The sequence below is a fragment of the Pleurodeles waltl genome, chromosome 3_2 (genome assembly GCF_031143425.1).
Source record: "Pleurodeles waltl isolate 20211129_DDA chromosome 3_2, aPleWal1.hap1.20221129, whole genome shotgun sequence".
In the NCBI taxonomy this organism is placed as follows: Eukaryota; Metazoa; Chordata; class Amphibia; order Caudata; family Salamandridae; genus Pleurodeles; species Pleurodeles waltl.
This window is the reverse complement of record NC_090441.1, coordinates 52,920,373-52,992,461: the sequence shown is the minus strand read 5'-3', so window position 1 is coordinate 52,992,461 and position 72,089 is coordinate 52,920,373.

Genomic DNA, 72,089 nt, shown 5'->3' with positions numbered 1-72,089 from the left:
ACTTCCACGCACCTCACACAACACACCACTACATATCACCCCACTTATCACTACACACACCACCCCACACATCACCCACACCACCCCATGGGACGGCAAAGACACCCCAGGTTCTCGGAGGAGGATCTCATGGTCATGGTGGAGGAAATCGTCCAGGTAGAGCCACAGCTATTGGGATCACAGGTACAGCACACCTCTTTATCTAGGAAGATGGAGCTATGGCGAAGAATAGTGGACAGGGTCAATGCAATGGGACAGCACCCAAGAAATAGGGATGACATCAGGAAGAGGTGGAACGACCTACGGGGGAAGGTGCCTTCCGTGGTCTCAAGACACCACCTTGCGGTTCAGCGGACTGGCGGCGGACCCCCACCTCCTCCCCCACAACTTACAACATGGGAGGAGCAGGTCTTGGCGATTCTGCATCCGGAGGGCCTCGCAGGAGTAGATGGAGGAATGGACTCTGGTAAGTCAAATCTTAACTATTACATCCCCCAATCTACCTGCATGTTATCACATAGCCCCACCCTCACCCCCAACCCCATCACTCCAACTCCTCACAAATGTCCCACTATCACAACCCACCCATCCCAACACCAAGCCCTGCATGCAACTTCAAAGCATGGACACCCACCACCAATGCATGGCCACTGCACATACCCACACACACCCCTAAACAATTATCACACAAGGTCCCACACAAGAATGCAGGCACTGGGGTGCACGGTCACCCACCCATTGCACACCATGCCACACACAGATATAATAAACATCCTTTTATACCCCTGCAGGACCCCTACCCAACGTCACTGGACAGGAGGGTCCACACATGTCCGCACCACCAACAGAAGAGACCCACAGTAAAGACAGCAGCTCTGTCCAACTGGATCTAGATGACTAGCCCGGCCCATCGGGGACCTCTGGACAGTCGGTTCCCCTGACACAGTCACAGGCCACCACAGAGCTTCCCTCCTCTGGAAACACCAGCACAGCACCCTCCCAGCGGGCCCATACCTCTGTCCCCAGGACACGTCAATCAGCAGTGTGTCCACCACTACAAGGAACCCAGGCTAACCCACAACCCGAACAACAACAGGGACCTGGGGCAGTGGCAGTGGGCACACGGTCCAGGGGACGGAGGCCCAGGAACACAGGGGAACTGGGAGGGCTGCTGTGCGACAGGGGGAGGACAGGCCAAGGGAACCCACTCTCCACAAAGCCCTCTCCAACATCATGGGAGCCTACCACCATTCCCAGGAGACGATGGCAGCGGTACTGGCCAAATTTCAGGAGACCCAGCGCCTGCAGGAGGAACAGTATTTGGGCTTCAGGGAGGAACTCAGATCCATCAATTCCACCCTGGGCACCATCGTAGGGGTGCTGAAGGAAGTACTCAACACCAGAAGGGACACTGTGGCACAACAAGGGGCCCCTGACACTAGCTTGGACGATGAACTGCCCACCACCTCCGCCGGCGCTAGTGGACAGGAGGCACCGCCACAGGACCACCACACCAGCACCCCACCCCCTGCAGAGGGTGAATCACCCCACAAACAGTCCCTGAGATAAAAGGACAAAGACAGAGAACGATGCCAAGACCCCCGCCAAGAAATGAGACCAACCTGGATGTCATCCTTCTGTCCCACTTTGTCACCCTGTCCATCCTCAAACTGCCCCAGCTCCACTTCCTATGGCCATTTGGGCAATACACCTGTGAGACTAATAGACTGGAGTCTGCCAGGGACATTCCTCCACCATCACCCCTCACCATTTTACAACCCCCTCCAATATTGAGCACTTAAATAAACACCCTTGAAGCACAAAACAATCTGGAGTCAGTCTGTGATTTCGAAATAGTGTATTAGCAATTACAGTGTCAAAATGCTCTTTCAAATGTAATGTCAACATACCTATGTCACACAGCTCTACTCCATGAGGAAACACAGCAGATGTCACACAGTGGGACCCACATCTGTGAAATCGTAAGAGAAAGTGACAACTCAGTGACCATATACTGGGTGAAAACGACAGACAGTGGAGAGGTAGTAGTGTTAAAGTACATGTAGTAAGCATGTTTGTATTCTTACCTGTGTCTCACTGGAAATATTGCAGGATCACTGAGTTCCTGTTGTCCATGTCCTCTTCTTCTGCTTCCTCGTCTTCACTGTCCACAGGCTCTTCAGCTGCAACAACACCGCCATCTGGACCATCCTCCTGCAGAAAAGGCACCTGTGGTCGCAAAGCTAGGTTGTAAAGCATACAGCAGGCCACGATGATCTGGCACACCTTCTTTGGTGAGTAGAATAGGGATCCACCTGTCATATGGAGGCACCTGAACCTGGCCTTCAGGAGGCCAAAGGTCCGCTCTATAATCCTCAGAGTACGCCCATGGGCCTCATGGTAGCGTTCCTCTGCTCTTGTCCTGGGATTCCTCACTGGGGTCAGTAGCCATGACAGGTTGGGGTAACTAGAGCCACCTGCAAATGGCGAGGGACAACTGTTAGACACACACTAACCTGTAGGGATATCCCCAGACCCAGACAACCATTCCCACTGACTTGCTTACAGGTGCTCACCTAATAGCCACACACGGTGCCTCTGGAGTTGACCCAGCACATAAGGGATGCTGTTATTCCGCAGTATGTAAGCGTCATGCACTGAGCCAGGGAATTTGGCATTCACATGGGAGATGTACTGGTCGGCCAAACACACCATCTGCACATTCATGGAATGATAACTTCCAGTTTTTGTACACCTGTTCACTCCTGCAAGGGAGGGGGGGCAAGGCCACTTGTGTCCCATCAGTGGCACCTATGATGTTGGGGATATGTCCCAGGGCATAGAAGTCACCTTTCACTGTAGGCAACTCCTCCACCTGAGGGGAAACGATGTAGCTCTGCATGTCTTTCAGCAGGGCAGACAACACTCTGGACAACACGTTCGAAAACATAGGCTGGGACATCCCTGATGCTATGGCCACTGTTGTTTGAAATGACCCACTTTCAAGGAAATGGAGTATTGACAGCTCCTGCACTTGAGGGGGATTCCTGTGGGATGGTGGATAGCTGACATCAGGTCTGGTTCCAGCTGGGCACATAGTTCCTGGATTGTGGCACGATCAAGCCTGTAGGTGATGATCACATGTCTTTCCTCCATTGTCGACAGGTCCACCAGCGGTCTGTACACCGGAGGATGCCGTCATCTCCTCACATGTCCCAGCGGACGGTGCCTATGAAGGACAACAGCGAGCACAGAGTCAACCAACTCAGAGGTACGTACCCACAGCTTACACAGAACACAAATCCTAATCAGAAATGTGCCCTGTATGAGTGTTGAGGCAAGGCCTAGGTATGTGTGACGCAGTCAGAAATTAGGCCATGTGGGCCCCTGAAATGGTGGCTGCCTGACCTGTAAAGTGGGACAATGGGATGTGAAGGAACTGCGCTGGCGTTGTACACCGTTGCGGTAGGCGTTCGCAGACCGCGGCGCAATTCTGCATTGGTTAACATTGGACCCTATGGGTCCCAGGGGCCAATGAGAATGTACGCCGGCGGTGACGGTACGCACCGCCGCGGACGTGACCGCCATTTTCTATCTGTTTAATCACTCGATACCTGATCTTCGACAGGAGAGGACCTACACTGCAAGTGCTGCTGTGACCTCAGTCTGGAAGAGACAATGGCTCGTGCGTCTGGGGAAAGGGCCCCTGCCTTCACATCAGAGGAGTTGGAGAAACTCGTGGATGGTGTCCTCCCCCAGTACACGCTACTCTACGGTCCTCCAGACAAACAGGTAAGTACACTGGGAGCATGCTATATGGGCTATGCCTGTGTGGGGTGGGGTGGATGAAAGTTGGGGGGGGAGATTGAGGCGTGCATGAAACGACGGTGAGTGCATGTGCCACATGGCAAGGGTAGGGATGGGGGCCAATGACTGTGACAGTGCAGTTGGTAATAACTTTTCTTTTCTCTCTGTACAATTCATGTAGGTCAGCGCCCACAAGAAAAAGGATATTTGGCGTGCCATCGCCAAGGACATCCAGACCCTGGGGGTCTACCACAGACGGAGCACCCACTGCCATAAGAGATGGGAGGACATTCGCCGCTGGAGCAAGAAGACGGCGGAGGCCCAGCTGTGGATGGCCTCCCAACGTGGCAGGGGTGCCTGTCACACCATGACCCCCCTGATGTTCTGGATCCTGGAGGTGGCGTACCCGGAATTGGATGGGCACTTGATGGCATCACAGCAGCCACAAGGGGGTGAGTACACTCTCATTCTGCTGATTTTGCGTGCAGTGGAGGTGTCTGGGTGGGGGAAGTGGGCTGTGGGTTTCCCCAGGCCAGGGCGAGTGTGCTAGTTATGTCCCCTTCTTCTGCAGACCCTGTGGCACCCCACCCCACCTGTGTACAGTGCCAAGTACACCTAGTCAGGCTCCTGTGTCATCCAGGTGTGCAGATGTTGGCCAAAGCCTTGTAGGCCATGTCCCAGGGATTGAACACTGGACTCCAAGTGCGCAGCGTAGTGCAGGGGGCTTCTGTGTCTGTCGTGTCCACCAACGGTAGCGGTAATGCATGCACTCAACGTGTCTTTCTTCTGTCGTCCCCCCATTTTTGTGGTCTCCCTGTTCTTGTGTGCATTAGCATCATCAGGTGGAGGAGCAGTGGCACCAGAGCAGGAGTGAGCTGCATCCCACATGGCCCTGGAGGGTGAGACAACGGACTCGGAATTCACCAGTGGGACGGAGGGCGAGGGGGAGCTCCACGGCGGGGACAGGAGCTAAGACCAGTGCTACGGACTCATCCTCTGATGGGAGCTCCCTTGTGGTGGCGGCAACATCTGTGCCCACCGAATCTACAGGTACAGCCACAACCCCCCCCTACCAGCACCACCCTCCCAGCAGCCCCTCAGCCTTTGCCCCGTGCCCGCTTACCCAGGAGGGTGGGCATCACCTTCGCCCCAGGCACCTCAGCCCCTGCCCCAGTCACCCCAGCTGCCCTCAGTAAGGAGGCCATTGACTTCCTCAGGTCCCTCACTGTTGGGCAGTCTACCATTTTGAGTGCCATCCAGGGTGTAGAGAGGCAGTTACAACAAACAAATGCATTCCTGGAGGGCATTCATTCTGGTCAGGTGGCCCTTCAGCAAGCTTTTCAGACTCTGGCCTCAGCACTGATGGCAGCCATTGTCCCTGTGTCTAGCCTCCCCACTCCAACTTCTTTCACCCAGACCCAATCCCCTCTACCTCAGCCTATCCCAAGCACATCATCAGACCAGCATGCACACACCTCAACACACAAGGGAAGCTCTGGCAAACATAAGCACCACACTTCCCACAGGCACTCACGCAAGCATCACACACATGCAGACACACCAACATCCACTGCCTCCACTGTGTCCCCCTCCTCCTCGTCTCCCTCCTCCCTCCCAGTCTCATCTACACTCACACCTGCATGCACTACATCTACAGCCCCTACTTCCATCACCAGCACACACACCACCACACCCTGCTCTCGTGCAGTCACCACCCCAACTGCCATTCACACGTCCGCTGTGTCCTCTCCCAGTGTGTCTGTGACGCCACCTCCCAAGATACACAAACGCAGGCACACTCACACCCAACAGCCATCCACCTCACAACAGCCTCCAGCGCATGCACCTCCACCCAAAGTCACCAAACGAACACCTCCTACAACCACAACCTCTTCCTCCACTCCCAAACCCCCTCCAGCTACCGGTCCCAGTGTCCCGAAGAAACTTTTCCTGTCCAGCCTTGACCTCTTTCCCTCACCTCCCACACCCCGTCAGTCTCCTAGGGCCCGACTCTCCAGGTCCCAACCTAGCACCTCAGCCACAACATCTCTGGGACCAGTGGTGCCTGTAGTCACTGGAATCTGGAGTGCACTGGCCACCAGGGCAGCCAGTGTGGCACGGAGCTACAGCACGGACAGTCCCCCACCTGTCAAACATCAAAAGTTGGCCAGTGCCTGGCGGCATGGGGGAAGACTCCAGCCACCAAAGCCGCTGCCAGGGGTACAGGTGGGAGTGTGGAGTCAGCTGCGACACCTTCTAAGGCGGGGAAGGGCCACAAGAAAGTCTGCAAGTCTGGGAAGAGCAGCACGGTGGAGAAGACCGCCATCATCCCCGCTGCCCAGGAGGCCACCGCCATCATCCCCGCTGCCCAGGAGGCCACCGCCATCAGCCCCGCTGCCCAGGAGGCCAGCACCAGCCCAGCTGCCTAGGAGGCCACCGCCAGCACCAGACCTGCTGCACAGGAGGCCAGCACCAGCCCAGCTGCCCAGGAGGCCACCGCCAGCACCAGCACTGCTGCCCAGGAGGCCACGAGCCAGCACCAGCCCTGCTGCCCAAGAGGCCACCGCCAGCCCCAGCCCTGCTGCCCAGGAGGCCACCGTCAGCCCCGCTGGGACAGACAGGACCGCCAGCACCAGCCCCGCTGGGACAGACAGGACTGCCAGCACCAGCCCCACTGGGAAAGACAGGACCGCCAGCACCAGACCCGCTGGGCCATGAAGGACCGCCAGAAGCTGAGTCACTGGCAAGGACACCGCCGCCACAAGCACCGCTGAACAGGACACCACCGCTACAAGCACCGCTGAACAGGACACCGCCGCAACAAGCACCTCTGCCAAGGACACTGCCGCAACAGGCACTGCTGGCCCATGAGCGCCAAGGGCACTGACGCAACTGAGTCCGTCACGAGCAGGATGAAGCACTCTGGGCACAAAACCCCCTCCAGAACCAGTGGAGAGATCCATCCACTACCTCAGTCCTTGGCAGGATGAAGCACTCTGGGCACAAGGCCCCCTCCAGAACCAGTGGAGAAAGGCATCCACTACCTCTGTCCTTGGCAGGATGAAGCACTCTGGGCACAAAGCCCCCTCCAGAACCAGTGGAGTAAGGCATCCACCTGAGATACTATGGCTTTGCACTCCCCAGGATACGGCAGTGGGCAACCCACCCACTGTAGAGACTTGAGAGACTGTGGCTTTGCACTCCCCAGGATTGAACAGTGGGCAACCCACCCACTGTAGAGACTTGAGAGACTGTGGCTTTGCACTCCCCAGGATATGGCAGTGGGCAACCCACCCAATGTAGAGACTTGAGAGACTGTGGCTTTGCACTCCCCAGGATTGAACAGTGGGCATGTGGCCCCCTCGTGGATTTGGCATTGTGCACTCAACCGGCTGAGGTGCCTCCCTTCACCCTGAGGTGCCTGTTTTATTGCTATCTGATGCCCCTGCAGTGTTCTCTCCGTCATGTTCGGGGATTGAGTGTGGGCCTCGCCCATGCCGTGTGGGCCCAGTGTTCCACAGACTTCAATGGAGCACTACCTGGACTACTATTCTTGGTGTAAATATTTGTTAATGGTATATATATCTATTTTTGCGTATTGGATTTTAATAGATTACATTGGTTACACTCATTTGCTTTTGTCTTTGCATTCTTCCAGGGGGTTTGGGGGGTGTAACTGTATTGTATGATGCTGTATTAGTGTGTGTGTTGTAGTGGGTGGGGGTGTTGCGTGTTGCGTGTGTGTGTCCCTGTTTTTTCCCTCCCCCTCCCCTGTGTCGTAGGTGCAGTACTCACCGTTGTCTTCGCCTCCGGCATTCGTGCTCCTGGTAGAGGAGCAAGAAGATGAGGGCTGGCAGGATGTGGAGCTCGGGTTCCATGGCGTCCGGATTCCTCGTGGGGTGTGTAGAGGTGAGCGTTTTCCCTTCGGAGTCCAGTTTCCGTCGCGTTCTTGTCAGCGGTCAATCCTCCCCGGAAAAGGTGGCGGATTGGTAGGTTGTGATAGTGTGGGCGGTACATTGTCCTCCGCCTGTCTGTTGGCGGTGACCGCCAAGCTGTTTGTTTGTACCGCCGTGGCAGTCGGAGTGTTAAAGGGGCTGTCTTTGTTGGCGGTTTCCGACACGGTCGTAATTCCATTTTTTTTACCGCCGGCCTGTTGGCGGTCTTACCGCCGCTTTAACACCGTCCGCCAGGGTTGTAATGACCACCAATGTCTTTATTGCGGAAAAAGGGTCACTTTGTCAAGGAGTTCCCACCACGACCCAAAAACTTTGGTCCCAAACCATCTTATCCCTCAACCACGGCCAAGAAGTCAGAAAACCAAATTGCTTGGAAAATGTGCAGGACGATTTACCGAGCCTCGCATTATTCACTCCTGACCGAGCTATAGCTAATACGTTACAAGTTTCAGCTCCAAGCTTGACCCTAAACTCCCAATTACATATCAATAATGAGAGAAGAACCATAGTTCTTATGATAGATTCTGGAGCTACCTGGAATTTTATTGATTCAGCATATTGTGCTCAACTACAGATACCAACAGTCAGAAAGACTAGATTAGTGACTGTAAGGGCAGTGGATGGTTCTTTATTGACACCTAGGCTTATTACTCATCAAACAATTGAAGTAGAACTATGGTGCGAACAGGATACAGATTTCCATAGAGAATACATCCATTTTGATGTCCTAGCAGCTCCCCAGTTTGGCATCAAAGTTGGAATGCCTTGGCTAACAGAACACAATCCGTTAATTGACTGGGCCAAAAGGAGCTTTACATTTACTTCAGACTGGTGTCAAAAAAATTGTTTAGTCAATCCAGTACCTACAACCAACACAACACAATATCAGATAAACTTCGTCACTTAATTGCCACAGCAGCTGAACAAGCGATTGAACTACCTCCAGAATATGCAACCTTCTAGGATGTGTTCAACACATCAAGCGCTGATACCTTGCCCCAGCATATTTCTTGCGACTACCACCTTATCTGGTTCCTGGTGCAAAATTCCTATGTAGTCGTATTATGCGCTGCCATCTTCGAGAATATATTGATACATTTCTGAAAAACAGGTTCATAAGACAATCAAAATCACCCGCCGCTTCCCTACTATTCTTTGTGCCAAATAAAACGGCAAATTGAGGCTATGTATCGATTATAGGGCCTTTTATGACATTATGATTAAGAACCGTTATCCTCTTCCACTTATACCGCTACTATTAGACCAGGTACGGAATTCCAAGATCTACACCAAACTGGATCACAGAGGTGCATACCATTTGGTACGTATCCAGCAAGGTGATGAATCGAAGATGGCTTTTCGGACTAGGTATGGCCTTTTTGAATACTGTTTGATACTACTTGGGCTTTGCAACACACCAGTGGTGTTCAAATTATTTGTAAGTGATGTCTTCCATGAATATCTTGGCTGATTTGTCATTGTATACACTGATGATATTTTAATTTATTCAGACTCAATAAAAACCCATGTTGAACATTTGACAACCATCCTCACTACCCCACGGACTAATTGTCTTTATTTTAAACTAGTTAAGTGTGAATTCCACACCACAAAAGTAAAATATTTAGGATTCATTATAACACTTGATGGTATTTTAATGGCTGAGAGAAACGTACACGCTATTACCAATTGGCCTATTCCCACCTCTATGAAAGACATCCAGTGATTTCTTGGCTTTGCCAATTTTCATAAATGATTTATTGAACAACTTTCTGCTAGAGCTGCTCCTCTAACTAAATTATTAATGAAAGGGAACAAGATCCTGTGGACCTTTGAATTTAAACAGACCTTCAATACTTTAAAACAAGCTTTCATTTCAGCTCCAATCTTAAAGCATCCAGACACTACTCCGCCATTCATCGAAGAGGTGGATGCTCCTGAGACAGCTATTGAGGCCATCTTATCTCAGAGAAATTTTCACTTTGGTCAACTACATCTAGTAGCTTACCTGTCAAATAAAATGCTACAGCGGAGCAACATTCTAATATCACAGAAAAAGAACTTCTAGCCATAAGCTCTGCCTTCAAGGAATGACGGCAGTTCTTGTTAGGGGCAGTCCATTCAGTTACAGTCTATACAGACCATCGTAACCTTCAGTTTTTGTGATGTGCTAGAGCACCTCAACAACTGTGTTGGAACGCATTTGCAGAATTTAATTTCATCATAACCCATCGTCCTGGTAAAGTTAATAACAAAGCAGACAAACTAACTAGACTAGAGCCTCCATCTATGAAACAGATTTCTAACATACCACTAATGATTCCACAAGACCAAATAACTGGAATAATCCACTCTGAAGATTTCTTAAACACAATCTCTAAGCTGTGCCATTGGCACAGTTGAACTCCTGGAAAAGAAATGATTAGAATCATTCAATCAATGACAAGCTACCCTTTCGGGGAACTAAATTATGTACTCTCAAAATACCACTGCAGAAAAAGGTCTGTCAATTGTGTCATGATGATCCTCTGGCTCATCATGCAGGCCAAACCCAAACTCTGAATCTAGTCAATAAAAGGTTCTGGTGGACACACTGAAGACAAGACATTATACGTTATCTTCAGCTTTGTGATACATGCAATAGAGCCAAAACAGAACACACACCAAAGAAAAGCTACTTACAACCCTTATTAACTCTTGCAAGATATATCAGTAGACTTCATCACTGCACTGCCCAGAGACCAAAAGAAAGATACTATTTTAGTAGAACCGCTTATCAAAAATGCCTCATTTTATACTGTGTGAAGGGTTACACACTGCATCAAAAACTATACAATTGCTATTGCAAAATGTTGTACGCTATCATGGTCTACCAAGATCAATAGTTTCTGATCATGATCTGCATCACCCAGAATCTGATGGACATACTGAAAGGGTAAACAGCACCTTAAACAATATCTTCGATGTTATCTCTTCAAGGTATCTGGTTCTTGGCTGACTCTCCTCTGGGCTGCAGATTTTGCCTACAGCAATTTATGGAACGCTACCACACAAATGCCTCCACTCTTTGCCAATCATGGTAGACACCCTCACTTTCTACCAATTCTATCGCCAAGCATCGACAATCAGATACCACACCTCCAGACTCATCTTACACAACTCACACAACTCATTAAAGAAATTAAGGCAAAATGTTCTCAAGGCCAAAACGCAATACAAGAAGTTTGCTAACCAAAAAAGACAACCCAGCCCCGAATACAAAACAGGTGGCTTTGTTTGGTTATTCACAAAGAACATCCGATTTAAGAACCAGAGCTCATTCCACCCAAATATTTATCAGTCCATTTGAAGTCCTCATCAAGGTTAACCCTGTTGCTTACAAAGTCAAGTTACCACCTTCAATTAAAATCCACCCAGTATTTCACATCTCTTTATTAAAAACTGCCCATATAACAACACCACAACGCCCACCACCAAACCTGATACAGGGTCAACCAGAGTATGAGGTAAGTGGTATTAAATGCATTCATTGATGCCATGGCAAACTGTGGTATCTAGTCATCTAGAAAGGCTACAGTCCTTAACAGGACTCCTGGGAACCTCTCACAGCTATGTGTCTTGGAGGTTCGGTGTCATGCCGCTCGGTATTGGTGGCACTACTGGGCTCTGCACTAATAACACTGGCCAAAGTAAAATTGAATAATCAGTATATTGCTCTTTGTTCGTAGGAAGAATATACAGCACAGTAATGCAAAGAATATGGCACATGTTTATGTTTCCTTGTACAAAGTGCTTTATTTAAATGCGAACACATGTTTTGACAAAAGACAATAATGCAGGCTAGAGTGACCTGAACTAATGTAGCCAGCTCAAACTCACACAAAAACATAATGAAGGTGCTAAGACTTTAGTTCTTTTAGCTTTGTACAGGGATCACAGTGTTTCTTTTCATAGCACATTCCTTGTGCGCTTTACCTCTTGCAAGGGCACGTTTTGTTGCCCTCTTGGTTGCTGGGCAACGCTACTCTTCCATAAATACCGGCCACACCCTGCAATGAACGCTTGCAGTGAAGTTTTCCTCCTCCAGTCTGGAGATTCCAGTAAGGCGTGTCTAAGGGCCTGATTCTAACTTTGGAGGACGGTGTTAAACCGTCCCAAAAGTGGCGGATATACCACCTACCGTATTACGAGTCCATTATATCCTATGGAACTCGTAATACGGTAGGTGGTATATCCGCCACTTTTGGGACGGTTTAACACCGTCCTCCAAAGTTAGAACCAGGCCCTAAGTGTCTTTGTTTCCTTCATGTACCCTTGCTATTTCTATTGTTGGATTTCTGCGCTCCGTTCTGAAGTGAGTTAAAACTCGTAGAGAGCACTGTATGAACGCTCCATTTTAGAACTGGCTGAACACATGATCTTGAATTTTTTGCTGAAAATCGAAAAGGGAAATCGAGTAACAGCGTGCTTAAAGACATTAGGGGTTATTACAACTTTGGAGGAAGTGTTAATCCGTCCCAAAAGTGACGGTAAAGTGACGGATATACCACCAGCCGTATTACGAGTCCATTATATCCTATGGAACTCGTAATACGGCTGGTGGTATATCCGTCACTTTTGGGACGGATTAAAACCTCCTACAAAGTTGTAATAACCCCCATTGTAATTAAGTATTCACAAACTATTTTATTGTTGTGAAACCATTGAACTTTATTTTGGGCACATTGAGTTTGTAGTAAATAGATTTGCTTAAAGACTTACAGTGAATGTAACACTCTCTCCTATGGGAACTTATTGAAAACTCATTGAATTGAAAACATAATCAAGGCTGTATTTCCTCTGTAAAGTTTAGGTCTCATATGATAGTGTTTGATCAAATTATTGAGACGACTCCGATTCTCCAATAACAGACATTTCATAACCACATCTTTGGCCACACTACACAAAAACTTCCAAATACAAAGTTGTTGTATACAACACAAGACATTGAGACTGAAACATAATTTACATTTGAATTCAAAGTTCTACCATGTTTTAGTTACAGGTAAGAAGGTGAGACATTTATTGAACTTTGCAAGAGAAGTCTTGTCAATATTTGTTGCATCATATATTAATCTACCGCTGCTGTCTGATCCAGATCTCCCTTCCCACAATACCCTCCCTAACACCCTTCCCCTCATCTAGCCACTCAGATCCTCTGGATTTCTTTGTCATACAGAGTTGGTGCTGCTGGAAGATGGGCTATGGGTTGTACTGCTCTTGAGAAACCGTGATCTAGCCTAACATTCAGGACCTAGCAACTAGCTTGCATGTGCGGCAGGCAAAGCACACAGAGGCCCTCATTCTGACCTTGGCGGGCGGCGGAGGCCGCCCGCCAAAGTCCCGCCGTCAGATTACCGTTCCGCGGTCGAAAGACCGCGGCGGTAATTCTGACTTTCCCGCTGGGCTGGCGGGCGGTCGCCTTCAGACCGCCCGCCAGCCCAGCGGGAAAGAGGCTTCCACGATGAAGCCGGCTCGGAATCGAGCCGGCGGAGTGGAAGCTGTGCGACGGGTGCAGTTGCACCCGTCGCGTATTTCACTGTCTGCGCAGCAGACAGTGAAATACATGTAGGGGCCCTCTTACGGGGGCCCCTGCAATGCCCATGTCAGTGGCATGGGCACTGCAGGGGCCCCCAGGGGCCCCGCGACCCCCCCTACCGCCATCCGGATCCCGGCGGTCCGACCGCCGGGATCTGGATGGCGGTAGGGGGGGTCGGAATCCCCGCGGCGGTGCAGCAAGCTGCGCCGCCGTGGAGGATTCAATGGGGCGGCGGTACACTGGCGGGAGCCCGCCAGTGGTGCCGGTCCGACCGCGGCTTTACCGCCGCGGTCGGAATCCCCATTGGAGCACCGCCGGCCTGTCGGCGGTGCTCCCGCGGTCCTCCGCCCTGGCGGTCAAAGACCGCCAGGGTCAGAATGACCACCAGAGTCTGCATAGTGTTGGGTGCCGGCCCTGACTGCCAAGCCTTGCCCGGCGCTCTTTATTAACTGTCGAGAGAACGCTGGATTGAACTATTGCACCCATGTACGTGGGGACTATCAGAGGATCCCCTGTCAACATAATGGGGTGGTATAGTACCTTACTCTCACGCTTTAATAAATGAAAACAGAACTGAGTGTGCCTATACATATATAGACTTTGCCACATTGCAAGTTGCCCCTGTGACTGCGTGCTCACAATAAAAAGTCCACCAGCTGGGAGGACGTGCAGGGTTTGCCGCAGGTGGTACCTTGAAGCTGCACCACGACCCCCAGACACCAGACACTGGCTTCCTGCTCAGGCTGGGTTTGTCAAGACCCCTGGTCCTGGCTGGGATGAGTCAGGGTACACTTCTGGCAGTGTCTCAGTTGAGCGGTTTCAAGTGGGATTGCCCACCCTGGACTCTCCTCAAAAAAATCTGGCACATCACCTGAATTTGGATAACTTTCTGGAGGGCCCTGAACCTTGCGGAAGAAGAATACATTCCTTGTGATGGACTCGTTGTCCTTGCATGCGGTGATCATGGTGCTTAGTCTATTGACTACTAACCAAGGTTTTTTTTCGAATGGCAATCCAAATTTGTTGCAGGGTATCTATCCTTGACAAATATCCAATCCCCTGGCTGGATTGTGCTGGGTCTGGTATTTCGTGATGCACTGGCTTGCTGATTGGTGGTCATTCTTCTGCTGAGAACTTCAGAGTCATTGACCTTAGATGGAGACCATGTGGGAAGATGGGGAATTGTGTCCGTGACCACATGTCCCATACTAGCATGCCCCGGGGTTTGGCCAGTTCTCGAGTGTGGGGTTTAGCAGTACTCCCACAGGAAACTATAAATGGCTCTCGCAACCGACTGGCTGTCTGCATGAGCAATGCAAATTACTTTGTTGCCTGTCTTTATAACCTTCATTATGCCATGGATGGCAATCCCCTTTTCCAATTTTGTGATTAATTCTGGACCTGACTGTGACCCCACAATTTCAACTTCAAGCTTCTTGGAGTAGTCATCTATGATGACCAGAGTATGTCTTCCATCTGGGGGATTACCAAAATCAAGACTGGCTGATTCCCCTGGGATATCCCCTCTTTGGTGATGCCTGGCGGTGGTGGCTCAGGATGGCCAGTTACTTGGCACCTGTGACATGACCTTACAGTTGTTTCCACCAGGTTATCCTTGTCTGGGAACCAAACGTTGGTTCGGAGTCTGTTATTTGTCTTAGTGGCCCCTTGCTGTCCATGGTGGGCTAGCTAGACTGTTCATTGAGTCAGACTGGCGAGAATGATAAGATGAGGTCCTCTCAGTAGGCACCTACTACCATCTGCGGACAGCTCTTGTTGAACATGTAGTAATGACTCTAATGTCTTCTTTGCCTCTGGGGTTCTTAGCAGTAGTTAGGCCTTGAGAGTTCTCCAGTTCTTCGATCTGATGGCTGCCAGGGCAAACAAATTGATTGAAATTGATTTTCATCAATGGAGGTGGGTCACCATGGGAGCAATAGGCGCCCGCTGACATTAGACGCTCACTGACATTAGTTCAATGGAGACCCCACTGTTGATGGTTGCCATCAGTTGCTTGTCCCCTACTTTAATCTGCCACTTGGGGAGGAGTTGAAAGGTGGACTGGATGGCTCCCATGGCAAAGACAGTGTGGACTTCGGTATCCTCGTCCATGTCTTCTGAGACCTTGGGAGCTCTTGGAACTGTTTGCACAACCTCTTTAGGGGTTTTGAGCTTGGAGGACCGTCAGACTTTCGCAAAGTGGTTATAGTTTCCACATGCCGAACAACGTATGCCTTTTGCTGGGCATTCGTTCAGTCTGTGGGGGTTTCCTCCGCAGAAGCCACATTGTTTGTGTTTGTCTTCTGATGGGCGCCAGCATGTGCAAACGATGTTGATCTGCTCCGTCTTGTTTGGCTAGTGGAGGGCGGCTTCCATATGAGAGGCTCTAACTTTCAGCAACTCTTTCGACGTCCCTAGGGTCAGGATTCCCTGTAACGGTTTCCCTGGTTCTTGGAGGATTGCCTCTTGTAGCTTTGTTGACGAACACCCTTGTATTACTTGTCTGTGGATCTTCTCTTGCTCATCCACAAAGCCACACCTGGTGTGGGCCAGTCGGCTGTAAAACGCATAAAGGGACACGTCTGGTTCTTGATGAGCCTGCCAGAATATGAACCGCTCATAGTTCCTGTTTGCCATGGGCTCGAAGTGTCCATTTAGGGCCAGGAGCATGGGTGGTGTATGATTTTAGCGTGTCTTCCGCTAGGGTTTTGTGTATCTTCTGAATATCTTTCCCGCCTAAATGCAGTAGGAGGGCTCTGTGCCGTTCTGCTGGAATAACCGCCCCCTGGACTGGAGGCATTCCACCTAGTTTTTCCATTTTTGCGCAAGGGCAGAGGGTGCCCCATCAACAATGAAGGGCTCTATGGCAGGGATGGATGCCATGTTAGTGCAGTCGAAGCAGTGTTAATGTTTTGGTGCGAACTGAGGTGGCTCGCCATATCCACTCTAGCGGCACAAGCACTGTTTTGTTTAGGGTGGGGGGAGAGCATTCAGACCAAGCAGCTCACAGTATGCTGCCTTGCAGTGCTTGTGGCATTTGTTGAAGGGCAGAGGATGTCTATACAGGTATTGTGGCCCTTGATGTGAGTCACTGCATCCTGATGCATGATGCTTGTGGGTTCAGGGCACTGTTACCAAGCTCAGTCGCAAATGTGGTTGTAGCTGGGTCTCTGGCTTGTAGCAGGGAATGCAGGTGTTATAGTCTCTACTGTTTTGTTTCCTTTGTTGTTTATTGTGTCTTTTGTTACATTTGTGGTATGTTTTAATGATATGGTGTTGTAGGCGGTTCTCCTCGCCGACGTCGTTGTAGCAGGCCGTGGGGGCTGGGAGTGTGTGCATGCTACGGTCAGGCTGGCCTTTTCTCGTGTTGGAGCACACAGTTTCTCTCGTGTCTCAGTACGGTTGCAGCTTGTTGGCTTGGAGATCAAATGTCGAGCCGTCAGGCTAAATGTGGCACTGAAGTGTAGTAGATGGGCTCAGTAAAGGTCCAAAACTTGATCAGCTGTTGGGAGCGATGATGAGGAGCATCTCACTGCACTGTCATCTTGACCTACCCCCGTATGCATACAATTTACTTTAGATTTTTTCCTACTGACGACTCTCTATGTATAGATAGATAGACATCTAGTGCAGCATTGTAGTGCACCACCTATTCCATGTTAGAGAAAGTGATAGGAATGAGCATTTTAGAAGTGTGTCTCCTCTAACCACATAGTCACTGTCGGATTCACCAAGGATGAGCAGTCCAGCGGTGTTCGGTAATTTGGTTTGGACTCCTTTTTATGGGCTGGCTTGATAGCGCAGCTATTAGACAATTATGTGAGCATCACAAGGGGGGCTTTGGCTCTGCCTGCATGTGGACAACTAGGAGTACATGTTTTATTTGGGCAGACATTGTGTGCTGCCACAAAAAAGTCCTTGGCCTGTGATCATTTTCTTTATATATCTATCTGCCTGAGTTTGAACACATGGCACTGGAGTGCTATTAATTTTTTTTAAATAACTAGATAATTTACATTGTTTTACCCTGGCAGCAGCACAAACGGGAAGAGAGCATTCATTAACCTACATGGATTTTTAGGTCAGGCTTGAAAGTGCAATTATCAACTGGCATTTTAACCTACACCAATATTGTTCTATGTACATTGAATGACAAGTCCAGTTTAAAAGAGTGGTTGAATCTAATTTCACGCATGGTGCTTTTGAGACTGATAAGGATGAACCAGCTTAGACAACCAACAGCTCTGTAACAGACTTAGGGGCTACACGGCAGATAGTTTGTTGACTTGTCTTCTAAAGGCTCAGATTATCCCTGAAAAAGCTTAGTAGATGATTGTTGCACTAAAATTGTCCTTGTTTCTATACGTTTCTGAAAGGTTTCCATCCTCAGAGTGGCCTTTTTTTTTATAAATGTGTGAGTTATTCACTACAAGGGAGAAGGAGAAGTGTGGGGGGGGCAATGGGAGAGAGAAAGAATGAAAGAACACTTCATGTTAGAGTCTAAATATCTTCTCCATACGATTAGTGAGCCTCTTCTCTTTTGATTAATTGCATTATAGAACTGGTAAGCTGAGGTGACCCTCTCAGTTTCTTCTCTTTTCCCCTTTTCATTTGGAATGATGCTCTACCTACTGAGGGCTGGCACAGTATTCACATACCCATATTTCCCAGGTGCAGGTACTGTGGACCTGATTTTGCTGCCTGGAAAATCCAGCTGGAAAAATCGCTTTGGATGGGGCTTTAGGTGCAAACCGGCTGAAATCCCTGGCCCCTCCCACCCCATCTGTGTTACAGGGTGAGCATGTAATACTTCCCGCTGTTGAGCCACGTATTACTGTATCTCTGCCACAAAAACCCTCTCTCACTCCATCTCAACCCACAACCTGGCCTCCATGCTTCTTTCCATCACCTGCTCAGAGTAGGTAGTAAATTGGAGCATCAGTACCAATTGAATTAGGGATTGGGAACAGAATTTCACTGTGAAAAAACAGATCCGCACAGGTTTTCCCCCATTCTGGCAGAATACCTTGTAATTGCATGGGACTTGTGTGGCGCGTCCGTCCTTATTTGGTCTTTTATTAATATTTTATAAGGGGACAAGTTAGAGGTTCGATGGACCTTTTGACTACGCTTAGGGTAATTCCATCATAAATCCCAATTACAGCACAATATTTCAACAACATCAATAAACAACATTCAAATACCTTTTGAGTCAGAAATCTTCACGCACCATGACCCATTTGGCCATGAATAACCATACCTTTATGTAAAAGTTAGAATGTTTATTTCCCTATATTAACAATGCTAATATCACGTAATGTAGTCTCAAAACCATCTGGTACACATACAAGACATTGTGGGGGTCATTCTGACCTTGGCGGACGGCGGAGGCCGTCCGCCAAGGTACCGCCGTCAGAACACCGCACCGCGGTCGAAAGACCGCGGCGGTGATTCTGACATTTGCCCTGGGCTGGCGGGCGGCCGCCAAAAGACCGCCCGCCAGCCCAGGGCAAATCAACCTTCCCACTAGGATGCCGGCTCAGAATTGAGCCGGCGGAGTGGGAAGGTGCGACGGGTGCAGTTGCACCCGTCGCGGATTTCAGTGTCTGCTGGGCAGACACTGAAATACTTTTTGGGGCCCTCTTACGGGGGCCCCTGCCGTGCCCATGCCATTGGCATGGGCACGGCAGGGGCCCCCAGGGGCCCCGCGGCACCCCCTACCGCCATCCTGTTCATGGCGGGAGAGCCGCCATGAACAGGATGGCCGTAGGGGGTGTCAGAATCCCCATGACGGCGGAGCGCGCTCCGCCGCCATGGAGGATTCAGACGGGCAGCGGTACACCGCCGACTTTCCGTTTCTGGCTGCGGCTGAACCGCCGCGGTCAGAATGCCCAGCGGTGCACCGCCAGCCTGTTGGCGGTGCTACCACCGACCTCCGCCATGGCGGTAATTACCGCCATGGTCAGAATGACCCCCTGTATGTTCTTCACATACAAGAACAACACTGGTTGACCAAATATTCTAAAGAATCTCAATTTAACTAGTGCATTGATAACTAAACATTCGAGAGACACAGTACAAATCAATAGCAAAAATAACTGCACAATAGAAATAGCATACATCTAGCTTCAGCAACTGAGCAACATCAATTTTTATAAATAGCAACCTGTTAACATTTCAGGGTTTCCCTCACTAACCTTCTGATTAGAATAGCATGTTTGGACTTTAATGCTAAACAATTTTAGTCAACATAAATTTGGAAAACATCTAGCCATGGCTACATCAAAATAGCGGTTGGTACCTAGAAACAAAAGACAAACTTACAACAACAACAATAGCATTTCGTTGTACCTCTCCTCATATGGCTCAGCAAGCTGTGATTATCTTTATCAGTTGGACATCAGCTCATTCAGCATCAGCAACAGGCAGTGAAAGGGAATGGCTCAGACACAGGTACTCTAAGGTATCCAAACCATTTAAGAAAAAATGTCTAAGGGATCAGCATTCAGCATCAGAATTTTATGCAATAAAGTTAAAGAGAGAAATAAAGTCATCAGGAACTGTTGAGCTCCTCAGACAGATTAGAATGAGCGCTTCTTCTCTGTGCAGTTGGGCTAAGTTAAAATCGTCTAAAGAACTTCCCACATTACCATGCATTGTAATAATATATGGTACCAGTGTTTACACATATAGAATTTCCACCTGGCCGGTACCATGCAACTTTTAGCCAGGATGCTACAAGGTATACTTTTTGTGTATACCTTTTTTCAATAGGAAGAGGAGTGGTAATACCTACATCTATCACTCACTGTAACGTGTATTGTTTACATCGTATTGTTTTTGTTTGCTAAACGTGAAAATGTTTTTCACAGAAAGCAATATGGTTAGCACCAAGAAGAATCACAAATTGTTTTTGTTTTTATTTTATTCTCATTCTTATTTCCCTAAAAGTATTTAGCCCCCTCCGATCCAAGATAGCCAATTAATTAATTGCATACTCAAATTAATTCTTGTAAATTAATTTAAAAATAAAATAAATTAAAATGTTTTGAACAAATGAAAACATTGTTTTCAGGATCAGTTCAGAATATGACAAAATGAATAAAGCCTATTATTAAATAACTGCATAGAAATTGGTGTGAGAGGAAGAGAAGAAAGGGGCCACCCTCCCTCACAAATAAACAGGGATCTTTTTAGGGAAGCACAGTTTCTAAAACATTACAGCTCTTTAAAACAAGCATTTGCGATGCAATAGGATCTAATATTTGCGAGAGTAAGAGATGTGATGGTCAGGAGGTAGATGCATTCTCCAGGATAAACTTTTACCCTTCCAGTTTAACTAATACTCCTTCTGTCACAATCTCAGGGTTTATCTCATGGAATGTGGCAGGACTGGGGGATAAAATGGATAACCCAGTTTGGTTAAAGTTTGTGTGCCAACATTCAATTACCTGCAGTCAGGGATCCTGGCTTTTAGACTCCCCTTATATGAATGGCTTTACCACCTATTTTTCCCCTGCTATCAAATCACCCTTGGGAAGGCTGCATTTATATCTGTCTCTGTAAAAGAAGCAGTTACATGTGTCTTTGATACAGCACCATACTACCTGGTACTCCTCCTTAAATTGTCTGGCCCATATGTTGTTTTATTGATTAATTACTACAATAACATCTTTGATTGGACAGACATGAGTGTGATTGATAGTTTGGAATTCAAGATCCATGGTACTCTGAACAGAAGTAAGAAGGATATCATGATTATCTGGGTGGGGTGATTTTAATGTCCATCTATGTGATTTGGAAATATTAGACTGTTGTGGCATTACGAATGAAAATGATTGCCCCATACAGCATTTTAAACATTCTCCTTATGTGAATGAGTTAAATCGACTGATGGCCGCCAATATGCTGACATTTTGAACCCCAGAAGTCAAGGAGATTCCTACGTTTACACGGGGCAGTGCTCAATCGATACTTGATTTTATAGTCCATTCTAAAGATCTTACCCCCTTTGTAGGGAATTTTAGGGTGATTCTAAACTGCATGAGTGATCATAACCCCTTAACTTTAGAGTTTGGGCAAGGTGGGGATAAGGGTTTTGATGGCGAGTCACAGCAGCCAGCTTTGAGTATCAATAGGCACAAAGGCGCGATAACCAAGTGGGGTATTATGGTTTTTACAGTTATTATATAGATTTGATGAAGAACAAGAAGGAAGAGCTCATGACTGCTTTAGGTGAACATGCCCCGGCACAAAACATTATTGAGGCCTTTTCTGCCCTAACAAGTTATATGACTGATAAATTACAGCAGTCAAGTATTAATAGAAATACAAATCCCTGCTGGTTTAATCATGCATGAACATCTGCCCTCAAACATCTAAAAAAGATCCCTAACTCTGTACCACGCAATCAATCTGACATTAAAAAGGCAAGAAAGATTTATAAGGTCAGTCTCGCTGGTAGGAGGAAAGAAATGAGGGAGCTTGCCTGGGATGAATTAATTGAGGCCAGTAGTAGCAAAGATACAAAGGCTTTTTGGAAGGTGGTTAATTCCACCCCACTTGCGTAGAAAGATAATTTGGTAAAAGACACTGTTGTTCCCCCGCAAGTCTGGTTGGAGCATTTTTCCAAATTTTTTAAAACAGAAGTTAATACTTCCCAGAGGGACCCGAGTGGGTTTGTTTTTGGGGGGAATGCATTTATAACAGCCCCATATAATTTACTGGAGGTGTCCGAGATATTTCAGGTTATTCAAAATTACTCTCTGACAAAGCCCCTGGCCCAGATAGAATTCCAGCTGATATATATGAAGCTTTGCCCGAATTTTGGCCCCCTCTTCTCAGCAATGTTTTGAGGGCTGCTATGATGGGCCCCTTGGTAGATACCTGGAGTGAGGCGATAATTGTGCCCATTTTTAAGAAGGAGAACAGAGCAGATCCCCAGTGTTATTGCCCAATCTCTCTTTTAGATAGTTATATCAATATTCTAGGGTGAGTGCTATTGAGTAAGTTAGAATACTAGGCTAAGGAGACCAACAGCCTATCGAAGGTCCAGTTTGGGTTTCGACTGGGGTTGGGTACAGTTGAACAGTCTTTCAACTTAACCCTGATAGTACAGAAATACACCAAGGCTAAAAAAAGGCTTTGTTGACTTATCCTGTGCTTTCAACACAGTTGACAGACATAAATTGTGGTCTGTCATGCCAGATATGGGAGTTGATGAAGACCTGAACTCCTTACTCAGTAGACTTCAAGCCTGCACTACAGCCCGGGTTGGTTTTAGCCAGGAGGGCGATCTTACTGAGGAATTCCCCTCTTTGAAGGGGGTTAGACAGGGGTGTGTGTTGACCCCTTTTCTCTTTCTGCTCTATATTAATGGCTTAGAAGATTTTTTGTGTAAGATGGGGAAAGACCCGCCTATTATCAGTTCTCAGCCACTACCAGTATTACTCTACGCGGATGATGCTATCCTTATCTCAAGGACAGCAAATGGCCTGCAATCCCTATTAGACGCTTTTAATATTTATATGGAAAATCTTGACCTTAAAATTAATAGAACAAAATAATTTGTGATGAAGTGTGGTCCAAAGTCATCAAAAAGTAACAAAATTGTTTTGGAGGGTGCGGAAATACTTACAGTTCCTAATTTTACTAATCTGGGGGTCCCAACTGATATTGATTTGAATTGGATTTTTTTTTTTTTATGTTAATTTTTTGCAGTTTCAAAGAGCCATTGATGCAGTTTTTAGGTTTTCAAAGAAACTGGCACATAAACCAGTTGAGGAAATGACGACTAATTTTAAAAGCAAATGTCTTTCAATTGCCTCATTTGGAGCTCGGGTGTGGGGTTACACGGACTGCTCAAGTCTACAGGTAGTGGAAGATAAGTTTCTGAGAAGGTAGTTAGCAGTCCCTCAATCCACTCCGGCTGCTTTTTGCCATGATGAAGTGGGGTTGAGGGATATAGCTGACTATATAAGAGTGTAACCTTTACTGCTCTGGTTAAGAGTATAGCTAAATCCTGAAGCTCACTTGTGCAGATCTGTGATCAGGGACTGTTTGTCACTGATGCGTTTTATGGATATTCCTTGGATTAGATACGTAAATTCCATGTTCTCACGCCTTGGGGTAGAGGAATATTTCCAGGTTCCCAACTCCTTGCCGGTGGGGGATGTTATACAGAGAACTAAGGATTTGTACTGGCACTCTAATCACAACCCAGATTTAACTAGTGATATGTCTGGGGCTCAGGCGCATTTGTCTCCTAAGTCATTACTTCCCAAGTTATACCTTAGTATGATCACTTCTGAACTGCACAGGTTTTTACTCACTAGACTACGCCTGAAGTCCATACACTTTTTATTGGCATTTCCTACTCAAGGTACCTAGTTCAAGAAACTGCCCCCATGTGGCTGTGATGGTAGATCACATCGGAAGCACCTTTCATTTTATTGTTTTTTGTAATTTATACAGAATCCCCAGAAGAAGGTTTTTACGCCCGGCCCTTCTTTCCTCAAGTATCAGAAGTAGTTATCCTGCCTTTTCTTATTTACAGGACCTGGGTAAAGAGGAGGCAATAGAGGCAGTGCTAAATTTTATAAATGCTGCTATCCGAATTCGTAATTGCTATTAACTGTTTTAATCTGTTTTTATATTTAATATTGTTATTTACTTCTATTTATGAAGGCTTTGTTTCTGATTATGATGTTTGTAATTGACTGTGCCTTATGGCTCTTTTGGCCGAATAAAGTATTTTGATGATGGTGAGGGTAAGAGATATTGGCGCTGTAAATGCATAACTGGACTTTTCTTGCCACATAAATTGGTCAACCCTGCTGCATAATTTGGTCCTCTCTGCCACATAATTCCAGTGGCCCTACATATAACTAAAGCGCTTCCATTTACCTTCTTCCTCTATCTGCACAAAAAAATGAAAATATTGCCAATTAGCATCCTAATTTAAATTTGCCATGCTAATTAGAATACAATAGCACTTTCACCGCCCACCCATCAGAGTTGCTGGCTGACATAAATGCCTGGGTAAGGCTACGAGTAGAAATATTGAAAAGGATGTGCTAAGAGGCATGCAATGTAAACAAGTGTAGCATAACCACTTTGTGTCCCTTTTTGGCACTTGTGCGACAGCTTTGACATAGCCAATGTGCTGGCTAAAATCCCAGAAATTTAAAAAACACACTATTTTGCATGTGATTCATTGCACTTTAACATTAAGCAATGTCATTCTGCCAGAAAACCATGCTGGGTTAAAAGGGCTCTAAAAATGATAAATAATTCTCTTTGTTTGCATTGACTTCTGGGCACCCATGTCCCCTGGCTCAGAAAACTGCAGAGCAGATTTCTTTCAGAAATTTCTGTTGTCTGTATTGCAATATTTACTTGTCACACTGTTCAAATGGGATGTGGCAGAATAGAACACTAGATACTTTGGAGAGGTGTACCTTTATACCTTTGTAATGCTGCTATCCAGAAGTTTTCTTTCTTAAGTGACGATGGCGTAGTGTAAAAGTCCCGGTATTGGTTTTTAGGTCGAGCATAGCAGCGCACAAGCGTTGTTTTTCCAACGTGTTGGTATGTATCTGGGCTTTTTACCACGTCCTCCTCACGCCCATCACTATCACTCGTTCATGGGCTTACCTTTCAAAAATCCTTTATTTTTGTTGGTGAATGCTTTACATTTGTCCCTCCTTGGGACGGTTTAGTTACCGCCTTGGACATCGCCCCTGCTACGTGGCTAATTACACTTTTGGCGATATGTTTCACTGCGAGCTAACTTCTTTTTCCTTTTGTGAGTTGCTTCACACTGATGCCGTGGTTCTTTGAATCGGCTTGCTTATGTGAAACTGTATTACTTTTCATTTTCAATTTGTGTGGCAAGAGAAGTCCCGTTAGGAGTTTACAACACTAATAGCTCTAACTCGAGAAAATGCAAGACCCATTGCATTGCAAATGCTTGTTTAATATACAAACACTTCAGAAACACCCACCTCACCCCCCACCAGCAGCCAGAGGAGCTATCTGATACCATGGTAACTACTGGGCGTTTCCTGTGCTCGAGCCAGAACTCCTTGAAATGAGGGATGAGCGAGCAGTCGGGGACCAGCCCCTTGTCTAGACCTGCAAACATGAACTTTTTTTATTTTTTTCTCCTTTAACACAATTGTAGACAAGAATCCTGCAGGGTGTGTGTGTGTGACTGCGCTCATTCTTTACCCCAGGTGACAATCAGAATACAGCTCAAGTAATTATTTTTATCTGTCAGTGTAAGATGAACGTGGATTGGCCACGTCCTGTGGATGACACCTCTAAACAGTAATTTAGAAAACCATCACAGTACCTTCAGTGCAAATACAGCCCTGTGTCATGCTAATGTTCCAGGTTTGAGTAGCACGTTTTAAAACGAATTTAAAAGTGCATATTGGCAATCTAGGTAATGATTTTAGATTAATTTAAGTTAGATAAAAATCTAAATATGAAACAGACCTGAGAACTTTAACCCCTTCCCCGCCACGGACGTAATGGTTACGTCCATGGCAGCGCCCGTGTGGCGCCATGGATGTAATCATTACGTCCTCCTACCGGCCCTCGGGGGAAGCGCTAGCGCTCCCCCCAAGGGCCGCCCCCCACCCCCCCAGGTCAGGGCTGAAAGGGGAATCCCTTCCCCTTCAACCCCAACCCCCCCAACCCCCCTGAGACGTCAGCGCGCGCTGACAATCACAGAGCCTCCCCCATCGCGCTGGAAGCAGAGATTCCAGCGTGATCGAAAGAGAAATGCTTTGCATGTGGGGGAGGCAAGGAGAGGCTTCAAAGGGAAGGAAATGTATTTCCTTCCCTTTGAAGTCTCTCCCAGGGTTTGAAACCCCACTACACACCAGGGATGTTTTTGTTGTTGTTGTGAAAGTGACATAAGGGAGCGACCCTTTGGGCAGATTGGCCGATTTTAGGTCAATCTGCCCCCAAGGGGGCAGAAACCACTTGGCACCGGGGATTTTTTTTTTGGCGCCAATGTTACGCAGGGGGAGCGACCCCGTAGGCAAGGGTCGCTGCCTGGCGGGGTTGGGGGGGTACGGGGGCAAATTTATTTTAGGCCATTTCTGCCCCCCCGGGGCAGATCGGCCTATTGTTATTAGGCCGATCTGCCCCCAGGGGGGGCAGAAACCTCTAGGCGCCAGGGCAAAATTTATTTTGTGTTTTTTTTTTCGTTTTTTTTTTTTTTTAGAGATGGGGAGCGACCCATTAGGCAAGGGTCGCTCCCCTGGGGGGCAAATTGTATTTAGACCATTTCTGCCCCCCTTGGGGGCAGATTGGCTGATTTTAGGTCAATCTGCCTCCAAGGGGGCAGAAACCACTAGGCACCGGGGATTTTTTGGGGGGCACCAATGTCACACAGGGGGAGCGACCCCGTAGGCAAGGTTCGTGCCCGGAGGGGTGGGGGGATGGGGGACAAATTTATTTTAGGCCATTTCTGCCCCCCCTGGGGCCGGTGAGCTAGAGGCCAAAATCCACAGGTAGGCACAGTTTTCTATGAAAAAATGTGATGTGTCCACGTTGTGTTTTGGGCCATTTCCTGTTGCGGGTGCTAAGCCTACCCACACAAGTGAGGTATCATTTGAATTGGGAGACTTGGGGGAACGCTGGGTGGAAGGAAATTTGTGGCTCCTCTCAGATTCCAGAACTTTCTGTCACCGAAATGTGAGTAAAACTTGTTTTTTTAGCCAAATTTTGAGGTTTGCAAAGGATTCTGAGTAACAGAACCTGGTCAGAGCCCCACAAGTCACCCCATCTTGGATTCCCCTGGGTTTCTATTTTTCAAAAATGCACTGGTTTGGTAGGTTTCCCTAGGTGCTGGCTGAGCTAGAGGCCAAAATCTACAGGTAGGCACTTTGCAAAAAACACCTCTGTTTTCTTTAAAAAAATGTGATGGGTCCACGTTGCGTTTTGGGGCATTTCCTGTCGCGGGCGCTAGGCCTACCCACACAAGTGAGGTATCATTTTTATCGGGAGACTTGGGGGAACGCTGGGTGGAAGGAAATCTGTGGCTCCTCTCTGATTCCAGAACTTTATGTCACCAGAATTTGAGGAAAATGTGTTTTTTTAGCCAAAGTTTGAGGTGTGCAAAGGATTCTGGGTAACAGAACCTGGTCAGAGCCCCACAAGTCACCCCATCTTGGCCTACCCACACAAGTGAGGTATCATTTTTATCGGGAGACTTGGGGGAACATAGATTAGCAAAACAAGTGTTATTGCCCCTTGTGTTTCTCTACATTTTTTCCTTCCAAATATAAGAGAGTGTGTAAAAAAGATATCTATTTGAGAAATGCCCTGTAATTCACATGCTAGTATGGTCACCCCGGAATTCAGAGATGTGCAAATAACCACTGCTCCTCAACACCTTATCTTGTGCCCTTTTTGGAAATACAAAGGTTTTCTTGATAGCTATTTTTCACTCTTTATATTTCAGCAAATGAATTGCTGTATACCCAGTATAGAATGAAAATGCACTGCAGGGTGCAGCTCATTTATTGGCTCTGGGTAGCTAGGGTTCTTGATGAACCTACAAGCCCTATATATCCCTGCAACCAGAAGAGTCCAGCAGATGTAACGGTATATTGCTTTAAAAAATCTGACATTGCAGGAAAAAGTTACAGAGTAAAATGTAGAGAAAAATTGCAGATTTTTTCACCTCAATTTCAATATTTTGTTTTTTCAGTTGTTATTTTCTGTAGGAAACCCTTGTAGGATCTACACAAATTACCCCTTGCTGAATTCAGAATTTTGTCTACTTTTCAGAAATGTTGCAGTTTCTGGGATCCAGCATTGGTTTCATGCCCATTTCTGTCACTGACTGGAAGGAGGCTAAAAGCACAAAAAATCGTAAAAATGGGGTATGTCCCAGTAAAATGCCAAAATTGTGTTGAAAAATTGGGTTTTCTGATTCAAGTCTGCCTGTTCCTGAAAGCTAGGAGGCTGGTGATTTTAGCACCACAAACCCTTTGTTGATGCCATTTTCAGGGAAAAAACCACAAGCCTTCTTCTGCAGCCCCTTTTTCCTATTTAAAAAAAAACAACGAAATTTTGACTTTATTTTGGCTAATTTCTTCCCCTCCTTCTGGGGAACCCACAAAGTCTGGGTACCTCTAGAATCCCTAGGATGTTGGAAAAAAAGGATGCAAATTTGGCGTGGGTAGCTTATGTGAACAAAACGTTATGAGGGCCTAAGCGTGAACTGCCCCAAATAGCCAAAAAAAGGCTTGGCACCTGAGGGGGAAAAGGCCTGGCAGAGAAGGGGTTAAAGGCAAAAATAGAAATTGCGTAGAATGAAATGTGTATGAAGTGCGATTTATGCACGTACATCACCCATAAGCCATGTTCATAAATTCCCATCACATCATATTCCAAGTCATTGAAATTATGGGATACAGTTGGGACAAATTATGCAACAAGAAAAGGTACATTTTGCAGAATAATGTGTCCTTTTTTAATATTATTTCACAATGTTGTCATTTTGATGTGTTATTGTCTAAGCAAAGGTTTCACTTCATTGGTAATAGTTCCATACCCAAATAAAAAAGTGCCTTCCATTGCGCTGCAACACGTGTTACCGCTTTTTTTGCTGTAACTTCTGATACGCTTTTGCTAGAAGCCATTTTTTGGTTAAAATCTACAGAGTATGCAGCAGATGGTGGATTATGTGCCAAATCTAAACCTATACGGAAAATTCCTTGGCCTCAGAATCGCATAATGCCAGTGACCATGCGCACAATGTTGATCAATTGAGTAGCTCAGAGTGTTATAGGCAGGATGTCTATCTTTGGAGCCAGCAGCCATGGGATCACCTCCAAAAAAGTTGTGAACGTTTTTAATGGATGCAGGGAAAGCACACACCAAAAGTCCAGTCTGTTTTAGAACAATAGAGGCTGGAACATAGGCCTTTGTGAGTGTCCAATAAACATCAGGACTGCATTATACAGAAGGCCAGAGCTGTCTGAAATCAGTTTGATACGAGGGGCCAAATTTAAGAGAAAATGACGGTGCGCGTCGCTGCGCCAGATTTGGCAATATCACACACTGTCATTTTCACAACACAGAGATGCACAGTACTTAATAGAACATGGCTCATCCCTATGTTTCACCCTGCTGGACCTGAATTTGCTGCTGTGCGCCAACGCAGCAACCCTTGCACCATAGTGCAAGGATGGCTGTGTTGAGGGGGAGATTGTTTTTGGGCAGGAAGGAACGCCTTCCTGCACAAAAACAATCTTAAATGGCGATTTGCTCTTTCTCCTGCTCATTTCTCCTCGTTGCACCATGCTAATGCCACACCTTAGATTTTTGCGCTGCCTTAGGTTTACGAAAACTCGTAATTCTGGGGCAGCGTCAAAATGCAATGAGTGTCGCTGTGGTACGCTCACAGCAACACCCATTGCACGCCCCTTTCACGCAAAGCGCTGCTTGTGAAGGGGCTGTATTTACAAGGTGGCGTTAAGCCACAAAAAATGGCTTAACAACACCTTGTAAATACGGTGCAGATCATAGCGCACCGGAGCGCCACTAAAAAAGATGCTCAGGTGGCGCTAGGCGCTCTTAAATCTCTCCTAAGTACTTCAGTAAGAAAGCTCTAGGAGACAAGCATGTGCCAAGCCCCCAAAAGAGAATTCTAGAATATCATGCGAAGGACTGGCCTGACTGATTATGACAAAATTGACTGATTATGACAAACTTAAGTGTTCTAAATTCTGTAACTCTCACAAAAGGATAGCCTGTGACCAACCGGTCACTGAACTCAGCTTCTCTATGACAGGCGAGTAATAATTTTAAAGGATAAATACTTGTGGAGTAAATACTGTTATGGGAAGGGCTGTTTTGTATGAACAAGTATGAAAGATGCATTGCGAGTTTTTAATCACTGTACTTTGGGTTGAGAATGAAAAAAACAGTGTATTCCTTTTAAAGTATGAAATAGTGTCTCAGAGAAACTGGGACATCTCTGATAGAAAGAATTAGGCACAGAAAGAATGAAGGTGAAGAAAGAGAGAAGGTGTGTGTTTATCGGAGAAGGACAAGTGTGTATATGTGTGTGTGTGTGTGCATGAGTGGCTGAAAGATAATCCTCCCAATGGAGCAAGGAAATAAACACACTCAGTACAAATCGTTATAAGAAAGGGTTAAAATTATCCAGTTTCCTAGTGTACAAAAGAGTGAGCTACAGCCATCTTACTTTGGGATAAAGATATTGGTTTTCTCCTGATCAGCTCTGTGAATAGAACATGGTGCAGCCATTCTAATGAGTAGAAGAGGGAGGCTGCTGATACCCTGCCCTAAACCACTCGTTTTGCAGACACATAGAAAGTCAGAGAGCACAGAAAAAAGAAACTTATATCACCTTTAGGGCTGGAATTTCCATATATAAAGTAAGGTGCCAAACAGCTTTGGGGTTTCACCCAGCCAGGGGCGGCTCCTCTGCTGGTTGAGGAGCGTCGTCCTCCATCAGCAGCAGCACCTGCCAAACTTCTGCAATACAACAATAATAAACTATGTTTATTATTGTTGTATTGTAGAAGGAGCGGGCCACAGGGCTCACGAACACAGAGGGGGAGTGCTCAGTACACCCCTCAGTGCGCACGTATGTTTGGCTGGCCGTCTCAAGCCGGCCAAACATACATGCACACTAAGCTCTGTTCAACCCGGCACCACTGTGCCGGGTTGGAGAGAGCAGGCAGACTCTCCCAGTCTGCCTTGGAGCACTCTGGCTGGGTGCTCCGACCAATCAGAACGCTGCTGAGATTGGCCCCAGGTCAAGCTGAGAGCCTGTGCTAGCGGCAAAGTAAAGAGGAGCGCAGTGGCGGCAGCGGATTCAGGTAAGTTTTTTTTAAATTATAAATTGTTCTCTACCCCCATCCAGCGCCGCCGCCCCCACGTCATGAGCCGCAAGCTGCTCCTGCACCCAGTAGTGGCACCAAAACACATCATGACTGGAATTTTGCATTTTTCTGTGCATGGGGAATGCTTCAGAGGCCAAATATCATTTTTCCTAGAGCACTGAAAATCTATGCCCCTGAACACTCTTTTTGTATGAAAAAGAGAATGGGAGGAGTTCACCCAGAGGTTTACTGTGGGCTTACTGAAAGCCCCATTTTTAACAGAATAGTCTTGGTATCCGGGTTCACAGGATGCTTGGTTGCTAAACTAATCATCGTCACTCCCAGTAGCCTTCACTTGGCTCCCAGGTAAAACGCGTATGCCAACTTACTGTCATGAGCATGGAAAATAGACAGGAGTTCCATAAACCTTTCCCATTACTTACATGGAAAAGGACCAACCTTGGAAATGGACAACACCTGCCAGGAAAGACAGATACCTTTCATTGGTTCTCCTCACCTTTTCCCAAAGACAGCCCACACATAAGGAGTTTGGACAAGTAGTGCTACTAAGGCTTTTTTTGGTAGCCAAACTAGGGCAGATCATGTGCAGAATGCTCTATACTGGTCATTAAACCTAAATCTAAAGTTCGTTCCATTGCTCTACCACACTGTTTAAGTGTGCATGCGCTCACAGTAGACTGTTGACCTTATAGGTGTTTTAGGTGGCGAGTGTCTGTTTTTGACAAGAACTTTGTTTTCCACCACTTGAAATTTTTATTTTGATGTACTCGGGCAAGAATAGCTAATTGTGCCTTATATCGACCATGACCCTGATTACAAGGGGCAGAACTCCACCCCTCTGTGTGGAACTCTGCCTGTCGCCTTTATTAATGACCTGGGGCAATATGTGTGAACACATTTTCCCATAGACACAAAATGGGTAAAACCCTTAGATACATCTGGCCCCTATTTGTCTTGGAGGGCTTGGAATTAACAGGCCTGCAAATTCCAGATCTGGTAGTCCTGGTCCATCACCACTTTCCACTACTATTCTTATTTCATTTAGAGACCATAAGATTGCCGTTTTCCAGATAGTGAAGATGCCACCAGCTCTGTCATCTTTCTGACCACTTTAACACTTTCTGACATGTCGTCAGCAGGACTACCCTATGTTTGACCTGCTTGCAATGCCATGTCAATTGTGTTTTTCCTATGTGCAATAAGACAAAAATGACCCAATCACCTGCGAAAAACTACCTGTGTGTCAAGGACAATGATTTTATATTTTCAAAACAACTCCCCATTTGAGGAGATTATAGGTGAAAAACAGAAAAATGCAGACCTTTCTGCTCTGTCATCACAGTATCTACAACAAAAAACAACATGGTGATGCAAGGAATGCTTGAATTGATATCAGCCATTGTCAATTACTCTGTGCCGCAATCCAGACCAGAGTTTTTGCCCACTCTGCCATTCTGTCTTATCCAAATCAATCTTTGTCCTACTCCAGTATGACAATCCTGCCTGAACTCCCAGACCAGGTCCCCTCTAAATGAGAACACAAGCAACCTCAGACCGGTTTCAACCTATTTAGGTCTCATCAGTGAGGTATATCTTGAGACCTATGGCACATAGAGCATGGGACCCACGTCTAGTCATACCGTTGCACTTAGGACACTTACTGTAAAACAACAAGGTGATGGAAGGAATCATTTAATGAATCTCAGTCACTGGCAGTCGCTGTGGGCCACATTCCAGACCACTGTGCTTTTGCCCACTGTGCTAATCTAGACAGATATCTGCCTTATGCAAATCAATATTAGTGCTGCTCCAGTTGGTGGAGTTCAGCTGAATCACCAGACCAGATCTGCTTTGTAGGAATCTGGTATTTTATGTAATGGGCCAATGTAAGGGCAAACCATGCAAAAAGTCCAGCCGACTAATATTTGGTCTACAGGGCTTACTTTAATAATCCCAAGTGCTCTGTTTGTAGTAGTGTGGTTGAGCGGGTCAGGCTTATTAGAGGTGAGTATTAGGCATTTGTCGCAAACATGGAGTCATTAAATGATACACACACTCAAAAAACAAATCCAAGACCAATTTATAAAAATAATACAGATTTTTTATAACATTTTAGACGCCAAGATCATGGAAATCAGATGAGTACTTTCAGAGTCATTGTAGGAAGTTGGGTCTGTATATACTATCTCAAAGTAAGAGATAGTGTGCACAGAGTCCAAGGGTTCCCCTTAGAGGTAAGATAGTGGCAGAATTAGATAATTCTAATGGTCAATTTTGTGGTAGTGTGGTCGAGCAGTAGGCTTATCAGAGGGTAGTGTTAAGCATTTGTTGTACACACACAGGCAATAAATGAGGAACACACACTCAAAGATTTAACTCCAGGCCAATAGTTTTTAAATAGAAAAATATATATTTTAAATTTATTTTTAGAACCACAAGATTTGAAGTAAAAACATAAAATGCAAGGTACTCCACATAGGTAAGTTGGGAACTTTGAATTAGAGCAATAAAATACACAGTTTTAGTTAAAATGGCAATAAGCTATTTTAAAAGTGGACACACTGCACAAATCAACAGTTCCTGGGGAAGGTAAGTAATGGTTAGTTTGTCAGGTAAGTAAGACACTTACAAGTCTAAGTTCCTGGGCATAGGCAGCCCACCGTTGAGGGTTCAAGGCAACCCCAAAGTTACCACACCAGCAGCACAGGGCCGGTCAGGTGCAGAGGTAAAAGTGAAGCCAAAAACACACAGGCACCTATGAAGAACAGGGGTGCTCTGGTTCCAGTCTGCCAGCAGGTAAGTACTCGCGTCCTCGGAGGGCAGACCAGAGGGGTTTTGTAGAGCACTGGGGGGACACAAGTAGGCACACAAAACACACCCTCAGCGGCACAGGGGCGGCCGGGTGCAGTATGCAAAGCAGGCGTCGGGTTTTGTATAGGATTCAATGGAAGGACCCGGGGGTCACTCTAGCGGTGCAGGCACGGCACAGGGGGGCTTCTCGGGCCAGCCACTGACTGGGCTAGGCAGAGGGTTGCCTGAGGGTCGCTCCTGCACTGAGGTTCGGTTCCTTCTGGTCCTGGGGGCTGCGGGTGCAGTGCTTGGTCCAGGCTTCAGGTTCCTTGTTACAGGCAGTCGCGGTCATGGGGAGCCTCTGGATTCTCTCTGCATGCTTCGCTGTGGTGGTCCAGGGAGGGCCGTCTCGGGCTACTCACAAGGTCGCAGTCGCCTGGGTGTCCTCCCTGTGGTGTTGGTTCTCTGGAGCTCGAGTCAGGGGGGTTGGGTGCAGAGGGTGAAGTCTCACGCTTCCAGCGGGAAGAGTGAGTTCTTTAAAGTTGCTTCTTTGTTGCAAAAGATGCTACTGTTGTTGAGCAGAGTCACTGCTCACTGGAGTTTCTTGGTCCTTTGGTTCAGGGCAGACCTCTGAGGCTTCAGAGGTCACTGGTCCCTGTTGGATGCGTCGCTGTTGCAGTTTTCTTCGAGTCAGGAGACAGGCCGGTAGGGCTGGGGCCAAAGCAGTTGTCGTCTCCATCGTCTCTGCAGGGCTTTCAGGTCAGCAGTCTTTCTTGTTTCAGGTTGCAGGAATCTGATTTCCTGGGTTCTTGGGTGCCCCTAAATACTAAATTTAGGGGTTTGTTTAGGTCTGGGGGGCAGTAGCCAATGGCTACTCTCCTGGAGGGTGGCTACACCCTCTTTGTGCCTCCTCCCTGATGGGAGGGGGGGCACATCCTTAATCCTATTGGGGAATCCTCCAATCTCAAGATGGAGGATTTCTAAAGGCAGGGGTCCCCTCAGCTCAGGACACCTTACTGATAGGTGACTCCTCCTTGCTTTTCTCATTATCTCCTCCAGCCTTGCAGCCAAAAGTGGGGGCAGTGGCCGGAGGGTCTGGCATCTCCACTAGCTGGGATGCCCTGGGGTGCTGTAACAAAAGGGGTAAGCCTTTGAGGCTCACTGCCAGGTGTTACAGTTCCTGCAGGGGGAGGTGAGAAGCACCTCCACCCAGTACAGGCTTTTTTCCTGGCCACAGAGTGACAAAGGCACTCTCCCCATGTGGCCAGCAACTCGTCTGATGTGGAAGACTGGCAGAAACTGGTCAGCCTAGCACTAGGAGTCAGACTAGTATTCAGGGGGCATCTCTAAGATGCCCTCTGGGTGCATTTTAAAATAAATTCCACACTGGCATCAGTGTGCATTTATTGTGCTGAGAGGTTTGATACCAAACTTCCCAGATTTCAGTGTAGCCATTATGGAACTGTGGAGTTCGTGTTTGATAAACTCCCAGACCATATACTCTTTATGGCTACCCTGCACTTACAATGTCTAAGGTTTTGCTTAGACACTGTAGGGGCATAGTGCTCTTGCACATATGCCCTCACCTGTGGTATAGTGCACCCTGCCTTAGGGCGGTAAGGCCTACTAGAGGGGTGACTTACCAATGCCACAGGCAGTGTGAGGTTAGCATGGCACTCCAAGGGGAGTGCCATGTTGACTTAGTCATTTTCTCCCCACCACCACACACCAGATGTGAGGCAGTGTGCATGTGCTGAGTGAGGGGTCCCCAGGGTGGCATAAGACATGCTGCAGCCCTTAGAGACCTTCCCTGGCATCAGGGCCCTTGGTACCAGAGGTACCATTTACAAGGGACTTATCTGAGTGCCAGGGATGTGCCAACTGTGGAAACAAAGGTACAGTTTAGGGAAAGAACACTGGTGCTGGGGCCTGGTTAGCAGGGTCCCAGCACACTTTCAGCCATAACTGGCATCAGCAAAAGGCAAACAGTCAGGGGGTAACCATGCCAAGGAGGCATTTCCTTACAGTCATGAATTTTGCAAATAAAAACAAATAACCGTTTTTGAGCCATAAGCCTCGATGTCATCTTATGGGCAGAAAGACATATACAGGTACTTGTAATTGAACTTTGTGGGTGCCCTTAAGTTGCTAGCGGGGCATGCTCCAAAGAATCACCAGCAGCTTTAGTTTACCTGCCCTGTCGTGTCCGGGTCCAGGGGTGCTGGACTAGTTGGTAGTCTTGAGCGCTACACCATGAAAAGAAATGCTGCAAGGGGGACAAGTCTGACAGAACCCAAAGGAGGACTCAACTTGTGAGGGTCTTTACGGCAAGAGGATGCAGTTGGTTGTCATGAATCCAGGTTGTGGAGCTCAGGTGCAGAGGTGTTAGGCCGGCTGTCCACGTATGGTGGAGCCTCTCAAGGTTCTTTGGTTGACCTGTATAGGGGAGGAAAACACAACAGCAGGATCACTCTCGGTGTGAGCCTTTTTGGTTCTGAAGTACCTCGTCAGGCAGGTCTGTTTTAGTGGTGGTGGTGTCCCGAATGGACACTAGCAAATCTTGGTTGCTGCAAGTGCTTCAGTACTCAGTGTATTGGTGCCAGGGAGCTCCTGGAGGATCTAGCATTTCAAAGCTTGGTGGAGAGATGGGGTTGACCTCCTGGAACCACGAAAACCTCCTCCTGGGAGATGCTAGATGGTTGTTGAAGTGCTCGACAGACCTCAAAGTGTTGGGGAGGATGCACAGCTGTAGGACGAGTTGGGTCTTTGCAATTTTTGAGGTGCCATCAGCCAGGCAGGGGTTTGTGACAAGTTTGGTGTAGGTCCTCAGTTCTCATGGTGATGGCTCTTCTTTGTCCTTCTTCTGTTTCTAGTTAGTCGAATCTGTCGGTCTGGTATCGAGGGGTCCCCTAAATACTCTTACACCTGGGGTGACATCACCCTGTATATGACAATTTCCTGTGGGGAGTGGGCATAATCCTGACCCAGAGTTCTCTATTTTCACCAAAAACAAGATGGTGAAACCCTTCTTTGGCTGTGCACTTCAGGTAGCCCACCTTAGGGGTGTGACTATCCCAGAAGTGCAACACGCCTCCTGAATTTCTAATTTCCCACCTGCTCTGGCGCCAAATGAGCCTCAGGGTAGGGGATTGGCATTCCCCAGGTCTTGGGAGAAGTCCGGGTCGCATATCAAGGGCAGCAGAGGGTTTGAAGCCTCTGGCCTTGATATGCTAAATTCACTAGCCATCCTGCTGGAGGAGTTGTGATCACCTTCTGCCAGGCAGGCATTGTTCCTGACCTCTGAGAGTGCTGGCTGTCACCTGCAGGGGGTCAGAAGCTCATCTGTGGTGGCAGGCTGGACTATAGCAGTCAGCCAGCAGGGGCCAGATGAATCAAACTGCAATTTTGCATTTCCTAAATAGCGATTCCATAGAAATTGCTATTTAGGAAATACAAAATGATATATAGGAAATTACCAATTTACTACCAGTGATTCCTACAGAGTAGGAATCGCTATTAGGATATCGCAATTGACATTTGTTCCAATGGGCCAGTTTAGCATTTCTAAAATAGCGATTTCCTATTAGGCAAGTGCTATTTTAGAAATGCTAAACCAGGGTTGGCTATGGGCAAAAGGACCCCATGATGCACCTCAAAAATAGTGGTGCACATGTAGAGCACACATATGTCCTAGGGGCATGTGTGTGCTCTGTTGTACTTTTAAAAAGCATCTTGGGTGCTTTTTTTAAATTGCACGTAGTTACCATTGACTTGGAGTCATTGGTAATTGCATTTCCTAAATGCTAAATTTGCATTTAAGAAATGCTTTGTACATGTGAATACTAATTGCAGATAAGTAATCCCTATTTGCGATTTCCTGTTTAGGCCATCACAAATTGAGATTTCCACTGGGTAGAAATCGCAATTTGCTACCGCTTTCAGAGCTTTATACATCTTAAAAACCCATTTAGCATTTCTTAATGGCCCGAAATAGTGATTCGGACTGTTAAGAAATGCTAAATGACTTTGTACATCTGGCCGTAAGTGACTAGTAGGGAAACAGGGGCACCGCTATGGTATTCTCTGAGTGCATGTCATAATAAATATGATACTGGCATTAGTACAGATTTATTAAGACAAGGTGTTTGATTGTTTGATACCAAACACAAGTATTTTCAGTGAAGCCATTACATAGCTGGATAACATGTAATGACCAGTGTCCAGTACGTTCTCAAAATGGCTTTCTGAACACTTGCAAGGTGTAGCAATGGAACTAGGCATCGCAGGGGTACATCTGCTCATACAGATTGGCTCTCACATGGCTCTAAGGCCTGCTGTAGGGGTTACTTACTTATGGTACGTGTAGTGGGAGTGGGTGTTGCACACAGGGAGTGGGCAATGTCGGGTTTTCGAAATAGCTAGTTCCATTTCACGCATCCTGCAATGACAGTCTGCATGCAGTTTGGGTGTGGGTCCCTTTGGGTGGCATAATGCATGCTCGGGGCCTTAGGGACCCTCTCTAGTACTCATGCCCTGGGTCCAAAGGTAACATTTACTAGGGACTTACAATGGTGCTAAAGTCTTTGTCAATTGGCTACAATTGAGCATTTGTATCACACTTAGGGAAAGAGCACTGGCACTGGGCCCTGGTTAGCAGGCTCCAGTGCACTCTCAGAGTCACAGACAGGCAGCTGGTAGTCAAAATGGGGGCATGAAGTGAAGGGGACAAAAATCTTGTTTTCCAACACCCTCCAGATAGAAACACAAGCAAGTCCAGACAAGTTTCAACCTACTGAGGTCTCATCATTGAGGTATAGCTTGAGTTCTATGACAGTGAGCACAGAACCCACATTTCAGCATACCCGTCAGGGCATCTGATGAAAAAACATCCAAGTGATGGAAGGAATGCTTGAATAAATCTCAGCCACTGGCAATTGCTCTGGACTTATCAGTTTAGGCTGGGCTGTTCCGATTGGAGTTGGGTCAAGACTGATTTGCATATGGCTGGGTCCAAACAGGTAGCATGGAGGGCAAAAGAACAATAGTTTGGAATGTTTTCAGTTTTCAGTGATTGCCAATTGTTACACTTATTGCAAGCATTCTTTCCATCAACGTTTATATGTTTGACATTATGCCTTAAGTGGCAAGGGTATGCCCAGACATGGGACAGTGCTCGCTATGCCACTGGAACCAGGGCCATGTCTTTCTGATGAGCCCCAGTCAGGGCAAAACCGCTCTTGAGTTAGTTGTATTCCAGGCGAGGGAGGACCTGGTTTAGCAGTTCGGGCTTGACTCTCCTCTTGGAGCAGGGTCAAGACTGGTTTGTTTATGGCTGAATCAAAACTGAGATGCCATGGTGGGCAAAAAAACAATGGGTTAGATTACTACCCTGAGCAATAGCCAGTGGTTGGACCTATTGCAGGCATTCCTCCCATCAGCTTTTGTGTGTTTGCTGTCACCATGGCAAGGCAGGGTGGCCCATGTGATTATTTTTCTCCTCTTGTTGGTGGAGGCCTTTGTTCCATGTGCTCGGCCCTCTAAATTGGGTAAGCTGACTGCTGGTGAGCTGGCAAACATGACACCTTTGTCTTCCCAGCCACATTGCAGCTGGCCTACCCAATTTATTCCTGCTGTTTGGTCAGGGCATTGCCAATAATGATGTTGTGTTAGATAAATGGAAATCCGTAGCCGTTACGGTTTCTAAATCAGAAGACGTTGCCTGTCATGTTGTTACATCAGAAATACACATCTAAAGCCTCCGTTCAGAGTGATCTGGTCAAGAGACCTCTACTGACATTTTACAGTAGAGGCAATAGTAGGATGTGTCAAGTCCAATCATTTTTGAATGAGAAAGATCTTCTAGCCATACATGTGTCAGACATTAGCAAGGAAGTAGAGTTTAGAATTTCCTCTACATTGTGCAAGTCATTTTGTCCCTTGCTCAAAGGGAAGGGAATGGAAGCTCTGACCAGATTTTACCCCAATCTCATTCCAGATCCTTCGTCATAGATACAGAAATGAGACATCAAATAGAAGAAATTACCATAATTCTAGAAGGTAAACAGTAAATATTATTTAAGTGTCAGACCACTGTAGTGAATAAGCCCACGTGTTCCAATTTGAAAAATAACCCTGCACTATCCATCTTTTTAAATTTCTATTATGAGACAATGACAATTTCAGCATTTTGCAGATGGGAAATGCACAACCCTTTCTGCCACTGAACTTGATTACTGGCGTAAAGTCCATAATGTTCGAATCGATTCCTGGATAGGCCCCTAATTCCAAATTGGACAACACTTCTCCAGTTTTCTGCCAAATCACTGTTTGACTGTCTAATGTAATTCACCCTTATCATTCTTATCATTCCTAGAACTGAGAGAGTGTCACGTCATTAATATCACGACCTAGATATAGCACTTAATGCAACACCCAGTCTGAGACATGTTAACTTATCATAATGTCAAGGCCACTCATGTCACCACTGGGTGTGAAAACAAACCTTGCAGAGCTGAGCCAAAGATTCAGATTCAGTTTACAAAACATTGGCGCCCAACAAGGAGTGTTTGGATTTTCTGTACTTTTTTGTAACTTCTGATTGCACACTCAAAAGTAAATTTTTACACTAAAAATAAATATTGGTGTATTACCTCCCACTTTTAAACAGAAAGCATCATTTAACACAGGTTTGTTAAGCGCTTGACTGATAAAGGGTATTCCCCATTTGGCTTCTGATTATGAATCTACTGTTTATTCAAATATGTTGAGTGTAGTGAGGTGTAGCTATTGACAATACCATGATTGCATGCTTTTGACATTTGTCTTGTTTACATATTTGAAGAACATTTTTACGTTCAACACAGTGAGAATGATGTTAGTGATGAAGACGATGTTAGTGATTAAGATGAAGATATTGATGATGAGAATTAATATATCAGTGACTTTGAGTAAGACTCAGATACAGACAACAAGAAAGGGCTGTTAAAATGCAGATAATATGACTCTGTGAAAGGCATCATTTACCATTGTTGATTGTCCAGTATTTATATTTCTATGTCCCAAGTATGATAACCAAGATTACATTTTAAGTGTCCCTGGGAGTTGAACTCCAAAATATGCCCTTCCCATAATTCAAAAAATGCAAAGAGGATCTAAAGTAAGTCTAGACCAGATGAATATAGAGACATCAAAAGGCAGATAGTCCAGTAACACTTATTGTCCAGAGGATCTCAAAACTCATAGCTATGAATCATTTGATCAGAATTTAGACATGTCTTTTACAGTTTACAGATTACCTTAAAAGAGGCTTTGTTGCAGAGTAAGAAATGTTTGCTCTCAGCATCCAGTTAAACAGAGAGCATGAGGACTGACATGCGGTTCACTGCAACTTCTTCTTTATCTCCAAAGAGGTTTCTGACGGAACTCAAAATTCACCTCTACAGGGGTTTCATGGTAGCAAAAGCCCAAAAGTTCCAAGAAGGTAATAGCCAGCTACTCTGCCAAGCTCCATACATGAATGCATAGCTCAAAATGTTTATACCCTTGGCATATGTGGAAAGCATGGAGGTAGAAAATATGGATTTCATGCCAGGAGCACAGAAGGATGTGGCCAAATGATAAGCCTGAAGCACCTTGTTTTGATAAAAAATATTTTTATTGAGTTTATCATCAGTTTTAAGATCACCATACATTAACACAATGCCAACTGTCCACTTCGCATCCCTTCCACGCACCGTCACCAGTCGATTCCTAGAACCATCAAGCATTGGCGGCTGGTGTTCAAGGGCTAAGGGGCTGCGCCCCTAGCCTTTTCTGGCCTCTCTAGTGAAGCATAAATTTAATTGCATGATGAAAGTAAAACATTTTCTGCACACCATTTTCGGAGTGAAAGTTGTGCACTTTGAAAAGCCCCACTGCGCCTGCATCAGTATGTGGCTGGAAGCTGCACAGTGGGTCTGACAGGGCTTGCCCACGCAAAGCCCTTACGTTTTCTCAGAACGCAGTGACGTCCCTGGCTTATCTCCTCCTCCACCATAAGCCCTGATTGTAAACAGCCTGGAGCATTTTTTGTTCAGCCTGGGTTTCTGAAAACTTCATGTCACTCCAATATTATTCTCCACCCTTTCCTATTTACTCAAATGGTGGGGTGTGATCAGAAGGGTCTACGTACCTACCACAGGTCACATTTTATTAAAAGAATGTGGCATTGCCACAAAGAAAATCCCCAGTCTGTGGCAGAGAAATTGAATAAATACAATAAATAACTCCATCCAGAGCTCTCTGGGAGACAGGAGTGTGACCTGAAGACCTCAAGTCATAAATATGCCAAAGACAACCCTGCACACAAGTAAGTTGGAGCTCTATCTTTTTTACAGACAATAAGAAAAGAATCTGTTCTCTCAGCTCTCCTCTCCTTTCACTGCCTCTGTAGGTGATTTCATCTCTCAAAGGCAGTAATGGCTCAAGTAATTTATCATGGCTAGTTATTGTTTTATTTCTTCGGCAGACTAATGACGTGATATGTCATATTAAACATGTAATCTGCAGCTCAAATAAACGTGTACCTTTTATCACTGAAACTGCTGGATACTGGATGGGTGCGGCAATGTGTGTTTGTTTGAATGTGTTTGCAGGGCTTGACAGAGTGGCTGAGAAAATGTGGGTGTCTGTGTATAAGAGTTGTGTGAATGGCAGTGGATGACAATGTGGATGAGTAAATGGGTAGGTGACCAAAGGCAGTGGGTGAGTAGGTGAATGGAAATACGTGGGTAGTGAGGCTCTCTCACAAGGTGCAATTCCGTCTTGTATTTGTGTCCCACCACTACTTTCAGTCACCAGCCACCACTGCCATCAAGTTAGCTCACAATACATCTTCAGTCTGTTCCCTCTCAAGTTCCACCAATAGCACATCGCCCCAGGTAGACCATTGTGCACATCCTCCCCTGGGGTGTCTGATAAACGGCCAGTTCAGAGCATTCCTTTGTACTATTTCCACTGTCCCTCGATTTTGTGATATTTACGAGGGCAACCTCTAGACCTATTTACTGCCTCCTCAGTAAGTGAGCAATAATCTATTTTCATTAACCACTTCGAAACTGTGGGGACGTCCCTGTATTTCGAACGGCAGGCAATATCACGTTTAGCCAGCATGCAGCTTAGTCCGGCCAACAACTTTTGTGCACTTTTTCCATCACATCCCGGGAATATGCCCATAATAGCCAGTTTGGGATTGCGAGCTATCAGAATCCTGATCCCCATATCTAGTTTGTGAAGGACTGAGTCCCAGTATCTTTGTATCACTCGGCACTCCCTAATATGTGTATGAGGGGTCCTTCAGAGTGCATGCAGCAGAAGCATTCAGGACCATTGCTGTGTCCCATTCTCCACAGCCTGTGATAGAGCGGTCCGTAGTAATAATTTACCTGTGTTTGGACGCTCTTTAGGCCGATGAATCTTTTGACTAAGTGGGACTCTCCGTACTCTTAATCAATCAATTTCATTAAAATCAATAATCAATAACGAACATAAGCAATACCTTGATCAACATAACACTTAACAATTAATCCAGAATACATTTCGGCGAACCCTGACCTTTCAGCCAGGAATAACCACACCAGTTTATTCAAAGTTAGTGAATTTTATTTCCCTATATTAACAAAGCTAGCACAATAGAGATGTGTCTCAACACCAAATGATAAACATATATGAACATTAATAGCTGTCCATAACGGCGGAACAAGTGCAATCTATGTAGCATTTGAATCACAAGGCATTCGATAATAGCAATGAAAATCACTAATACGATAATCTGTAACGAACTAATTGCATACATTTAGTCAGCATAACAAGATCTCCAATTGCATCGTGCGACATATGGAATCCTCGTCTAACCTCAAATTAGCATCGGCATGTGGGACTTCATGCAAAAACAATTTAGCAACATAAATTTAGAAAAACTCCTAACTAGGGCTCTTATCAAAATCAGCAGTTGGTTACCTAAAAGAAACACAATGCAATTTTACAATTTCCTTTCATATTTACCAATTACGATCAGCAATCAAGGAAGTCTTCGTCTCACAGGTACCGTTCTTCGGTCAGCTTGGGTACCGTTTCTGTCAGCATGGGACGGGGCAAAGGGGCAGGGGTGGACGGGGCAATTGCCTCACGGCGGCAAAATAAAACTACTACTTCATGCAAGGGATCAAATCAAAGTTAAAGTCTCTAGGGCAAGAATCATTTTAAAGTCTCTTTCTCTCGATTAGAGAAAGCATCAAAGTCTCTCAAAATGGCGTCGCAGCAAAGTGGGCCATAATAGCTGCAAAGTCTACAAAATGGCGGGATGTCCAATAATGGCGGATGATAGCGCAATGGCTACAATGTCCGGGTAATGGCTACTTTCTTCTTGTGCACCTGGGTTTTTATAGACAACAGTTCGAATCCAGTAGGGTCTTCCATTGGAGGGTTCATAGGTTAGCTCCAAATTGTCCAATCAAAAACGACAGTTCTCAAGCTTTTACTTAAGCATACATTATCCTTGGAGATGGGTACGCAAGTTGCAACATTTTATACCAATTAACTCACTTTCAGAGCCTCCATTGTCCGCACCTGCAGATCGACCTTGGAGTAAAGAGAAAATATGCCAGGCTGGCACGAAACCTTAAGATAAGCATGTGAACGGTCTCAGTGGAAAAGTACAGCTTCAAGCAAAAGTACACGTTTAATAGCACATTGGAAAAATACGAGCATCTAAACCGTGAGACCAGGCCACTAGGCCGAAGCCTGCACTAAAGTAATGCTAAGCTAAAACATTTCAAACAAGCAAATCATAGCACACGTCTACGATTATGTCGGATTAGTGCAATTCTAATACACCACGTTATATAAAGCACGCTTATAAATGTTGGCAAACTACTCTGAGGGCACATTTTGTCCCCGTACAATCTTTATTAGTTCGGTTAAAGTCACACATGATTATTTCACACTACGTTTACATGTTAATAAATGTAAAACCTTCATTTTCTGCTTCATCAATCCCTCCTCTGATGACTACTTGTCATCACACCAAACCATCCCCACAAATTTTATTCCAATAAAATTCTGTCAGTTCTCTTTTCCTTTTAGTTCCCCTAGTTTGCGCTTTGTATTCTTCTGCCATTCTTTTCATAATTTTCTCTTCTTTTCTTCTCTTTATTCCCCAAATTCCAAATATGCAAATTATTACTATTAATATTCCTTCTATTATTTTCAATAATATTCCATTCCAAATTCCCCCAATCCAATGTCCCACTGAAGCAAGTCCTTTTCCAACCTTCTCCCACACTCCTGGTTCTTTCAATTCCTTCAAATCTGCACTCTCTTTTGTTAGATTAGCAAGCATAGTTTTAATTTTCACACTATTGTCAGGAATATATGTACAACAGTGTCGTGTACCAAGCATTTTGCAAACGCCGCCATCCTTTGCTAAAAGAATGTCTAAAGCAAGCCTATTCTGAAGAGTCATAGCTCTTTCCGCTGCAAGTTCAGCATCTATCAGGATTATAGCACCTGAAAACTTTGTCAACATGTTATCCACTATAGTAGACAACTTTCTTATTTTGATGGAATTCAGCACAACTCCCAATGAAGGAATCATGGCTCCAAATATATCTCCTACCACAGCAGCTGCGGTCTCTCTTTTCTGGATACGATGGGATCCAGATGTCTTTTGAATCATCGATAGGTCATCCAGTTGATAAACCTTTGGGAACACTATACCCAAATAACATCTCCCCCACCATCCCTTTGGAAGACGATAATAGGCATTATACCCGCAAATGTAATATACACCTGGAATGACAGGGTCGAGTCCGTTCATCATGAATGTCCATTTGGCCTTAAAAATAAACGTATGTTTACACTCACTCGCTCCTACAAAAATATTGTCATAATAAGATTCACCTCGATATATACAAAATTTCCCTACATGCCAAGCATCTAAAGCTATTTTCCCTTGTGTCTTTATTGCGGCAAAATCATAATTATCTACTGAAGTCCTCTTATGTAGCTCCTTTTCTAATTTCGCATTCATTTGTGCCCTTCTATCATCTGTGCGATCTAAAAAGCTTATTTCTATTGCAGAGAGCGAGCAGGTAAGATTTTCCCTATGAGCGTGAGCCGTTTCAAAAGGTTGCATTGGCTCGAAAAATTCCCTCATATTTTTAGCATCCCAATCTTTAGCAATCTGGCTTAGCTGCGCTATTATAGGAACATATGCAAAGGTAACATCATAATTTGAGTAAAAATACTGTATGTTAGTTTGACCATAAAATCTAGACATTACTATACTACATGTAATCCCGTATGTAAGAGGCATGTGGTGATATGTCACCCCTTCCTTCACTGATGTCGGTATCTGTGTACACACATAACAATCTTTTGCATCCATAGTCTCAACATATTCTGTTAGCAAGCGATAGAAAACGTTATACGAAAGCTCCTTCTTATCATGCAAGAGCCTCTCATCTAATTCTAATCTTTTTAATGCGGTTAGTTCAGTGACAGTAACAGGAGCAAGAGTAGAAGCATCAATTCTCTCATTCTCGGCCTTACCATGTATTCCAAGCACAATTGCCATTATTATTAGTACACATGCAATTATCAAGCCTATACACACATATTTACAATATTTCTTTCTATTGTTTTGCGTCATGATCTGTATAGAATCAGAGAGCTGGAAGCACCTGTAAAAGAAACTATTTAGCAATTCAGTTACAAAGCTGAACGAGCGCAATGTTCACACAGTCTTCTTCAAGAGGCCAGTCACTTATCGGTTAGCAGCATTTGTCTCAATTCGGCAATAACTCAGTCTTTATCGGTTTAGCAAATGTCTCATCCGGTTTAGCAATGTCTCAGCTGGTTTTATCACTTTAGATTGTAGCAGGCAATGTCATTTATCACCCTTTCAATCAACACTGTCCATAAAACTTTTCTTTTCTATTGGTATCTCTTCTTCTTCTTCGTTCTCGATGCTTAGAGATACAAACTCGTCAGTCCAATCGTCATTGACTACATATGCCCATTCAGGACCGGAATATCTCCTGTTTGGTATCCTTTTCCTTTTCAATTTTGCTTCTCTTTTTGATTCTGCTTCGCTGGTACTTTCCTCTTTTGTCAAGTCTTTTTCTTCACTTGAGGATTGTTCCACAACAGTCACTTCCTTTCTTTTCTCTTTCACTTTTGGCCTTTCTCCGTCGTTCAAACTTTCTTTAGTCCTTTCTTTTATTGGTGATATACTTAGTCTCCTCTTTGCACCGTGTCCATTTGATGGACCTGCGATCTTTTCTGAGGAAGCTTGAACCTTTTCGTTCTGTTCTGCCTCGTCCCCTCCTTCTGGGGAATCAATCACGTTCTCCTTTTCTTTTTCTCTATCGTCTGCTTCTGGGAAAGCCCTCCTCTGATCAGGCTCTCCTGCTTTTTCACCTTTTTCGAGCCCTTCGTCACCGTTACTTTCATCAGGCTCTTTATCACTTTCAGCTGCTTCAGGTTCTTTGTCACCTTCAGCTGCTTCAGGCTCTTTGCTACCTTCAGCTGCTTCGTCGCTGTCTGAACTTTCTCCTTGGTCTCCCCCAAGCGAATTGGTCTCTTCGTCCTCAGAGAATATCTCCCTCTCTCCCGTTTCTGCCTGTTCGCTTTCAGTTCGGCTTTGCTCTGTCTCAGCACTCAGCACTGTTTTGTCAGGCACTGGCAGTTTTAGCGCTTCAACTTCCTCATCTGTGGGACACAACACCTTCTTTGTGTGACTGGCGTGAATCCAGTTGGGAACCCCCGCACACTTCACAGCGGTAGTTGTCGTCAGGATCACTTGGAAAGGGCCTTTCCAACGGGGTTCCAGACACGACTTCCTCACGTGCTTCTTTACCACGACCCAGTCACCTGCTCTCAGTGCGTGTCCTGGACCTTGGATCGGTGGCAAGGTGGTTGCTTCCACCTGGTGAGAGAAAGAGCGAACCACGTCAGCCAGACCCTTGCAGTAGTCTAACACCATATCATCTGTAATATTCAAAAGCGCGTTTGCGGGAACTGCAGGAAGTCTCATAGCCCTGCCCAAGAGAATTTCGTGCGGAGACAATCCAGTCTTTCTATCAGGGGTGTTTCTCATTGACATTAGCACTAAGGGCAATGCGTCAGGCCATTTCAAATTTGTCGATGCACATATTTTCGCCATTCTTGATTTCAGTGTACCATTCATTTGCTCCACCAGTCCTGAGGCTTCAGGGCGATAGCTACAATGTAGTTTTTGCTCAATGTTCAGCGCTTCGCAGAGTAACTTTATCACCTCGTTATTGAAGTGACTTCCCCTATCTGATTCTAAAGAGATCGGGAATCCGAAACGTGGTATCAACTCTCTCAGCAATAGCTTTGCAACTGTAAGGCTGTCATTTCTACGTGTGGGGTATGCCTCAATCCAGTGACTAAAAATGCACACAATCACCAACACATATTTCAGACCTCCATGCACAGGCATCTCAATGAAGTCCATCTGCATACGACTAAAAGGCCCGCTTGCCCTACCAATGTGGCTCGCGTTCACAACTGTTCCCTTTCCTGGGTTCATCTGCTGGCAAGTGACACATCGATGGCAAACTGCTTCTGCAGCTTGACGAAATCTGGGGTTAAACCAATCAGTTTTGAACAATCTTATCATGGCATCTCTCCCTAGGTGAGCCTGCCCATGATAGAACCGCGCAAGCTGTGATAAGAGACTGTTTGGCAAAACAAATTTTCCCTCATTTGAAACCCATAACTCGTCTGGTCTCTTTATACATTGTGATTTAATCCAGGAATCTCTTTCATCCTCCCTGACATTATTTTGTAATGCTTTTAATTCATCTATGGTATCTACGACCTTCAAGGCAAATGCTTCAGCTGGTTCTAGTTCTGGCTCACTTATTGAATTCCATTCGTCCCTGAGTAATATACAGTTCAAGGCACAAAATCTCGCGACTTGATCCGCATATGCATTTCCCAGAGAAACATAGTCCTGTCCTTTCGTGTGAGCACTGCACTTTACCACTGCAACTTCGGCTGGCACTTGAATGGCGTGTAACAATTCCCTTATCCTCTCCCCGTTCTTCACTGGGGATCCTGAAGAAGTCAGGAAACCTCTCTGTGACCATAGTTGTCCAAAGTCATGCACAATCCCAAACCCGTACTGACTATCAGTGTAAATTGTGACTTTCATCAATGCAGACAGTTGACATGCTCTTGTAAGGGCTACAAGTTCTGCTACTTGTGCAGAATAGACTCCTTGAAGCCATCCCGCTTCCAAGACCCCTGTTACAGTACATACAGCATATCCTGCTTTCAAAATCCCCATCCCGTCTCTTAGACATGAACCATCAACAAAAAGAATTTGGTCATTTTCATCAAGCTTAGTATCCTTAATGTCCGGTCGAGGTTTCTGTGCAAAATTCAGTCACCTGAAGGCAGTCATGCTCGACGTCTTCAGCGTTCTCAATTTCAGCATTTTCTCCAGGGAGCAAGGTTGCTGGATTCAACGTAGTGCACCTTCTCAGCTGCACATTCGGTGAGCCCAGAATTATCGTTTCATACCTTGTGAGTCTAGCTCCAGTCATGTGCTGCGTTTGGGAGCGGGTCAAAAGTATCTCGACTGACTGTTAAAGGGTGTCCCATCACTATTCCTTCACTCTGAGTGAGGCTGATACCAACTGCTGCTACGGCGCGCAAACAACCTGGAAGTGCTGCTGCGACCGGATCCAAAGTAGCTGAAAAATATGCTACTGGTCTGTTTACGCCACCATGGGCTTGAGTCAAGACAGACAAAGAACATGCATCACGTTCATGACAAAACAATGTGAAAGGCTTTGTGTAGTCAGGCATACCTAAAGCTGGAGCCCTGCACATGCATTCTTTCAGTTCAACAAAAGCATCCATCTCATCCCCTTTCAGCTCAATTTGATCCAAGGCATCCTTCTGGGTCAATTTCAGTAAAGGCTTTGCTAGAGTGGAGAAGTTGGGAATCCACTGGCGACAATAACCCACCATTCCCAAAAACTTCCTCACCTCCCTCCTTGTCTTTGGTGGACTCATTTGAAGTACGCTTGTTATTCTTTCCTTCATTATTCTCCGTGACCCCTTCTCTATCTGGTGACCCAAGTATTTCACTTTCTTCTGACAGAACTGCAATTTGGAAGGGGACACTTTATGTCCATTCCTTCCCAAATGATTCAACAGAGCAATGGTATCGGCTGTGCAGCCACTTTCTGTCTTTGATGCAACCAGTAAGTCATCAATGTACTGTACTAGGGTTGACTCGAATGGCAATTCTAATGCTTCCAAATCTTTCTTTAGAATCTGATTGAAGATTGACGGTGACTCAGAAAACCCTTGAGGAATTCGACACCAACTGTACACTCTGTCTAGGAATTTGAAACAAAAGAGAAATTGGCTGTCCTCATGAAGAGGCACCGAGAAGAATGCTTGTGACAAATCGATGACTGAGAACCACTCAGCATCGCAAGGGATCTGGAACATTATCACAGCTGGATTTGGTACTACTGGGCAGCATTTGACTATGATGTCATTTATTTTCCTCAAGTCCTGCACGAGTCGGACCTTTCCACTCGGCTTTATTAGTCCCATTATTGGTGAATTACATGGACTGCTTAACACTTCTTTCAGTACTCCCTGTTTTACAAATTCGTCAATAAGTTGGGCAACTTTCATGAGGGTGTCTTGTGCCATGTGGTATTGTGGGGTCTGGGGAAAGATTGCATTGGGCTTTACAGTCACTTTCACTGGTTCCACTCCTTTCATCAATCCCACCTCTTTCCCTGTCATGTCCCACACTTCCTTTCCGACTGTCTCCCGTAATTCGGCTGGAATATCTTCTTCAGTTATCATCGGGAAAAGACAAATCAGAGGATACTCTTCATCTACAGTTTCCATCTCATCCCCCTCTACACTGTCCTCTTCTTCCCCTTCACTGCTCGTCTGTATTGTTATTCCTTCGTTCGAACACATGATCGAACAACCCAATTTGCACAATAGGTCTCTCCCTAATAGTGCTATCGGGCTTGAGTCACATACCAGAAACTGATGTACCCCTTGATAGTTACCGATGCTGACTGGTACCGGATCTGTTATTGGGTTCGTCAGATGTCTGTTTGCTACTCCCACCACTTGAACTGTCCTCCCTGAGAGTGGCAAATTTGGTACTTCACTGCTCTTAACAGTTGAACGTGTGGCTCCCGTGTCAACCAAGAATGAGACACGATGACCCATCACTCTTCCCTCCACGTACGGACCCTTTTGATCAACTTCCAAGGATGCTGCAAGCACACAATCTCCTTCTTCTTCTGAACTTTCACTCTCCCATACATTGTTTATTCCACTCTCACTGTGTAATGGGAACTGTTGCACGGTGCCATTTGTACTCATTACCTGACCCGAGACCTGTGGAGGAACCATCACTTGCTGCTGACTCATTGGTGCCAAAGGTATTTGCATTTGCTGATTAGGTACCATGGGAAACTGCTGTTGCATTGGCTGCATTTGCGTCATCTGCATACGAGGCATCTGCATCTGCTGCAGCTGCATAGGTTGCAATCCCTGCAACTGATTTACGGTCTGAAAATTTGGATTTGGACCTCTCATTTTCGGTCCCCTCATTGTCTGAAATGCATTGACATCATTGTTTTGCTGACCAACACCTGCACCTGCACCTGCACCTTCCTGCACCACCATCGGGCACTCGCGTTTCCAATGACCTACGATTCCGCACGCGTGACACGGCATCACCTTCTTCATTGCCTGCACACCCGTCACAACAGTGTTCAAATCCGGACCATTATTCGCAAAACCTCCTCTGCCTCTGCCTCTGGCCTGTGGCTGAAACGCCATATTTCCCTGCAACTGCGGCTGCGGTTGCGGTATCTGCTGTTGGAACCCTTGCAACCCTTGCAAACCTTGCAGACCTGTCTGAGCTGCTTTAAGTTGCATCATCATCACCTTCTCTTTCAACTTTTTCTGTTTCACTTCAATTTCGTCGCTACAGTATTTCGCATAGTTCAAGACTTCGTCAATCGGTTTAGACTGCCAGCAAATCAAATGCGACTTTATCATCTGACTTATCTCTGGCCTCAGCCCTTCCACAAATCTAAACACAAAATGGAGCATGTCCTTCGCCTCTATTGTCTCCGTGCCACTGTAGTTCTTGAACGCCTTCAACAACCTCTCATAATAACTATGAATCGATTCTTTAGCCTCTTGGGCAGTTCGATCAATCTTCTGCCAATCCACATTTTTCGCGGCAACCTTTGTCTTCAAATGCTCAATCACCTTATAGTACAAGCTCATCACCATAGGTGATGGTGCACCCGTCTCCCTGTCTCTCTCTGGTTCACTTGTCGGCCAACCTACAGCTCTTTTGCAAACCTCCCACAAATCTGCCGGAACCACAATCTCAAAGAGAGTATTCAGGTCTTCCCAGAGACATTTTGCAAGCTTCACAAACCTGTCAGTCTGCTGATACCATTCAATCGGTTTCTCTCTCAGTTTGGGAAAATCATCCGTAAAAGACTGAATGTCACTTCTGTGCCATGGTACATGTATTAATTTTCCCCCTGCTGTCTCCCTCATTGGTAACATAGTTACTGTATCACTGCTCTGTGGTCTTTTCTCATTGTGCTCTGTAGCGCTGTCCCTCCTCTTTTCCTTTCTCTTTACCCACCTGCTTTCCCACTTGTCTAAACACCTCCACACTTGTGCACTCTGCAACAATTCTCTAAGGTGTGCCTTCATGCCTGCTGACCTCATGTGTTCAAAATCTGTGGCCCCAAAATCCAACCTGTAGCTCCTGCTCAAGTGTTTTGTCTTGTCTATGTCAACCCCGTTTTTGTCAGCTATTTCTTGCAAGCTTTTATGTACCTTGTTCACTTCTTTCGTAATCCTTGGACATAGATACCTCAGCTCCTCTTCCGAGTAGGACTCTAACCTATTCACACCCATAGTCCCTTCCACCAATTCTTGTGCTTCCATGTTCAGCCTCATCCTATTCATATAATCTTCTCCCTTCCCACTGTCTGAGCTTTGTGTGGAATTCAAACTGTTGAACCACTGTGTCAGCTGTTGCGCATTCAACCCCATCAGTGTATCGTTCACATCGACTGCCATTGATGGTTGCGGCAACTTTTCAGTGTTCGATGTTAGAGGTATTATCAGTGGGGGACTCGACCTCACCAGTGTCGACTGAGCACACATGGGACTAAACTCCATCAAGGACCCAGATCCATTTGGCTGAGTCGCTATCGGAGTTATCCCTGGAGTGTTTTCTATGCACCTCCTTTCGGTCCCATTCTGCAGCATTGATCCCTGACCGCTCAGACTTAAGTTAGGCTGACTATACAAAGGTACCGGTGGACCTACAGTAATGGGTAGTGATATCGCATCTGGGTTTTGTCCATTTCCCATGTTCTGAGGCATGTTCATTCCCACACCATGGGTCATCATTGCCGGCATGCCCATCTGACTCCCCGTCATTTGAGCATGTGCGTTTCCCCCCTGCATCTGCTTTTGGGGCATCAAAAACTGAGTTGAATCAGCTTGTGCCAATGTCTGGTTGAGACCATTCTGTACTCCCCTTACGGTTTGTTCTAGAATCATTCCTCCACTGTTGTCACTGCTGTAGTACCCTGGCATCTGCGGCTGATAATTTTCTGCTGGTTTCAACATGGGCACATCTGGATATATTCTCCTAACCTGCGGTATCTGCGGGGTGAACAATAAACTCGGGTCCTTAGATCCCGATGACGCTCCTGAACTCTGAGTTTCACTGTTCTGTACCGGTGCCGGAGGGGCAGAACTGGTACTTGGACCTTGTCCATTCTCCGCATAAGGTGGTGGACGGTCGTTCAGCAATTGCATGATTAACTCCTCATCCTCTAACTTCTCTTCTCTTCTCGACTTTTCCTCGTCCTCCCTATCCTTGGAACACCTCCTGTTTGTCTTACAGGTAGCTTTCTTACCTGTCTCCTCTTCTTCCTTAGTAATTGCGGGAAACAATTTTATCCCCTGCAATACATCTGACCTCCACACCTTCTGTGCATTATCCCACCTAGCGTCCGCTAGTGTCTTTTCTACCTTTCTCATTCTGGTCTCGAACTTCTTTTGCTGTTGCTGTTTGGCCATTAGTTCCCAAATCGCTAGAGCCTCAAACTGGGCTGGCCTTGGAGGCACCTTCATGTCATACATCGTGAATCTCAAATTCTCTAGAATCCTTATAATGAATGTCCCATGTATCGGGAACGCTACGCTCCCATGTTTCGCTGTCAGTTTGTGCCATTGCTTTAGCCAAAGACACGGAGCTACCCCCTTCTCTTCCATTACAATGTAAGCTGGTGTGCCTTCGGGTGGCGTTTCCTCTCCTACGCTCGCTTTAATGTAATACTCCCCCTTCATCGCACTCCTAAATGCCTTAAAGAATTTCATTTTCTCGTCCTTTTATTTCACAAAGTTTGTAATCAATAGGTGACTTTAATTCCCGGAATACTCTTCGCTTGCCTTTCCCCTTCCAATCGAGTCCCACGGACTGCGTCCAATCCGTGCGCGACCCTTCTCTGCAACCAACCTATCCCAGCGCGGCTCCTAGTGACGTCACACTCACACACACTGCGGCTGACAAAGCCTCGCGGCTAGTCTTCCTTCACTCAGCTCCTCTCGTAAAAACTTCTTGCATGTATCGCGAGCTACCAAAAACTAAAACAGATCTGTCGGTTTACTACAGGAAGGGTAACACAATCGCTTCAGGACCTTAGGGACTTTTCACTAGCCTCGGCAGTTATTCCGTCTTTCTCGGTCCCTACGTTCGCAAGCAAATCTGACCCGCAGACCTACTCTCAACTTGTCAGTGATCTGTTCTAGTGCACTTAGAATCTTGTCAAAGCCCGAAGTCGAAGTTTCTTTCACTCCCTTACACACGTACCGACTCGTTGACCACGCCCGATCAACCTACTAAACCGCCCAGACCACAACATGGATCAACATACTCCGGAGTCTCTTGACCTCGCAGGGCCCGTCTCAACAACAACAACCACGTGGACCTTTTTATGCACAAAGCGCCACACGCACATGAAGTTCGACGACTTCCCTACTCTCACACTCGGAGTCGCACCTCCGCTATTTCTATGAAGTTCGACGACTTCTCTACTTCTACACTCGGAGTCGCACCTCCGCTATCCTCTAAAAGAAAAAAAAATCCTCGCAACCTTTTCACACACCCTGCGGCAATAAGCTGTGCAAGCGCAAAACCCTAACTTCACTCATACCATCACTAGTACCGCCAACGCTGATTCCACACCTCCGTTCTCTCCATTCGCAAGCTCCGAGATCCCGGGAAAGTCGCGGTGGACCTAGCCCATCATCATTCCGTCAATCTGTTTTACCCAAGAAAAATCTAATTCAACTTCTCGAGTGGGGTCTCAAAATGCGTAACCGTTAATTCAACACATGTACTTTAAGAGTACAGGGTCCCAAAAGACGAAACCGTCCTCTGCTACCATCTACTGATAGAGCGGTCCGTAGTAATAATTTACCTGTGTTTGGACGCTCTTTAGGCCGATGAATCTTTTGACTAAGTGGGACTCTCCGTACTCTTAATCAATCAATTTCATTAAAATCAATAATCAATAACGAACATAAGCAATACCTTGATCAACATAACACTTAACAATTAATCCAGAATACATTTCGGCGAACCCTGACCTTTCAGCCAGGAATAACCACACCAGTTTATTCAAAGTTAGTGAATTTTATTTCCCTATATTAACAAAGCTAGCACAATATAGATGTGTCTCAACACCAAATGATAAACATATATGAACATTAATAGCTGTCCATAACGGCGGAACAAGTGCAATCTATGTAGCATTTGAATCACAAGGCATTCGATAATAGCAATGCAAATCACTAATACGATAATCTGTAACGAACTAATTGCATACATTTAGTCAGCATAACAAGATCTCCAATTGCATCGTGCGACATATGGAATCCTCGTCTAACCTCAAATTAGCATCGGCATGTGGGACTTCATGCAAAAACAATTTAGCAACATAAATTTAGAAAAACTCCTAACTAGGGCTCTTATCAAAATCAGCAGTTGGTTACCTAAAAGAAACACAATGCAATTTTACAATTTCCTTTCATATTTACCAATTACGATCAGCAATCAAGGAAGTCTTCGTCTCACAGGTACCGTTCTTCGGTCAGCTTGGGTACCGTTTCGGTCAGCATGGGACGGGGCAAAGGGGTAGGGGTGGACGGGGCAATTGCCTCACGGCGGCAAAATAAAACTACTACTTCATGCAAGGGATCAAATCAAAGTTAAAGTCTCTAGGGCAAGAATCATTTTAAAGTCTCTTTCTCTCGATTAGAGAAAGCATCAAAGTCTCTCAAAATGGCGTCGCAGCAAAGTGGGCCATAATAGCTGCAAAGTCTACAAAATGGCGGGATGTCCAATAATGGCGGATGATAGCGCAATGGCTACGATGTCCGGGTAGTGGCTACTTTCTTCTTGTGCACCTGGGTTTTTATAGACAACAGTTCGAATCCAGTAGGGTCTTCCATTGGAGGGTTCATAGGTTAGCTCCAAATTGTCCAATCAAAAACGACAGTTCTCAAGCTTTTACTTAAGCATACATTATCCTTGGAGATGGGTACGCAAGTTGCAACATTTTATACCAATTAACTCACTTTCAGAGCCTCCATTGTCCGCACCTGCAGATCGACCTTGGAGTAAAGAGAAAATATGCCAGGCTGGCACGAAACCTTAAGATAAGCATGTGAACGGTCTCAGTGGAAAAGTACAGCTTCAAGCAAAAATACACGTTTAATAGCACATTGGAAAAATACGAGCATCTAAACCGTGAGACCAGGCCACTAGGCCGAAGCCTGCACTAAAGTAATGCTAAGCTAAAACATTTCAAACAAGCAAATCATAGCACACGTCTACGATTATGTCAGATTAGTGCAATTCTAATACACCACGTTATATAAAGCACGCTTATAAATGTTGGCAAACTACTCTGAGGGCACATTTTGTCCCCGTACAATCTTTATTAGTTCGGTTAAAGTCACACATGATTATTTCACACTACGTTTACGTGTTAATAAATGTAAAACCTTCATTTTCTGCTTCATCACCTGTCAGGAGTATAGTACACTCAAAGAAAGTATTTAAACTGACTCAGTCTCAAACAAGAGGGTATTACCAGTTCACAGGCAGCCATTTTGGCCTCAGTCCACTCCTCCACCAAGGGCCCTAAATCAGATTCCCAATGTTCTCTTAGTTTAATCAATGAGCCCAGGACATTTGACATAATAGTCCTGTACAGCCTGGAAATGCCCTTCCCTTTGATGGCACACATTGTGAGCCTGACTTCTAAGGTACTCAGCTTCAGGAGCGCCATGATCCAAGCTTTGTACCATTCCAGCATATGACGGAACTGTAGAAAGAGGAAAAACTGTGATTTATGTAAGTCATCCTCCGTGGATAGCTGTTCGTATGACATCATATGGTTTCTATGCCAACCATCTCCCAGTTTAGCGATCCTCAGCCTTCTCCACTGTTGAAACCTTGAGGTCCTGCTGATTCGGACAGCCATGCGCCCATCCATTACGATATCTCCCTAGTAAGAACCCTCTACCGCCCCATCCACATTAGCACTTCTTTCCAACTAATGATGGGGATAGCAATGAGGGAAGATGTGGCGAAAGGGCCTCCTCATATAACCAGGATCATGGTGCTTGCCTGGTACATAAAGACCTGTAGCCGGTCTGCTTGGTCCCCGAATATCCACTTGTCGAGTATCAACTGCTCCCAGACCACTGTCAGATGGGGACTGAATGCATTTCTTATAAGAAAGATTTTGGGGCTGACCTTCCCCATACAAAACTGTTGATGCTCCTTTGCAAGGTCGTGAACTATCGATTGGGGATCTGGTGTGTGTAGTGTTGTTGCACATATAGCAGTTGCAGCAGAGCCACCATTTTAAAAAGGGCCATAAACTCCAGTATGTTCAGGAGGAGGGAACTCCAGCAAATCAATGCCCCTTAATTTTCGAAGGAAGGGGGTGATATTTTTGTCCCTGCATTCTCTAGTGTCCCTGGAAATATATATGGCAAAATATTTGAAAGCTCCAGTCACGAGCTGAACCGCTGGGGAGCCCGGAGGAAGCGTCAGAGGGCCACCCACCTCTGGGATTATGTGTGCCTGACTTCCCCCAATTTCCCCTCAACCCGGACACCTCTCCATAAGTAACTGACATATGAATCAGATCGATTGATTTGATCACTGAACATATAAAAGGGAATCGTCCACATATAAGGAAATGCAGTCTTCCATATCCTCATCCCACCTCAGGCCCCACCCCCTGCGCGTCTCTCCTTATCAGTTCAGCCAAGGGCTCTATTTATGAGAGCGAATAGTAAAGGGGATAGAAAGCAACACTATCGGGTGCCTCTGCCTATGGGAAAGCAACAAAAATAAACTCCATTTACTCTTACTCTGTCCCACGTCTCTGAATACAACAACGTCACGTAACTACAGAATCTGGAACCAAAATTCATCACTTCCAGGATAGTGTGCAGGATAGGCCATTCAACCGAGTTTCAAAGTCAAGCTGCATCATGGCCAATTGTTCAGAGGTAGAGCCCACATGAGCCAGGATCGAGTTCAGTCTTCTAAGGGCCCTAAGTTAGCATAAAGCTGCTCTGGTCACTATGCCCCAGGGATCTCGCAAGCCTAATCGGTCTATTCGCTAAAGGTTTTCTGACTATTTTAGCTCCTATTTATATTAGGGAGAGCGGTTTATAGGACGCAGAGTTTGTGATCGGCCTGTCTGGTTTAGGAAGGACCACCACTGAGGCTCCTCAAATGTCAAAGGAAAGGTTTGTATGCTATTCCAAATCTTTGCAAGAAGGAGCAGAACCAGCGGGTTTGTGTTCAGGAACTCCATTAGGAAAGCATGTGGGCCAGGCACCTTCCATAATTGCATCTCTTACAGAGCCCCATGGAGTTCTGCTGCTGGCAGGTGGTCGTCACTGGAGAGCTGCTGCACCACCAGATCCATTGCTATTGGATGTTGTTGTTACACCCTGCAAAATGGAATTGATTGGTGTAAGCTCTTATAAAACTTTGTGAATGTGTCTGCTATTCTATTGGCATTATAGGTCACTTGATGGTCCCATCTGCACACCAGTGGGACACATCTGTCTGCCATCGATTTAGTTACCAGCCTATGTAACAATTTCCCAGTCTTGTCTCCAAATTCATACACTCTACAGTGGATTGCAGACATGGGTGCGCTGGCTCTCCCATAAGTATCATCTTTAGGTCCTCCCTGGCTGTCTCCAGATGACAATGTGTTTAGTCGTACCCCATAGTGCAACATGATTCTCCAGGACTCTGATCCACCCTTTTAGCACCACTATTTCCTTCTCCTGTTCTTTTTTTTTCTTCGCTATATATGCAATTATTTCTTCCCAAGGACTGCTTGCATCACCTCCCACAGTGTTGCTGGGGAAACCTCTGGGGTAGAATTTTCTATAAAATAGAGGTCTGTCTTGTCTTTAAGGTATTCCTGAAACCCAACATCCTTCAACCACCCAGCATGTAGGCTCCAATACGAATTAGAACGCTGTGTCCAGGCCCCATTGTAAACTCAATCGGGGAATGGTCAGACAGCACCCGTGGGTGACTTTTGTCTCCCAGCACCTTTCAGAGTAAGGCAGGGAGAAGAAGGAGGTAGTCCAGTCATGAGTGTGAGATTGTTAATAGTACATAAACTCTAAAACCATTGTGTCCTTACTCTCCAGAGGGCACTAAGTCCCAGGGCCTACACCCATGGCACAAGAGTCAAATATCGCCTCACCCCTGCCCCACTAGTCACATCCATTTGTGGGTGCATATTGTCATTGAACCTCTCCCTACTATGAGATCCCCATCTGGTACCAAGGCTATGACCTTTGTCAGTACGGACATTGTGGTCGCTTGCAGGGTTAGAGGGACGTACACTGCCACCATTGTCTGTGGTAGCCCATGCAGTACGTCATTGACCATTACATATCTGCCCTTAGTGTCTGGAAGAACCTCTGTGACTACCAAGAAGGTTTTATGTCGCAGGATGGTCACCCCTCTAGAGCCCGTGGTGAACCCTGCATGTTACACAAAAAAAAAAAACTGTGGCGAGCCAGAAAGGATCACCTATTCCCTGGTAAATGCATCTCAAGCAGCAGCAAGACCACCTGGACTAACTTGTGGGCCTGTCGCAGAATTTCTCTTCATTTAATTTTATTGAGCATATTGTTTACATTCCAGGACACTATCCTATATTGTGTGGCGCTGTCCTCGTTGGTCATGGTGGGTCATCTGAAAGGTGGTTCTGGGACACAGGGGATGTGTCCAGGGAGCAGAGTAGCATGGCATTGAAAATTAACATAAGAATTCCCAACTGCCCCCCCCTCCAATGCCCATCATCCAACACTTCAAAATTGGAAACATCTGGTACCCCCCCCAAAAAAAGCCCTTATAAACAATATACATGAACAAAATATTGCAGTCACCATAGTCTTATGTAGCGTGGTATGTTGGGCCCCTCTCTCCAACCCCTCTGTCACAGATTAGGTATTGGGTGCTGTTTGACAATGGGAGGGGGGAAGAGAGGTGATAGATTGCACCCCAATTACTCTCTTGGCAGTCACTCATCAGTCACCAACAGTGTCCCCCTCACGATAGTGTCCTCCAGCTTCGACCCTTGATGACTCTGTCCAACCTGCTGTGTCTCCTGAGAATCATGAGTTGTCACTGTATCTGTGGCATCTCTTTCCTTTAAGCCACCCAGCATATGTTCAATGTCAATACCCCTGAGTTTCTTTTTAACTTCTAGAAAGGATTTGAAAAGGGGTGCACTTTGGCTGTGTAGTTGGGGAAAAGTATAACTCTTACGTGATGGATTTTTTGGAGAAAGAGCTCTCACTGAAGGATGGTGTCTCTATCCACAAAGTTAAGCACCCAAATGATGATGGGTCTGGGCAGTGCTCACAGCGGAGGCCTTGGGGCCAACACCCAGTCTGTCCGCTCCAAGATAAAGCAGGGTGAAAACTTGATGTCTGGAATCCATGATTTGAGCCAGTAAGTAAGCAATTTCTCAGGGCATTGGCCCTCCATTCCCTCTGGTAGGCCCACCAGTCGCAGTTATTTCTGCGCGATCGGCCTTCCATGTCTTTCATGCAGTGTTCAAGGATGGTTAACAGTTCTTTCATTTGCTTGATCTCTTTGCCAGTGGTGCCTGCTACATCCTCTATGGTTGAGATATGTCTCTCTGCCTCGGTAGTGTGAACACATAAAATACATAAATCTTGGCGAAGGAGGGACACCTCCACCCCTATTTCTCAATTTTGTCATTTAAGTCTCTGTGGGAGTTTTTACTGGTGATACTGCTTCCTCCTGCATTTGGAAAGGGGACTCCTGTACTCTCCCATCCACACGCTCAGCCTTGACCATGAGCTTTGTGAATTTGACTGTCCATTCCTGGGTCTCAACCACTTTCTCCTTCACAATTATGGCCGCAAGGTAGCACTCTACCATATCAGGTCCCGTAGCCTCTCACCCCTGTCCCAGGGGACCCCAACATGGACCTGTTGCAGTGGGTAACATGTGGTAGAGGGGTCTCCCCACCACGCCACCACAGCCCACTCCCGACATGCGGGGCAGAGAACTAAGCCCCACACAGTGCAGCGATTTAGACCCCCAATCCACCACCAGGTTGTTGCAGCTCACAACTGTTGGCCGGCCTCTCTCAGCCAGCTGGGGGGGGGGGTACCTAAATGCTGAGTACAAGATCGGTTAGCCCCCTCAAAGGGTGTCCCTGTTTCAATGGGCCCAGGCAGGTGCCACTGCGATCAGGTGAGAATTGGCCTATGCCTAGGCGTTATTGCTGCCCTACAAGACTGCTGTAAGTAGCTCTTCTCCCAGACCTCCAACCAGGGTGACCCAGTGCTCTCAACCTACCTTCAGGGCAAGTCTACACTGCAGTTCTCCAACAGGTTTCAGGCACTGTTGCCGAAGGTAGGAAGGTGGGAAGCAGCTGCCCCTCCCCCACACCTGGCCAAGCTCTGCTCTTCCTGTCTAAGGGTGTCGGCCCGGTCTCCATAGCCCATCTCCAAATCCTCTGCCATGTCACTGACCCGGGTGAGAGCAGGGGAGAGGGGTAAGAGACTGCTGGCCAAACCGTCCACGGCTGTGGTGGCTGCTAGCCATCCCTTCTGCACTTGGGTCACCTACTCCCGGGCCACCATACATCCACTCATCGAGAGGGGGGCAAGAGGGAGTGAAAAAGACCACGATCTTGGGGTTAACAGGAGTAAAGGAATACTGCCGGGTCTGGATAATGAAGTATTATCGAGGCTGGTGCGGAGCTCCCTTAGAATGCGCCTGCCATCGTAGGCTGCATGGCCACCACTTGTGATACCCTTCAAGTCACCTGATTAAGACAGAAAAATTAATAGAAACTCTGGCAGGCGAGGCATTTTTCAGGTGAAGAAGCTACACTGCAAAACACTGTGTCAGTGAGAACTTACATATTAGTGCATACACTTCTTGATCTCTATTGGTAGAGCTTATTAAACCACTCTACAAACAAGTCTCTGACTCGGGCAGTAATTCATAGTTGCATTGGCTCTCCATGTTATTTGTCCACCCAACCCTGTAGCCTGCACCTTTGTTGTTTTATCCCTTTTGATCCTCTCACATTAATCCTTACTTAGAAACCGTTTTTTGGGATTGTCCTTGTTTGTCTGTAATACCTGTTGTTAGAGGTTTTCCCTCTGCAGCTGTTCATTGGACTCTGTCTCCTCAGCGTCCTGCAGAGCAGTACCAATATGCACTTGAACATCTGTTCTCATGACGTTATCATCCCACCAGAATCTGGGTAAGCCTTATGACTCTGTTGTGGCTGTCTCACTACAACTGATATGTATAGATTGTATCTGCTTATTGACCTGTCCCTCTCTCTCCTACTTATTTAGAATTCACTCCATAAACTCTCTAAGAATGAGTCTGTGTACTGATCCTCAAGCTGACACTATGCCACCCCAGTTTTTGCCAGAACTGACCTGTGACAGCTAGCACTTTTTTGTATTTTCTCATTCTTAGCAATTTTCCTTTCTTTCTCTGATAATGTATTTGAGTGGTCAGTACCTCTAGAGATATTCAATGACAGCCTGAACTCGCAGCAAACCACGTCTTCAGCTAAAGCTTGACAGTCACCAAAGTGCACATTATGAGGGTCATTCTGACCCTGGCGGCCGGTGGCCGCCAGGGCCACCGACCACGGGAGCACCGCCGACAGGCTGGCGGTGCTCCAATGAGCATTCTGACCGCGGCGGTTCAGCCGCGGTCAGAAGCGGAAAGTCAGCGGTCTCCCGCTGACTTTCCGCTGCTCATTGGAATCCTCCATGGCTGCGGAGCGCGCTCCGCAGCCATGAGGATTCTGACCCCCCCTACCGCCATCCAGTTCATGGCGGGAAAGCCGCCATGAACAGGATGGCGGTAGGGGGGGTCGCGGGGCCCCTGGGGGCCCCTGCCGTGCCCATGCCAATGGCATGGGCACGGCAGGGGCCCCCGTAAGAGGGCCCCAAAATGTATTTCACTGTCTGCCTTGCAGACAGTGAAATACGCGACGGGTGCAGTAGCACCCGTCGCACCTTCCCACTCCGCCGGCTCGATTACGAGCCGGCATCCTCGTGGGAAGGTCGTTTTCCCCTGGGCTGGCGGGCGGTTTAACTGGAACCGCCCGCCAGCCCAGGAGAAAACTCGTAATACCCGCCGCGGTCTTTTGACCGCGGCGCGGTAATTTGGAGGGCGCGATCCTGGCGGGCGGCCTCCGCCGCCCGCCAGGGTCATAATGAGGCCCTATATATCTTAATAAGTTAGCAATTTAAAGGTCAGAAATGTCCAATACTTAGAGTTCTCACTGGTAAACATTTAAAAGCCCTCAGTGCCACAAGTACAAACAAACCAAATGTGTGGAGTCACTTCAGATATCAAAAGAGTCCTAATTAATTCTGTCTAGCTGTATTGTGTGCACAATTGCACTTGGTTGCTGGCATGAACTTTGTGACTAGGTCACTTTTTAAACCAAAACTAGTTCACAGTTTGTGTTAATAGTTACATCACTTGAGTGGAAACAAAGTAATCCGTATCAAGAATATCTCTAAATTCAATGTTTTTTGTGTTGACGTGAAGTAACACTGCTAGGTCTAGCAAATGTTTACACCACCGCCATAGTTCTGTGTAACACATTATTCATTGTCTTATGTTGCAGTGATTTGGCATCTTTACCAAGATAAAGGCCATCTTGGAGTCCTTATAATCTGTTGCATATAAAGGAAAGTGACAGGTCGAAAACTGCTTTCCACCACACTTGAGCAATATTGAATATTGGGGAATGCCAATTAGAGTGTGCAGTGTTTCTGACTTTTTTTCAGCATTTATATTTTTAATATTTTATGATGCCTTGATTAACTTTGCATTGCTCTAGCTGGATGATATTCTAGTGTTTACAAAGACTGAGTGGAACATCAAGAATATGTGATCTTAGTGTTGTAAAGACCACAGCAACATCATTTGTTTTTCTCTACTAAGAAATGTAAGTTTGAGAAGCAAAACGTTAAGGCCCATATTTATACTTTTTGACGCTAAACTGCGCTAACGCAGTTTAGCGTCAAAAAATTTTGCGCCGTCTAACGCCATTCTGAAGCGCCATGCGGGCGCCGTATTTATGGAATGGCGTTAGACGGCGCAATCAGACCGGCGCTGCCTGGTGTGCGTGGAAAAAAACCACGTAGACCAGGCAGCTCCGGCGTTTGGAAAAAATGACGTTAGGGCGTCTTAAAATGGCGCAAGTCAGGTTGACGCTAAAAAATCGTCGTAACCCGACTTGCGCCATTTTTTTTCGACGCCCATCCCCCATCAACATGACTCCTATCATTGTAAAGATAGGAGTCATGCCCCCTTGCCCAATGGCCATGCCCAGGGGACTTCTGTCCCCTGGGCATGGTCATTGGGCATAGTGGCATGTAGGGGGGCACAAATCAGGCCCCCCTATGCCACAAAAAATTATTTAAAAAAAATATATATATACTTACCTGAACTTACCTGAATGTCCCTGGGGTGGGTCCCTCCAGCCTTGGGTGTCCTCCTGGGGTGGGCAAGGGTGGCAGGGGGGGTCCCTGGGGGCAGGGGAGGGCACTCTGGGCTCATTTTGAGCCCACTTGTCCCTTAACGCCATGCCTGACCCAGGCGTTAAAAAGCGGCGCAAATGCGCCGTTTTTGGCCACGCCCACTCCCGGGCGTCTCTTTTGCCCGGGAGTATAAATACCACGTAAAGGCCTGGGAGTCATTTTTTAAGACGGGAACGCCTCCCTTGCATATCATTAACGCAAGGAAGGGGTTCACGCTAAAAAATGACGCACACTCCGGGCACTTTGGCGCCCGAAGCGTCTAACGCCATAGTATAAATATGGCGTTAGTTGGCGTTAGTTTAGCGTCGAATTTGCATCGAAAAAAACGACGCAAATTCGGCGCAACCAGAGTATAAATACGGCCCTAAGTGTCTTGGATTTAGATTGAATGTTTGTGTCCTTTCTGTGTATCCAAACAATATTTTTGCTAATTCGGACTGTCCTTCGCCTACTGATGTTCCTTGGATTAGTAAATGTATATCAGTAGTTCATTTCGAATTTGGCAGAGATAGCAAGTAACATCACCTGCATTTTGTTAAAGGAAACTGTGGAGATAATCAAGGTGAAAGAGTTTATTTTTCCACCAATCCTATGCAATCCTAATTCTTCAAAAATGTTTACTGTGGAAACAGATGCCTCCAAAAGAGCAGTTGGGCAGCTTTTTTACAAGAGAAAAAAGACAACGGACACGAACATTCTGTCGTTTGTTTAACCCATGTTTTGTCGAAGTTCTCAGCTCCTGGAAAAGAACTTTAACCAAGAAGATAAGTTGTACTAAATGGAGACATCTTTTGATGGGATTTAGAGAACCATTTTAAAATTGAACTGATCATGAGAATTTGTAGCATTTTAGAAATCTTAAAAGTAGGAACAGCCACCAAGCCAGATGGGTATTCTCCATTGCACAGTATGATTTCACTATAGCCTTATAGCCCACTGCCAAGGACTAAACAGGTTGTTAAAAGCCCTAAACCCGAGTTTGGGCAGAAAGGCTATAAGGCTACTAGAACTTTGCACCCACTGGGTAGAATGCTCTAAATTAAAAAGGGAGGCACAGAAAGAAAAACATTGGAATATTGGAGCAGAAGGCTTACAACTCCCATTATAAGCCTGGAGCAACTCCATTGTTTTCAATTGAGCTCTCACCATTCCACTGTTCTAATATAGCTTATGTTCCTGGTTCAAACATTTTATTTGTGGATGCTCTATCATGTTGTTATTCTGAGTCATCACTTATGACCAGCCTGCAATTTCCACTCCATGTTTGGTTGTAATAGCTCAGTCTCTTTTAGACAATGTTAAAATGGCTCAAGAACAAATAGATTCAAAGGATTTAAAAGATCATCTCATAAGCATTCTTAGTTTGATAAAATGAATTGTATTTCTGCCAACAAGAAATCTTTGCGGCAAGTAGCAAACTGCGTTTGGATGTAATAAGAAGGTCTCATGACTGCTATTTATGGCCACAAAGGAGTTAAGACTGTTGAATTTATTGACTCATGGCGGTTGAGGGTATAAACCTTTGAAAGAAGCACTAGTCGCGCTGTGTCAGAAAGGCTTACCAGAGAGGCGGAAGGACTGATCAAAGAAGTGGAAGCAGTAAGACTTGGCCAAGCGGGATGCAGCAGGGAGACCATTTGGTCGGCTAAGGGGCCAGAGACCCGAGAGACCCAAGAGGAGGCGGCTTCCCCACTGTGCTTCGTTTTGACAACTGCAGCCAAACCAGGCCTCTACAAGGCTTTCTATAAGCCGGTGAGCTTCCCGCTGCACCTGAGCCGCAACCGCCCTGCCCGCTTGCCTCCTCGCCTCCTGTCCCGGTAGCAGGCCCAAGCTAATGGCAAGTTCCTGAGGGACCCTGTGGTGGAGAGGGGTGGGGCAGGGGTGTGGGCGTGAGTGGAGTAGAGGTTGCCCCAGGCTATGGCCGATCTTGCAGGGATTAGCAGGCAGTAGTAGAGGCTACAGGTAGCTGCAGGCACCTGGCTGTGCAAAGAGGCGGCTGTTGTTAGGCCAGTCCGACTTGCGCTTCCGAAGGTGCCTGCCTCTCCTCCCGTCTCCAACTCTGCAGGGGCTAATGAAGTACAGCAGCGGAGGCACTCAGAGTACTTAGCAGTGCCTCTGAGAGTTCACAAGAAACGCCACCTCCCATCCCACAATCAGGGAGCAACCCACCCAACATCTCGACATCTTCTCTGAGGGGGTGCTGCGGAAGCAGGGCATCAATCCCTTGATAGAGCCTGAAGAAGCACTAACAGCACCAGCAGATTTACCAGCAGCAAAGCCAGCAAAACCAGCAGTGATGCAATAAGCAAAGCAAGGAAATAAGCACCCAAGCAACCATGCACCAGGCGGGAGTGACAAGCCCCAGGGGCGGACCACTAAATGGCACTGTGAGAGTATAGCATGCTCCCCAGGCCCTGTCCGTTAATAAGGGAAGAAGGTGGCACTACCTCCTCTCAAAAAGACTCATCCACCCAGGTAAAACTGGCCACTGACCCCAGAGTGTCTCTCACCGGAACCCCACTTCACTAAAAGCATACAGTGGGAATACACAACAGGAACTCGGGAAGCATGAAGAACTTACTTGCAACCAACTTATAAAGAACTCCAGGGAGAAAATTGGTTAAGTCTAGGGCCTGCAAAGCATGCTTGTGCCTCTCCCAACGTTCTCAGTGGCACTTTGAGGAGGGGTTCTTGCCCTGAGGGAGGTAAGGCGGTGCAATATTTTCTCCCTCCCCATTGCTTCAGGTCACGTCTGTGGCACCCCACCTCAAGCACCTCTAGGACACCAAGGCTCCAGGCATTCTAGCTCACCTGGGATCCAAGGACATTGCAACCTCTCACTCAGAACAAACTCACGGCAACAGGTCCAAAAGGAAGGCTCTTCCTGGGAAAAGAGCTGCAGAGTCCCCAAGGGAGAACTCCCCTACCTAACTGACTTCCCTGTTTCCGGAGTTCAACCTCGCCCTTAGTCCCCCCAACAACCCTGAAAAACAAGAGAAAGAGGAGTACGGCCAAGATGGTACATCTATATCGAAAACTCCAGCAACTCCTACAAGCCTTGAGCTAAACACAGCACAGAGGCCCTCCTCCTTAGGACCAGCACAAGGGCGGATTAAAGATTATTCCATAAGGTCCCTCATAAGGGCTTTTTTCACAAGGTCCAGGGGAACTTAAGAAGCCACCGTTGATTTCTGGTAGTGCCTGCCCGGAGGGGCCTCCAGACACACAACCAAATCTTCCAGGTCAAATTCCTGCCCTAGACTACAAGGAGAGAACCACAGCAGCAAATGGATTCCTCCAACTGCTCTGTCACTATGCCGACACGGTCTCGCCCTAGAGAGGTCCGAACAATCAGGAGACATTACTCCGCTGGTCCAGCGGGTCTCACCCAGTGGGGGCTCTGCTGGAGAAATGCCTATTAGCAAATCCAGCCTGTACACAGTAATGGTGAAACAGCAAGTACACAACAGCGAGACAATGACCCCATTTCAGACACTGTTGCCGGAGGTTGAACAACCAGCACAAACACCAGAGGTCAGTCCCACTCGATCTCTCATAAAAACGTTCAGGAGGAAAAGTATATCTGACTTAGAACTGGGAAACTTTTTCAGATCACTTCCTGGTCACCTTGGAAACCCAAATTGAAGAATCACTGGGCCAGACCCCCTCAGTTAGAAAAGGCCTCGACAATAGGTCTAACAGTCCTATATGGATAAGGTCTTTGGGATCTCTCCCCACAGTGACTTGCAGCCCTTTTCAGGCCTCCTTATCTTTTATCAACATCAAGCAAGAACAATGGCCTGTGCCCTGTTGTGGCAATCTAAAAAAATTGAACTTCAGATTGACCTACTGCAATCCATTGCCTCAACCTTAGCAGACCTGGACAGCAGACTAAGGCCCTCATTCCGAGCCTGGCGGGCGGCGGAGGCCGCCCGCCAGGCTTCCCCCCTCCGAAATACCGCTCCGCGGTAGTAAGACCGCAGAGGGTATTCCGAGTTTTCCCCTGGGCTGGCGGGCGGTCTTCACAAGACCGCCCGCCAGCCCAGGGGAAAACTCCCTTCCCACGATGACGCCGGCTCGTAATAGAGCCGGCGGAGTGGGAAGGTGCGACGGGTGCAGTTGCACCCGTCGCGTATTTCAGTGTCTGCTTTGCAGACACTGAAATACTTTTAGGGGCCCTCTTACGGGGGCCCCTGCCGTGCCCATGCCATAGGCATGGGCACGGCAGGGGCCCCCAGGGGCCCCGCGACTCCCCCTCCCGCCATCCGGTTCCCGGCGGGAGAACCGCCAGGAACTGGATGGCGGGAGGGGGAGTCGGAATCCCCATGCGCTGCGCCGGCTTGGAGGATTCCTTTGGGGCAGCGGGAAACCGGCGGGAGACCGCCGGTTTCCCTTCTCTGACCGCGGCTGAGCCGCCGCGGTCAGAATGCCCCGCGGGGCACCGCCGGCCTGTCGGCGGTGCCACCGCGTCCCACGGCCCTGACGGACTTGTTCCGCCAGGGTCGTAATGACCCCCTAAGCTCCTTACAGTCCCTTTCTTGGTCAGCAGGGGTGGACCACCCTTGCCCGTGCTCTCCCCTGATTAGCAAATTAAGGGCCTGATTCTAACTTTGGAGGACGGTGTTAAACCGTCCCAAAAGTGGCGGATATACCACCTACCGTATTACGAGTTCCATAGGATATAATGGACTCGTAATACGGTAGGTGGTATATCCGCCACTTTTGGGACGGTTTAACACCGTCCTCCAAAGTTAGAATCAGGCCCTAAGTTCCCTGCCTGAAATACTTTGGTCCCTGGTTGACAGTGTCAAGAATACAACCTGTCCTTTGTGGAAAACAAGCACAGTGCCCTCGGGCAATCCCCTGCGACAGAACACACTGCCATCGGTGCCACGTACCCCTTATATGCGGCAACTGTGGACCCTCCTGGACCAAACTGGGGCTCCGTAGCGCACCTCCTCAGTCAACAGATACTCCTTGCACCACCGTGGACAGATTCTTTACCACAGTGATAGACGAGGACACATGTCCAACACCCAGTATCTCCAGTGCTGTCAGTCATACGAGATACCTCTAATCTCTCAAGAAGGGCAAAAAAATAGCTGAAAAAACAAGCAAAAAAGCACCGTCTCATAAAATGGAGAATCCAGGTTGCAGGGGCCACCCCAACTCATCACTCTGGGCAAGAGGACGGCCTTCCAAATTCTACCCGATATTTAACTTAGCTTTTAAACATCAATAGGGATCACTTGAAGACACTTGTTCTTCAAGCAGTCAACAAGAATTGCCGGCCAATTGGATCCTCTTGGAGCACATGCCGGACGGTGGTCCAAAAAGTGGAACAGCACAAATGGCAGCTAACAATATTAAAAACACATTAAATGTAACCTCCACCGCCACAACCATGCACTGGCCCTAACAATCTCCATTCCCTCTTCTGCTGCTCTACAGTCGCCAGAGCAAGCGGCTGAGTTGGTGAGAATTACGACCTGCCAGGAAGGCAGCGGCATAACAGTTGGGGTACCAGAAACAATAGCAAACAACGCCTCCTCTGCCATAGTTCAGACTAGTCAGCGCACAGGGGCAGCTGCATTACATCTTGCTTCAATGATAACTAAACCCTCAGCAGCTATACCAGGCCCAATGGGGCGCAACAGCTAAAACCCCTCAAGTAGGAGGAGGAGGGTCCAGGAATTACCTACTTCGCCAGAACCCAAAGGGGAGAGCCAAGCAGTGGTGCTATCTTGCACGACACGGAATCACCTTTTAGAACAGCCACAGATGAAGGGGCCATGGGCATCCCCTGTATCAGACAGAGTGATTATTGATCATGGGACATCATGACCTGGCACTCAACAGCAGAGAAAGTCCATTCCGAGGCAAACGATATTCCCGAACAGGCCCAAGCGTCTAGGGTGTTTCCTGCCTATTCTGGAGCCTCAGAGTCCACGAGTATCAATCAGTTTCAAGTCCAAACATCCAACAATTGGAGGCAAGGCAGGAAGTCAGTCAACCAGACTCAGCACCAGGATCAGTTGGCATGCATCCGGAAAGATAAAGCCTCACGAGTATCCTTCCTTCGGGCCACTGACCCATCAGGGCCCCACCTTGCCATATCCTGAAAACACTACATCCTCAACCAAACTACCTGGGAGAAATTACTCACGCAGGATCAACGGACTTGCTTGCACTGCGTTGATTTCATTTTATACCCCTAGGGTTGCACACAACATACTAAATAGGGGCAATCTGATGCATCTGTTCCAACACATTTCAACCCTGAAGTTCCTAAACTTGGTCGATTTGGTCTTAGTGAAATATGTTCGCATCCCAGACAGAGGAACCTCAGATGCCACAATAACAACATGGCTAAGTATTGATTCAAAAGATGCCATCTTGAGCAAAGCTAGGATTTTAGAAGATTGGGGTAATGAACTGTTAAAACTATCTGCACCAAAATACTCCCAGTGCTTCTGCCCTCTGAACCCCTCAGACTGCACACAAGCGTCCTTAGGGGGGTATGGGGTGCCACCCATGACTGGCTCCCAAGCAAAACAAAAGCTGCAAATTTCCTAGAAGTTTCATGTGTCCGCAATGCAAGAAACGTACACCATGTGGAAAGAAATAACAACAATGACAGATGGAGTCATCTGGGAAATTTCCATCATAGTTCCACACAGAACTATTCCTAGCCCACCTGGCCCAGGCCGCCCCCTGCCCCAGAAATCCATATCGGAGCTGAGGCTCACAATCACATCT